General features: G+C 38.5%; 2 protein-coding genes across 2 annotated transcripts; one reads left to right on the forward strand and one right to left on the reverse strand.

Annotated features, from left to right (window-relative positions):
* Nucleotides 1-8,409: 8,409 nt before the first annotated feature.
* On the reverse strand, nt 8,410-12,210 carry LOC139708669 (cyclin-J-like). Its single transcript, XM_071620603.1, has 3 exons — nt 11,922-12,210; nt 9,127-9,411; nt 8,410-8,573 (listed from the first exon to the last, which is right to left on the reverse strand). The coding sequence occupies exons 1-3, from the start codon at nt 12,208-12,210 to the stop codon at nt 8,410-8,412; spliced, it is 738 nt and encodes a 245-aa protein (XP_071476704.1).
* An 8,112-nt stretch (nt 12,211-20,322) lies between these two features.
* On the forward strand, nt 20,323-58,857 carry LOC139708681 (WD repeat-containing protein 1-like). Its single transcript, XM_071620614.1, has 16 exons — nt 20,323-20,533; nt 23,962-24,083; nt 27,791-27,881; nt 28,992-29,139; nt 31,477-31,657; nt 32,228-32,305; nt 32,739-32,822; nt 33,756-33,847; nt 35,735-35,879; nt 37,224-37,305; nt 41,266-41,413; nt 45,438-45,522; nt 53,654-53,761; nt 55,128-55,301; nt 57,017-57,164; nt 58,751-58,857. The coding sequence occupies exons 1-16, from the start codon at nt 20,512-20,514 to the stop codon at nt 58,855-58,857; spliced, it is 1,815 nt and encodes a 604-aa protein (XP_071476715.1). The 5' UTR covers nt 20,323-20,511.
* The last annotated feature ends 2,091 nt before the right edge of the window (nt 58,858-60,948 follow it).

The raw sequence follows: 60,948 nt of genomic DNA on the forward strand, positions 1-60,948 counted from the left end.
ACATATATCATATAGTGGTATTTGTCATTTTCTATCATACATATCTTCATACCATATACAATGTCTGCTCATTATATTGTATTTATTTACAGTAACTTTACTTTGTGTTATGTTTGGCAATTGTCAAATATGTTGCCAAATATCCCCTGAAGTTGTTACTTTATTCTGAAAATACACTCATTTCATTATGTTCATTATTCCATATGGTTTGTTATGCTCAAGACTTCTATTCCATCCATGTCTGCACATATATATATATATATATATATATATATATATATATAATATATTATATATCATAAATATACAATATACATATATTAAACATACATAATATATATACATATTATACATATATATGAGTATATGAATATAAGAACGACCCAAGTCCAATTTTTGGCCAAATTCAGTTTGACATGGGAAATTGTAGCTTATGCATGGACTCATCTTGTGTATAAATGATAAATCCTAATTACCCCCGGAAGTGCCTGAAATAAATGAGTTAAATCTTATATGAATGTAAGAATGAAGGACTTGGGTCATTCTTACATTCATATTATGGCGCCCTCTCTCGTCCTTCTCTCATCTCTATAGCAGAATATCATGTATATGAATCAAAGAACAACCCAAGTCCATATGAATCAAAGAACGACCCAAGTCCATCACACAAAATGGCCTCTCCACAATTAATGTTAATGTTAATTGTCATAATAATATATGTTCTAATTTGTATATACAATGTTGCCTTCCCATCACAGTTAAATAGAATATTATTGGACAAACAAAAAAGATATGAAGTTTTTTTGTAGTTTACTCGAAATGGTCTTCCATGGACTTGGGTCGTTCTTATATTCATATACTCATATACATTTACGCAAAACGGGATTCTTTTTTTTTTTCAAAATTGGGTAAAACAATGAGGTGCTCTTCAGTGTATTTTGTATCGATCTCATTCAACATGATGTGATTATTTCATGTATAGTAAATGTATGGCAAGCGGAAGGAAATAGAATACAATTTAAAACAGAATAAAAAAAAAAATCAGCCTCAGTTACTCAACTGGAGCAATCAACACTCAGTGTCACTATAATTAAGATGAAAATTAAATAGACTTTGTGTATGAAATTTGGATTCATACAAAGTTTGTATAAAGGACAGTATCTCTTGACAGACTTATAAAGACAGTGTAACGACACCTTGTATCAGGCACAAAGTCATCTTTATTCAATACTCTTTCTGTTTCAGCAACACAACAGCAAAAATATTTTACTTTTGCACAGTAACTTTTCAAGAAATAGAAAAAGTCTAACGACAACATAACCTTAGAGGACATATATTAAAAATAATCTGTTTATAAATATATCCTACGACATCATATTTGAAACAATTAACTTTGTTTTATTGAGGCAAACTACAAATTTCAAGATCTATAGGTATAATTGAGCAAATACACAAACAAAGCATGATTATGTTATTATACTAAACATCACAAAGATACAATAATGGCCAATTTGGCACATTTGTTGAAAATTGCAAAGGCAGCAACATAACAATGTATTAGTGTACATACTATATTTTTGAAGCCAATGCTGTTACACACACTAATAAAAGACCATATTAAAGTTAAAAGAAGTTACATGAAAAAAAAAATATAATCAAAGAAAAAAGAAAGATTGAATATACACTTTTGAAGAGTTACTCAAAATTCATCAACCTATTCTGTACAAGCAGTGTACAAGGCAATTCACAAAGTGATGTATGTGAACTACTGCCTTACACGCATGCATCAAAAACAGAATCCTACGTTTATATCACTCCATATAGTGGGACCTGAAATATGATTCCCATATCAAGAAGGACAGGTACATCATTGCTATGTACCAGGCAATACATGTAATTACAAATGTTTATCATACATACATTCATCTATACTTTATTGATACACTTGTTTCTGCTGTTCTACCTTTGTACTTTCAACAAAAAACAAAACAGAACAAATGATATACACAAAAAAAAAAACAACTCACCTCTCCTAAATGCATGTAATATATCTGACAATGAACCAAGAAATTACCCTAAGAATCATACATATTGGACAAAATCAAAAGCAAAAACAAAAACATAAAAGTACTGAACTATAATTTCTGAGTTGCAATCAAAGCTATCCCAAGTATATTTAGTACATATATGAACAAAAGAGTAGACATTTTGGTGTGATTTGAGGACCTTGCTATTTCATACCACCTGGCTGTTTACATGATGTTATATTTGCATCCAATAACAACATATTGCATATTTCTGCACACCATCAAATTCCATTCCAAACATTCAAACAACATGACAAGAATATTATCATTATCTGTGTATTACCTTCGGAAAAAATATTACACACATAGATTCATTCCATGCTATCAAGAAAACAAAGCTGAACACAAACTTTAAATTTCAAACACTGTTGAAAATACAAAGAGTCACAGCATTACACAATTTACAGACTTACAAGTGTACGTTATGACTAACACTTTATTTAATGTTTTACGAAGCTAAAATGTAACTAGCATGATTGTCAACTATACCTTTTAATAGTTGTAGAACATAGTAGCTCCCAAACTGTATAACACAATTTCTCATCTTACTTCTAAGAATTTCACATACATTTTGGTGAAAGATGTCCAATAACCTCAAATATCATGAATTATTTTACTTAAAGCGCTCCTTGGATCCTAAACATGCACTGATAAATGATCTTAGACTTATGGTTATGTCAGCCCTGAGAGGGAACAAAAAAATTAACACAAGAATACTGCTATAATGTACCAGTCTCTAAATAAACAACCCTGAATTTCAGTTGCTTTATAATGCCCTAGCCTAGTTTTCAGCAGCTGCAAAATTCATTATATGAAAACATGAAAAGCAACACAAACATGGTCCTGAGATAGTCTCATCATTTACCTGTCCAAAATGTTTTATAAAAAGTCAAAGATTCTTAACACACAGTACAAAGAAGAACGCAACAGAGGTAGATTCACAATACAATGTATATCAAGCTTTACAATACATACAGTAACAGAGTGGAGACAGGCATGGTACATTATGTTGCATACAAATACACTCAGCCAAGATGTAACACAAAAGAAAGCATACAAGAACTAGAAATGTCGCTATGGCGACTGGTATGCCTCCGCCATAATGCATGATTCTCCTAATAGGTCTAGATAGTACATGTGGACAATGTGTGATTACATTTTCACAAAACTGGCAAAATATTGAAATGACAAGTTTGTCACAAATGTGTTGAATGTTCACATTCCTTGACCTTGGTTTAATTAGATGAATAGGAGAGCATGTATTTGGGGATTTAAGGACTTTAACTTGACTTTGACCCATTCATACATTTATGCATTGAGTAATTTTCATGGTACCGGTATGGAGAAAAAGTGCAATTTCTGTACTGAATAGTAAATTGTTACCATGTTCATCTGGCCTTTGACCCTGAAATTCATAAGATAATCACTTTCAGGAAGAACATGCATAAATATGCAGTAAGTTTCACGATAAATTGAGCCACTTCCGAGATATGGAGGAAAAAGTTAGTTCAGCACTTTCACTTGATCTTTGACCTTTTAGGCAAAAAAGAAAGAAAAAGAAAAAGAAAAAAACTCTCCAGAGAATTTCTATTAGGTTACACATGCATACACCAAGTGTTAAAAAAAATAAATGATCCTGCTGACATCGCATGAACATGAGGGAAATTTTGAAGTGTTGCACTTGACCTTTGACCCCTGACCTTTGACCCCATGAACCCTACATTCTCTAGATAATCACTGCCAGTCAGTACATGTATATACTATGTTCCATGAAGATACCTTGAACAATTTTCCAATTTACAGAGAAAAAAACAGAAGTTTTAATACTTTTACTTGACCTTTTGACCTTTGACCTTTGACCTCATGACCCAAACTTTCACCAGAGAATCTAAATTGGGTAATACATGTATACACTAAGTTTCAAGAAAATATCTTCCAGCATCGCATAGATATGGTGAAAATAGTGAAATTTTATGTATTTGACCTTGACCTTTTGACCTTTGACCTTCAGCACGTGCACCCAAAAGTTGATAGGCACAACTTCACCCCCTAATACACATACATGCCAAGTTTCATAGGGTTACCTCAACAGGTTTTGATAGTTACCTTGTCCACAAAATTCATTACGGACGGACAGAAAGACGGACGGACGGACGGAAGGACGGACGGACAGACGGACGGACAACCCGAAAACATAATGCCTCCGGCACCACTTCGTGGCGGAGGCATAAAAAGGTCATGCCAGCATAAATATTCATGACATCAGGACATTATATGTCTCATTCAATACACCATAGGCTGCTTACTGCTTCCTTGAACATCAAAGTAACATTTCCTTCCTTACATTTCTGTTCTTAGTCAAATAAATGTATATGCAGCTGCACATGTGCATCAACCCACTCATAAAACTCAACTGCTGAAACAACTTCTCAGTATTTATTCAATCCCTTACTATTTGTTTGTTTGTTTTTAAGTTTATGTTTGCAACATGACACCTGTCCTATTAGATGACAAACTATGACCAAAGTGAGCTCCTACACAAATAACTTTCTTTTCCTTATCAAGGCATTTTACGAATGTCACCAAGGTTGCCTTGGCAATTCTTACTCGAGGGAAGAAGAGTTGAAGATGGGCAATCTTGTCTATGCATTGATGCCCTGCCTGTAGGACCTCACTCTCATGTCATTGTTGGCCATAGGACGTACCTCTGAATCTCGTGATTCAATCACTACATATTATTCTTCCAGACTCACACACACACAAACACAAAAAACACCCCACACACATAAAGTATAATAGTTTACAGAATACGGACTGATGCAATATGACTGCAGTGTACAGTTGACTCAGATGTCGCAAGAATCACATGAAATCACTGTGAAAGCACAATTGTGACCTTTCGTTTACACTAAAATAAAGTTCATGATCCCAATCAATGACTTTGATGGCTAACCTTTAATCCTCTTTGCACGAAGGAGTACTTCCTATTTACTTATTTCCAGCACACCAAATGATATTGCTATTGTAATATCCTACCTGAAGTTACTTCTGGGAAATTATACTTTGAGCTAAGTTCAGACCCTCCCTCCCCCCCCCCCCCCCCCCCCCTTCGACATTTTGCTTTATGTGAAGTATTATCAATTTTTACCCTTCCCATTAGATATTATCACTGGACATCCAAAGTTAAAGTTATTCCTGGTAATTGTAATTCTCAACCAAATGACCTTTGATCTTTCATATCTTCCTACATGTACGCCTGCATTATATGCCTCTTTACTCATCTAACTTGTACCATTCATGTCATATTACCACTGGATATTGCAAACCAAAGTTATGACTGTAAAATTTTATCCCAAAGTTAGGGACTTCCCCCAATTCTACCTAACTAGTGCATTCACATTCAATGTAGCGTACCTGGGCAAAGCAAGAATATCAACCCAAGAGTTTTTCTTACATTGTGTAAACAAGACATCAGGAAGCACAGATGGGCGGACAGATGGATATATAACCCGTAGACATCACTGTTTCCAGCGCCCTCTTGGGGCTGGTTGAGACCAACCTTGGGCAATCAATGAACAGCATCTACTCTCCCCCATGGCTCTAGAAAACTTCACAAACTCTCCCCTCTATCAGTCCCGGATATGGAAGGGGATGATTTTTGAAAAAACAGCCGACACTTAGAGTGTGAGATCCCATTACCATAAAGGATGAGCCCTGCTGAGCTGGGTGAAATTGATATGTATTTTTGGGGAAAGAAAGCGAGAAAGACCGAGCGAGTGTCCACATGACATTCAAGACAAAACACATGCTACAAGGAAGGTCAGTTTTCTCTCACTCTTTGCAAGCTGGTGAGTATCTGACAGTCTTCAAATCTCTTTGAAATTTCTTACCCTATTAGCCAGTCCTGCACTATAAGGTGAGGATGCTAAATAATCAGTCTCCTATGAGTTGTAACTGTACTGCTCCACATCTCCAGCACATGCCGACTTCAAATAAATGTGAGGTCAAACTTTATCCACTAGTGCAGACCAACAGTTGCAGTGGGTGAGAAGAAATTCTTAGGCGGATTGGTGAGGTAGCCATGGTGACTTGCCTTGACACTCGTCTCTCGCTTTGCTGCCTTCTCATCAGCTGCATGTGCACTGAGTAAAGTGATGCAGAAAAAAAAAATCAAAGAAGGAGCTAACAATGCATTCCCATCACCTGCTTTATTTCTCTATTTACCCACATGAAACATATGAATCTTTCAGACCTGACAGTAGCAGGCAGCCACGTATAAAGCAACACGAGTACGGTTTATTGCCACTTGGTCTACTGGTACTGTTCGTCGAACACCACTACGGCTAAACTCATTTAGTCTACTATCAATTTTGTCTAATTCCCGTTTGGTCCAATTCTCACTTGGTCTAAAGCCAAGTTTGGCTAATTATCATTTCATCCAATGATAAGATGGTCTAACTGACATTTTTTTTTTTCCGCTTCAACATGATTCAATGTGGCAGTAAATATGCTGACTAGTATCAACGTAATCCATTCAGGCCATATCACATATGACGGCATCAGCTGCTGTTGGTTCTCTGGGCACCCAGCTAACCACATTGCTCCATCGTGTCAATCACGTCCCCTCTAGCATGCCATCCTCACTGCTGTCAGCAGTAAACCTATGTGGTGACTGCCACAAACAGGGTTCCTGAACCTTAACCCTTTGAGGATGGACTGATTTTGCTACAACACGCATTTCTCATAGACCCCTGCCCGAGTATACTCATCCTCATCAGGTTGAAGATCAAGCAGCACACTAATTAAAGGGACATACTAACCCACTCAGCTGGACCATCAATGACGTAAGGGCGACAAAACCTTGCATCTCAAAATTGTCAAATGTTTGGGAGAGCGAAGAAACATGGCAGCCAAAGCAATACAATAAATGGGGTCACATTTCCTTTGGAATGCTGTGGTGGCTTCATTTTTGGGGTAAGACAGCTGGAATTTGAATGACAATTAATCCAAAAACATGATTTTCACCAAAATTTGAGATACAAGGTCTTGTCACCCCAGCAACGATTTGCAGTATAATTCCCTGTAACAATGGCAGGGGTAAGTGTGAAAATTACTTTACCTCTAGGTGTCTTGTCTGGTAAGTGCAAAGAAAAGTATGTAATAAAGTGATAAACTGCCAATCAACTTCAAATGAAAATGTGCATATTACAGAACCAGCAGCAGTCATTCCTGGCACTTTACTAGCCTGTAGCTCTCTACAAAAACATTCACAGGTGAGGGTCGGGTGGTGGGGGGAAGAAGAAGGAACAGGAGGACAGTTATCACCACTCTTTAGGTCTCGAGTAATAATGTGTAGAGTTTATGATTCACAGGGAGCCATTGTCTCAGTTATGATATTACACTCCTTAACCTTTGCTTCTATTTCCAAAGGGCACTGCTGGGACGGCTTGATAACAGCTTACATGACTTCTGTATTACAGAGAGGTTTGTAAATATGCTGTATGGATGGCTCAATACTCTTTGGACCGAATTCACAAAGGTGGTACAAATGAAACCACGGTTTAAACCATGGGCAAAAACCATGGAGTGCCAAGTGTCACCTCACACGGAATATTTCGTTACAAAATTAATCATTTCGTCGACAAAATGACCGTTTCTTTAACGAAATTATCATTTCAGGACGAAATGTTCATTTAGTTACAAAATGTTGTCATTTCGTTACAAAATAATCATTTCATCGACGAAATGACTGATTTTGCAACAAAATATTCCATGCGACACTTCCATGGGTTTTGTCCATGGTTTAAACCATGGTTTCATTTGTACCACCTTCGTGAATTCGGGCCTGTAAGTTCAATGAATCAAGAGGGAGAAGCAAATACACTGCATCTGTGTTTGCTATTAGTGTATGCATGTTTTTTCCTTTTTCAGTTCAATATCTAACCACACTAACAAAAAAAAAATCTCATGATGAAACTAATCACATTGATTTCTGTGTGATATCAATTTCACTTTGGCTGGTATATTACTGCCACTCTAAAGCCTCCAGCAGCATCTCATCTCTATGATATCCTGAGAAGAAGAAGAAAAATATATGTAATATATACATATTCATGCATATCATGCATACATAGTCATGCATTCAGTCATGCACACCATGTATACATATCAGGAGAAGATGTTAACTTATTACTCATCAATACGCGTGTACACATACATGTTTGCATCTCTGCTTTACTATAAAAAAAACACACACACACACACACACACACAAGACAACAACAACAAAAACAAAAACAAAACAAACAAACACATAGAGAACTTACTTGAGCATGGTGTCAATATAAGGCCAGATTTGGTCCCAGGAGTACTTGGTCAACTTGAACAGCCGGTGGGTCCACGTCGGGGAGAGCTGCAGACAGATACGAGACGCAGCTATGCAAACGGCGGCCACCAGAGAGGGACGACAGTTGGAGAAGACGTGATCTGCTTGGACAGAATGAAATGGAATAGTCTCAGCATTCTACGCTCTCTTTTACCTTGCAATCAGTCCATTCTCTCTAATTTCTCTCTATTATTCATTGATAGAATGTACTATTTGACTTTCGTGGGGTGTGCGAAAATTTGTCACCCTGCAATATTTTTTACATGATTAGTACAACCATAGTGGCTGTATTAATCAAGCATTAATCTCCCAAACAAGAAAGAAACATGAAAATGATAATCTATCAGATCAGCTTTCCATACAGAAAAGATGATTAACTGGTGGTGAAATAAACTGCTTCTTAAACTTCCTTGTTAAGCCATACATAGTGTCATTGCCTGCAGCTTTCTACTTCTTGCAAACATTATTAATTGACTTCGGAAGGAATATCCTATCACCATCTGTGTCATTGAAATGATGGTGTCGATTACCATCCCCAACACTTATCAAATTTTTTTAGAAGTTATGAGGGCTTAGCTGGGCAAGATTAATATCATAGGAATGATCTACTTCCCTGCTGAGGTCCCCGTTGATATGGCAGAGAAGCCTACGTACCCTGCAAACTGATTTCCAGGAAGTATTGTGTGTATTGTTTCAGGTAGAGTGTGGCATTGCAACCAGTCAGGGGCTTGCCAGCATGGAGATCATTGGGGCCTATGGCGCCCATGGTGAAGTAGTCGGCAAAGTGGAGTGCTGTCGGAATGGCAACGTTCCAGTTGAAGAAGTCAAGGAGAAGGAGTTCCATCTGGAAGAATTCTTTCTGCGCGGTGGTATCAGAGTTGATCTGATTGGCCAAGTTGGTTAGTTTGGCAATTTTGACCTCCTGCTCTTCAAACTTGGCTTGATTTAACAGGGAAATGAATGAATGAGCAAGACAGGAAATTAGCATCATAAACAGATAACAACCGCTTAAAGGACAAGTCCATCTTCATACATACACGCGGATTGAGTGAATGCAGCAATATTTGTACAACACATCAGTGAAAGTTTGGGGAAAATCGGACAATCCGTTCAAAAGTTATGAATTTTTAAAGTATCTGCACAGTCACTGCTGGATGTCAAGACTGCTAGAGTGTATGATGTCACATGCGTACGGTATTAAAAAAATATGAAGAGAATTTCATAAAAATTTTACTTCTTGAAAAAAGTGCATATTTTCTCGACTCGTCGCTGGCGTATGTTAAGGGTAATATTAACCCCCTTGCCTTCGGAAAGAGGGAAGTCAAGTGTTCTTTTATTATGCGAGAAAAGGGAAAATATCTTCAATTTTCTTTATTCTTTCTTTATATCGTTGTATAGATGTGACATAACAAGTTATAGTAGTCTTCTCATCCAGTCGTAACTGAGCAGAAACTTCACAAATTCATAACTTTTGAACGGATTGTCCGATTTTTCTCAAACTCTTGCTGATGTGTTCTATTAATATTGCTGCATTCACTCAATCCACATGTCTATGAAGGTGAACTTGTCCTTAAATGTGCAACATAACTTTTCTAGGAGGAGTGAAGTCAAGCAATTAAAACAATGGAAAAGAATATCTTTGCAATTTACTTGGTTCTGGGCATTTTGTGCTACGCCCACTGCTACCAGGGTGCCAGTATCCCCCTTTTGAATAAATTTGTTTCTCCTGCCCCTATTAATATTTCCTGTCAGGGTTTTGATAACTAGAAATGTCGCTATGGCGACTGATGCCTCCGCCATAATGCATGATTCTCCCAATAGGCGTATAGTACAATGTCTTCACATGTGTGATCCATGACAGTTTCACATATCTGGCAAAATATTGATATGACAGGTTTGTCAGAAATGACTTGAATATTCACTTTCCTTGAACTGGGTTTGCTACAGTATAATTGTCGAAGAGTGCAGGTGCACATATTTGGGGAATTGAGAATTTTTACTTGAATTCTGACAGACCCTTTTATAAGTTTATGCATTGAGTAATTTCCAAGGTATGAAGAAAGAGTTAATTACAGTACAAAATAGATTTTTTTTTTTTTTGGGGGGGGGGGACGCATGGAAACCTGGCCTTTGACCCTTAACCTCTGACCTTTGACATTCTGGCAGGAAATTTCCTGGAGAATCTCCATTAGGTAATGCATGTATATATTAAGTTTGAAAACTAATAATGCAAGCATTTCATATATTAGTGTATGAGGGAAACAGTAAAATATTGAGGAGTTGACCTTGACCTTTGACCCCATGACTATTGACCTACGACCCCTAAATTCCCTAGATAATCTCTGCCAGTCAGTACATGTGTATGTACCAAGTTCTATGAAGATACATTGAACCATTTGTGAGAAAAGTGATATTACAACATTTTCACCTAACCTTTGACCTTTTGACCTTTGACCTTATGACATGAAACTCTCTCTGGAGAATCTATATGCAGTAGTACATGTCTGCACCAAGTTTCAAGAAAATACCTTAGGGCATTGCATAGATATTGGGGAAATAGCAACATTTTTAGCATTTGACCTTGACCTTTTGACCTTTGACCTCTTGCCAATGTCACTAAAATCTACTCAACTAATTGTCCCATCATACATCATCCTTGGACCAAGTTTGGTGAAAGCTGCTTCATCCAGTTTTGAGTTATCACGTAAACAGATAAATTTCAGGATTTGACCTTGATCTTTGACCTTTGACCTCAGTCCGATTTCACTAAAAAACTAATCAAGTAATTGCCCCATCATACATCATCCTCTGACAAAGTTTGGTGAAATTTGCTCGATCCAGTCTTGAGTTATCGCGTAAACAGATACAATTTCATGATTTGACCTTGACCTTTGACCTTTGACCTTTGGCGGATTTCACCCAAAATCTAATCAACTAATTGCCCCATCATACTTTATACTTGGACCAAATTTGGTAGAATTCAAGTCAATATTTCTCAAGTTATCGCGTAAACGAAAGCGGACGGACGTACGTACGGACGGACGGACAACCCGAAAACATAATGCCTCCAGCACCACTTCGTGGCGGAGGCATAATTATCAATATGTGCCTTTTGAAGAAGAAAATGCAAAACACTTTGGAACAGAACATGCAAACAGTTGGACAGATTTGGATATTCTCACACTTTCATCTTGATCTCTAATGCTTTCCTCATGAAGAGGGTTCTTTGTTTTGATCCGGAAGTTATATTCACGAGAATTGGTGTACAGTTACACTCTTCAAAGCAGTATGAATTGCATGGTACTTAGTTTTATATCTAGTTTGGATTTCCCAAACACAAGAATGTAGTATTTGTTCAGTGAGGCAATGTATCTTTGACTCCTCTACGCTGAAGAACTCAAGCAATCCAATCCGCCAAACAGAGACACTCTCTCTCTCATCTTTCTTACTTGCAATGAGGAGACAAACAAGTGCCAGTCGCTGAAGGTGGGTCTCCCCGCTGATGGTGAAGTGGTCCATGGTGCGGTCAAGGAGGTAGACAGCGAGGTGGCGCGCCATGCTGTCGATGTTCAGGTTCTCGCACACGATGGCCAGCCAGTCGACGAGATACCGCCGCAGGTTGAGCTGCGGAGACTGGCCAAGGAAGGGCAGGCAGCGGGTCAGCTCTTCCTGCAGCAGGGAAGCGTAGACGTCTGTGGCTATCTCCGAATTTGTGTGCCACTGCCTCACCTGTGTCATGGTGACCTGTGCAGACTGAGCCCTGCCACAGATACGAAACAAAATCTTTGGCCTACAATCTCATTTGGCTTACAATTGTATTCTGCATCACAACAGTTCTAAGTTCTGAAAAAAAAAAAAGATTGAGTATTGGCATCACAGCTTTGTCACCGAACAATGATTCAACAGTGGGGAGGTTTTATCAAACCAGGGAGGTGGTCACCTTTCGGATCAGAATACACTGGACACTTTATCTTTTGCATAGAGCCATGATATAAAGCATCAAAAATGTACCTGTGGGTGAAAAAGTATATGTTTGTGAAGTCTTGCTTAGGGCCTATTGTCTGTAACAAATTGTTGGATGGGCACTTATATTTAATTATTCACTGTTTGTAATTATTCCATTAACTAATCGTTTTAATAAACTTTGTGACACTATAGTTTGATTTTCACTTCACATCATTGTCATTCCCTTAACCCGTTACAGAAATTATATGTTCTGCTGGGGAAGCTTGGTGAATTGCTCTTTTGATATATGCATTTTTTGAAATTCCTTTTCATATCAAATTACATTCTGATGTGATATCATTCACATAATTATGGGAGAGTTTCATCTAGAGAGGGCTGCATAAAAAGCAATCAAAACACTTCTGGAAAATCATAATTCTTGAAAGTATAGTTCCATTTCCCTAAAACGTTCATCTAGTGTTTCTGAAATCATTCAGTATTTCCTGAATCCACATTTCATGTTCTGAGAAACATTATCTTTTTGATCCACAGGGCAAGAGTTTATCTAAAGGAGGTGGCAATGAAGGAACCCCAACAAATTGTTGCTGCATCATGAATAGAATTAGTTATTTGATTAACAAGTTGATGGGGAAGATTAGTGGTCTACCAGCTTACTCAAGATCGACTTATGTTGCGGTGTTTTGTTTTGTTTTTGTTTTTTTTTTTGGAGGGGGGAGGGGTTTAGCTCATTCTGATAGCTTCAAACCAATAAACTTATCACCAAACAGATGAATACTAACATTAATCTGATGGCATTTCTGATTTAAAAAAGAAGAAAAAGGATCACATAGGCATTGGTTCGAGATTTTTAATTTGCTCAAAATGTGTAGAAATGATATGACATTAGAATGAACTGTCCAAAGGTATTTAAATTGTCCAATTCTAGTGCCTTATTTGATGCTGAAATACTGTTCAGTGTGTCAGTATGTGCATTAAAAGAATTTTTAAGACAGGCATTTTGCATATAATAGATGTGAGACTACATTAAAAATGACATCAATTACACAAGAAATGAACAAAAAAAAAAAAAAAAACATGTATCATCAAAGCCACTATGTTAGAGAACAATCAATACCACACTGACATCGCATCATTTTACATAAGACATCTCTGCCACATAATTGTGCTGTTAACTTCAATTTGGCTTATTTGTGTCAGACAAGAATTGAATGTCAAACTTTATTCCAAACAAGTTCCTTTCCATTGGCTCAGCACAAGGTTGTCTTTGCATCCTTACAGGCATTGGACGTCAACTTGATCTCACAAATCATTTTATATGCAAGAGTGATCATGTCTTTAATTCATTTTGATCACCAAAAAAATCAAAACAATATAACAAGTTACCATGTGGTCACATCAATATGTTACCTCAACTGTTATTCTGCAGTGACCACACACTACCATATGAGAGCTGCTTACAAAAACAACAACAAAAAAAGTGACACATACTCAAGTTACCTTCATGAAGTCCCAGACATCAGGGGTGAGAAAGCCGCAAAATACAGTAATCAGGATGATGAATGAGAAACTGAATCGTTGCTGAATATTGCCTGGTAAGCATGATTTCAATTGACAGCTTTATATTTACATACCAAATTTCAAAGTAAAAAATGGTTATTAATGTATTTCATTTTTTAATCTTCTTTGTTTGTTTGTTTTTTAGTGTGTGTTAGTGTGTGTCCACATATGAACAAACTTACAAAGTGAAAATTCCTTGTGTGCAGCTTGGCAAACATTAATGTGATTCTTAATCTTATTAAATTCTGGCACTTTTAAGGGGGAAGGGGAGGAAGAGCACAGGACTAGGTATGTACATGTAGGATGTCAACTTCATAAGTGTCCCTGTTGGTAAGATTTATCTCTTGTAGTAGGCCTACTCTACACATGTTCAATCAGTCTCCATGAAGTAATATGCTAGGATGCTTCAGAATTTTGTAGAATTTTCTCTATGAATCTGGCGAAATGTGTGTGACAAGTGGTACGGGTAGGGCCCTGTCAATTATTGCAACGGTATACGTGGCCATACTCTGCTCTGGATCCAGAGTTTTCTGTCAGGAAGGTCCCACACAGTTACCATCAATGGTTCCTCATCATCAGCTGTCAACGTCTTATCTGGAGTGCCGCAAGCGTCAGTTCTTGGACCAACCCTTTTCCTGGTGTACATAAATGACATCTGTGACGAGATCTCATCACCAGTCTGGCTCTTTGCTGATGATTGTGTGGTATACATATGCATCAGATCAAGATGTGACCAGGATCTCCTCCAAAAAGACCTCTCAACCCTAACTAAATGGGCAGAGATATGGGACATGGCCTTCAACATAAAAAAGTGTGCGCACATGACCATCACCATCAAGTGTAAACCAATTTAATGACATCGGCCTACACCATGCATGGACAAGAGGTACCACAAACAAAATCCTACAAGTTATACCTAGGTGTCACAATTACCAGTGACCTCAGTTGGGGTGTACACACACAGAAAACCAAGGTTAAGGCCTCCAGAACCCTTGGCATCATTCGGAGAACTCTAGGCAAATGTGACAAGAAGGTGACTAGGCAAATGTGACAAGAAGGTGAAGGTAGCTGCATACTACCAACTCGTCAGACCTCAGCTTGAGTACACAACCTGCACCTGAAACTCACATAACCAGAAAGACAGCTTGATTCTAGAAAACATCCAGCGCCAAGCAGCCACGTTCGTGTTCCACTATAGTTTTACTCAAGGGAATCCAGTGTCACCTCTACACAAACTGTATGCTCTCTTCTCTCTGCTGGGATACACTACAGCATCGTCGCATCCTCCATCAGTGCGAGATGTTGTACAAGATCCACTACATATATGGTTTTGTCAACATAGCCATGCCAGAAGAAATCAGGATAGCACAAAATAACACAAGGAACCACAACCTGTCATACCTCCAACTAACTGCGACCAGCCCCAACGCGTAGCTCCCACAGTATAACTGTTTTCAAGGAGCGCCCCGGGGTTAAAGGGACTGTACAGTACTGGTGAAGTGGGGATTCATGTTTTGAACATTCCTTAGTGAGATAATGAGAAACCTCTCATGAAATATAAAAGAGCATGTAATTTTAAGAAGGATTCAACGTTTATTTGACAAAAATTGGTTTTCAAATGGCTGAGATATCCAAAAAAGTGATAATGATAAAAGCCGACAGGCCACACCTTTTATTAGGATCTCTTTGTTTCACCTTGTCTTTGGATATCTCAGCCATTTCAAAACTGATTTTCATCAAATAAACTTTTGATACCCCTTAGAATTGCATGCTCTTTGACATTTCATAGAGTGGTTTCTGAATATCTCACAAAATGTTAAAAGCTAAATCCTCACCTCAACCAGAACTGTACACACCCTTTAACCTCCAACCATACTCCAGAGTCAACTGCCACCTTTACAGTTTTCACCCCAGAGCCATAAGAATTTGGAACACTCTCCCTGCCAAAGTAGTAACTTCAGGTACTTTGATGACCTTTTTTAGGAGTGCAGCCCTACCTGTCATTAGACAGATGGCGCCGCGCGCCGCCCCCTACCCTCCAAGATGCTGTAATGAGAGGCACACCTGCACCAAACACCTGCACCTGAGCTCACGTCACCACAGGCACATGCTACAGTACACTGCACAGCACAGCCCTCTCCAGGACAGCGTCTTCGCTTTTGGGAGAGTACTTGTTGTACTGGTACTCATTCATTCAAGGTTCAAAGTTCAAAGGCAAGGCAGGGCGCTCCAGAAATTAGTACCACTACCAGTTGAAGTCGCCAGTTAGTACAGGGCTCTCATACATTAATTTCTGCTAGGTCTAGGCCTAGACTAGACCACCAAGAATAGTTAGTAGACCTTGAATCTAGTAAAAAAAAATAAATAAATAAATAAATAGACAACAATTTCTCGAGAAGTCACAGGAAGACCTAGACAGAAAGATCCGTCTGTCCGGAGGACTCTTTTATATTTTGCCATTAACGCTGTCCTCCGTAGACATCGGAGGGGATCCGTGAAGCCAGACGCAGTCTCCGCGGAACATTCCCCGACGGACAGATACAGACCGATCTTTCGGTCAAAGGAAGACCAAGCAATAAAGCAAAATATTAGGCCTACAATAGTACAAACACTACACTCTAAACCAGCTACAGTCCAATCACGATTCGCCCCCTAAACCCTGTCCTATCTTTGCCGATTTCACTGTACTGTTGGCTAGGTAGTACCAGGGTACTCACTAACTACTAATGTACTGAAATGAACACTTTTCATCACTGACACTGTTGATGTGACATGACATTTCATACCGGTAACGCGGTAGCCGGTACTTTTCCCCTCCCCGTTCCCCCGTTGAACACGCGTCGTGCCGTTCAACTAGCGTTTAATTGTCAAGTTTTGAAACAACTTAGAACCTACCTCTTGTGATCTCTAAAAAATAATGATCCGTATATTTTGCTGATTTCTATGTTGAACTTTGATTGATGGCAAGAAAGGTTCCCGGCCCAGATAACACAGCAGCCAGCAGGTAATCCCATCAACACAACTTGCCGCGAGCAGATGAGCAGTGATGGTCTTGATCTTTTCCGGGTTACACACGTCGGGCGTCACACGTCACACAAGGGGCATCTACGGGTACAGAGCAGACCACACAACCTAGAACGTGATGATTTGTGTATTGTCCTATTGTTCGTACTCGAGGGTACTCGTCCGTAGCCAACTTCCAGCTGTGCTCATCCTCCATACCACCCGTCCCAAGGTCAAGGGCAAGGCCCAGACGGACCAGAGAGAGGAGCTCCACTTCATCTTTCCCGTAGAGCTGGCGGATGTTACACGTTTATACAGAGTAGTCGTTACGTCCGCACGACGTTCTAGACTGATAATCAAATCATGATCATGAAGGTTCCCTAAAACGTTCTGGAAAGGGTCGTAAGACTAGTTTTTTTTTTAGACATTCTTAAAAACGTGTTTTTTTTTGTTTTTTTTTTTTGTTTTTTTTTAACGTGGCGACGTCCGCAGAACGTCCACAGAATTAGAACGGATTGCAGTGGCGGATCCAGGCGAGGCGCACCGGGCGCGCGCCTTCTCCTTTAATACTTATTTTGCTTTTTTTGTTAAACGAAAGAAATAAAAAGAACAATGGAGGGGGGGGGGGGGGATGCGCCCCCTTTAATTTCGTAAAGGCGCCTCCCCTTTACGGAGTTACTGGAATTGCCCTGTTTTGAATATTCTTAAAAGGTTTTCAGCAGGTCCTTAAACATTTTGAAAGGTTTTTATTGTTTTTTTTTAACGGTTAAAAAAGTTTTTAACGTTCATTTGAAACGTTTTAAGTAAGTCGGAAACTTTCCGTAAAAGATGTTCTGAAAATGTTTTGACAAAACATCCAAATTTCAAGAACGTTCAGAATACTGTCCCCTCGAATAATATGTGGAATTATATAAAACTGCGGGATAGTTCTAAAACGGTCTGCATGATCCAGGTGTTATACCCAAAGGGTACGCCATCTCTACAAATTGCCTTTAATAATAATCACACAAACAGGTGGATGCTTCATCAAAATCGGACCTAAAGTAAAAGTTACACTCCGTGTATATAGGGCCTACAAGTATATTCAGTTTCAATTTCAATGTATTTTCATATTTCTCAATGAAAACAATAACAAAGTATAAGATATGATAGGCCTATATGCCCTACATAATATTCGGCTATATTATTAGAATGCACAATGACTTATTGCAAACATAATGGTGGTCAATGAATATGAAAGTTTGGATCTAAGTAAAAATACTAAAGAAATATGATGGAACCTCCATCAAGCTTGTTTCAATTATTGAATCGAATGTGAAGATTGAGATGAGGAGCATGGACACAACATAGGAGAAAATGTGAGGTGTCTATGTTGGTATGGAAAACAGAAAGAAAAGACAAAAATATACTCGGGGATAGGCCTATAGCAGATTCTTCAAATTGATACAGAAAGGAAAACAAATAATACATGCTGCAGACGGATTTACAGTCATTTCTAGAGCAATGTTGACAGTAAGTGTAATTATGCGATTTGAACAATATTACAGAAAACTATACCTGTGGGTCCTCAAAAGAGACAGGGGAAGTCTTGGTCATGAAGGGGAAACATTAATACATGTATAATAACATTCAAGATCGATCTATGTAGCCAGTTCCAATGAAGTGAGCGCAACAATAAAGCAGCTATTATACCGCGCCCCGAAGACTTTATATATTAGAGTGGATATATACGGAGAAGAATATCATGGTAAAAGGAATACATTTAAAGGTAAGAAGAATGCTGGTAAAAGGAGCGCAAACAGATGGGAGATATAGGCTCATCTGATTTGCTTTACAACAACCAATCACTCCAGCATAACATTCATAAACAAGATAGAAAAGAATTTCAGTTAACCATGCGTGATATAATCATTATTCAATAGACACCAGGGGCAGCGAACGTTTTCTATCTTCCTTGGGTGGGGGGAGGGGGGGTGGCTGCGGGTCAATGGGGAGTGCAATGGGTCCCATTTTCGGATGAAACCGGCCCTCGCTCGCGATCCCGGGTTTTGTTGCGATTTTTGGTTGGTTAATTGGTTGGTTGGTAGGTTGGTTTAGCCTATTTCTGCCTTTTTTTCAGTCGGATCACACATAAATGTAAACAAGAGAATACATATACATTAGAAAATAACATTACACGACGCATAAGCTTATTAGCATACTGTCTTACAATATTAATTCAAAGTACATACATACAATATGAACATGATATAGGTCGAAGACGTATAGCATAATATCACCTTAAAAAGTTCAGAAAGAAATCGTTAGAACAGACAATTTATTGTAAATTAACTAAGTGATGATTGATTATTCATTCAGAATATATAGGGATGTCTTTACAATAAGCGAAGTTTAGAAAAAGGGGGATTTAAATGAATTGTGTATTCCTAGACATTGTAATAACAGAAAAACAGGAGACCGCCATCATAAAAATTATAAGCAGCTGTTTATGACATGGGCCTCGGGGTAAAATTTGAACTTGAATTCGACTTACATAACTGTAAGTTATAAGGGACGTGTCTACAAAACAGAATCAATAATCAACTCCAATGTTATCGCAATAATTTGTTAAGTAAAAGAGAATAGAGAGGAAAACTCAGAATAGTTTTCATTTTATTTGTTTTCAAGAGGCATTTTCCCGAATATAACAAACTATAATACGTGTATTCACTGTATGTTATTTCACGCTTGTTTGGAACTTGCTCAAACTGAGAATGACTGTATACTTCGTTGTGTGTGCGCATAGGGATGAGAAGTTTCGTTTTAAAAAGTATGCATACCAAATTTAGGAACTCTATAGACTCTACTGGAAAATCAGATAGCACCTGCACTTGTCTGTGTATTGTCAAGACAATGACTATTCCATGATAATTAACAAACACAACCGGTAGCGTTCGCCGTGCGTGCGGACTGCGCAGTCATGGAAAATTAATTCAGACTGTGACAGTTTGTCCAAAGATCCTATCTTTGCTTTGCTGTGTCTGCCGCCAGCTTTCTTACATCATAAAAAGTTCATTTGTGTATATTGTCATTCTTTTTTAAATGATTCGTAATGAAGCTCAAAGTTAAAATTAGAGTGGAATACTTGTTTACAGGTACTATACTAGTGATATGTGTCTATCTTCATGCCATATTAGGAAGCGTACGCAGTTAACTTGCCATATATGGGGTAACATCGGGCGCATTAGCCAATCATAAGCTGCGAAATGGAGGGGAAAAAATACTGTACTTTTATTGTGCGCACGGGGCGTGTCTAATGCAAAGACTGCGTTGCAGGCAGGCAGATGGTAGACCTGTGCAGCGGTTCGAGAAACCGTACATAATTTGACACCGCCACCACCGAAGTGCTGCTGGTGGGTCCTAGTCCCATCCGTGTATTTACGAGTGACGGAAGGGATACCGTTATAAAGTCGTCTGGACAGAAGAGACGTTCTTTGGAGCTGGAGTTGTACATAGCAGGAAAACTAAGACAAAATGCCACCCAAATTAATACGCAGTAAGTGCACTGTTGCGTTTTCTTTTGTTTGTTTTGTTTTCTCGCAAAATCAAATCACAGACTTCAATAATTCAGTGGCAGTGGTCGTCTAAAACTAGTAAAAGTAAAGAGCCATCATGCGGATATGGATATGCACTCACGGCTGGCTGCATGCATGCCCTCAGCGCAGCGCTGTCTCAGAAGAGGAACTAGACATAGCACAAATTAATTTCTCACTCACCACACCTCAAGTCAGGAGCCTATGTTATGGTTATGCTAGTACGATCAGCACATAACAAGCGAGGCGAAATTTAATAGAGGGACACAGTGCAGTGCCCCCAAAATCCCAGGTAGGATAGGGATAGCGGAGAAATGTTTGGACGATTTCCCATCCCCACACCACCGCGCACTGGCCGGCCGGCCGCGCCGCATGCCATGCACTGGGCACTGCACTTGACTGCTTACACTTCAGTCAGACTCTACAGTATTTCACAGAAAAATCTGTCTGTCCGGAGTTTTGTTTTTTTCCGTCATTTTTTACATTAATGGCTCTCTTCCATCTCCATAGACATTCCGTGAAGCCAGACGGAGTCTCCGCGGAACATATCGCCGACAAGTTACACTCCACAGACCCATTTTTTTGGTTAATTGACTGCTTAATATTTAAGACCATATTATTAGTCTCATAGACAGAAAAATCTGTCTGTCCAGCTCAGAGCCAGAGGAGTCTTTTATCATTTTTTTGCTTTGTCGGCTCTCTTCCATAGATGGAAAAATCTGTCTGTCTGGAGGTTACAGCTCGTTATTCCGAAGGTTCGTTATTCCGAAGGCTCTTTATTCCTAACAAGATTCGTTATTCTGAAGGTTCATAGTTCCGAATTTCATTTTCGGATTAACCAATCTTCGAAATAACGAACCTTCTGAATAACGCCTCAAATTTTCGAATTAACGAACCCTTTTTCATTTTGGGATTAAGGAACCTCTAGGTATAGGGAATTTGCTTGTTTCGGATTAACGACCCTTCGGAATAATGAACCTTCGGAATAGCGAACCTTCGGAATAACGAACAGCACCCTGTCCGGAAGAGTCTTTTATCATTTTTTTACTTTATCGGCTCTCCTCCATCAGGGGATCCGTGAAGAAGAAGCCAGACGTGGTTTCCGCGGAACATATCCCTGACAACCAGATACACACAGAGCTACCAAGTCTCACGCATTCTGAGTGAGACTCAAGCATTTAGGGGTCGTCTCACGATCTTACGCATGGCACCAATATTTCTCACGCATCGGGTGAAGTCTGAAACTTTGGCCTATGATAATGAGCATAGCTCAAAGGATTTCCCTTTTGTCTTTCAAAATAAGTAAAAAATAGTCACTTAGGCCTACTTGTAAGTATGCACCTGATCGCACCATTATTTTATAAGGGCTAAAAATTGAAAAAGCTCCCTACCGTGATCAGGGGGGAAAACCCTCCCACACCCTCGCTCGCACGCACATTCGTGCGCCAAGATGCCGGGTCATGAAAATCTCACTCATAAAAATTTTTTGAACTTTGCATCCCTGGATACAGACCGATCTTTCGGTCAACAGACTACCCTAGGTGGACTAGTTAAATAAAAAGCATAAAACCCTTAGATTTGAGTCCGGCTGAAACCAAATGACACCATTCGTATCTTTCCCTGACCATGTAATTATTAGGCAATGCTGGGTTTCAGGGGGCTAAATTATTTTGGGCTACTATTAAGTATTTCATATAATTTATTATATTCCACATACTAAGAATCTTGCCATAAGATTGGTCAAGAGCTGATCACGTGATAAAGTGTAGTTTTGCCCATCACATCACCTGAGAAGAAAAGTTTGTTACACTCTATGTTGATAGTCCCTTTGTTTCGCTGATCTCTTCAGTCCATACAGTCCTAACGAGAGATGAGTATGCGCGAAATAAAAGTGCGTTGCACTGTGGACTATCACTTAACTAGGTCAAGTGGTAGTCCACAGTGCAATGCACTTTTAATTCGGTGCGCGGAGCAAGTTCGTTGTTTTGTCATGTACGCGCATGCGTCTAAAGTAAACTACGTAGCCTAAGCCCCAAGGATACCTAAAGACAGCTAAAACGGTTTCAGATGTGGAATAAAATGGGAATATCTAGGACCCTAGATAGATGTGGAATAAGCAAATAATCAACTTTTAGTTTCAGGCAATGAGACAAACTTTCACTTCATGGGCGATCTGAATGTGTATGCTATCTTTCCTCAGCTGCGCTTCGGAAAGATAGCTACATCCAGATCGCCTCGGAAGTGATAGTTTGTCCCATCACCTTCACCAACGTTGATTATTTGCTTACTATTGACATTGTCATTGCGATGACCTAGGTGAGTAGCATGGTGGGTTCTCTAATTAAATTTTATTCCAACCGCAGCCGCAGTGACCAACGTCAAATCCCATTTGATAGGCGTATGTTTACTTGTTTGTGTGCAAAATAACTCAAAAAGTTGTGGATGGATTTGGATGAAACTTGCAGGAAAAGTTGATAACGACGCAAGGAACAGATGATTAAATTTTTGTAGTGATCTAGAAATTTTTATGGATTTTTGATCTTTTGCAGATAGTGTCAATGAACTTGGGAGTTAAAGCTGTGCATATTAGAGGTTTGCATCATGTACATGCTCTAAAGTGTGTGCTCTGCTCGGGCGAGGTGCTGTGCAGCTGGAAGCTGATGATGTAAACAAAAGGCTTCTATATTGGCTTCTACAACATTGTTATGTTAAGTAGTCCAAGGTGGACAAGGTATCAATGAAAGTAACAGATTAACCCCTCTGCTAAATAATTTCTTGCTTTCATTGATTAATGCCATGTCCATCTTGGACTACTTAACAGTGTCAGAATTTCAGAGCTTGGGTATTTGTTCCAAGTTCATTGTGTCACTGCCGGCAACCAGGGATAGCCTGGTGGTAGTGTCGCTGCCTGGAAAGCTATCTAGATGACAGGTTATAGTCCTGTGGTTCTCTTTTTTCCCCCGACATATTTGTTAAATTATAGATCAGCAGTTGCAATCGTACAAATTTAATTTGTAGAGGGAGACAAATTGATGAAAACTCACACCTCAACCTTTACCCCTCGGCTTAATAATCTCTTGTTTTCAGCTAAGTTCTTGTTGCTCAACAAGTCGTGTGGTGCTGGCAAAAGAATGTTGAAGTCAAGTGTAAGTTTTGAACAAGGTTGAGTGCCCTTTGACAATTAATATATGGTCTTTGGTCATGATTTGTTTGCAACAGGGGTACAGAACTAGTGCTGTTTTTATTCCATCTTTTCCCTAACTGTAGGATGGCTCATAAGATAAACACATGTAACAATTGCCAGTAGCTTCAGAATGTTTGGCTGAACATGTACACATACTATCATGATGAATAGGGTAATATTAATGTATTCTTCATGTCATCAATCCAGAGACTGTGTTGGGATCTACCCCGGAGACAACTCGTGGGGCTCGTTGTTGCCTAACTGGGGACCCCAAAGGGAAGAACTTCCTGTATGTTAACGGCAAGAGTGTGTTTATCAGGGATATTGAGGTAAGAAGATGATGTCATACTGTTCAAGGCCTGGTAACATGGGGATACCACAGAGTGGGAGGCTTTCCTGGCTCGGATATACACTCAGCAAGAAAAGGAAGTAAACTCGTTTTCAAGTTCATATTTCTCATATATGAGATTTTGATAAAAATCGTTGTTTCATGTACCATATCAAAGGTAATTTAATTGGCTATCATCGTGGTAGGGTAAAACAAAGGGGAATTTTACGAATGAGTGAACATATTTGTTTTTCTCCTCCAAGGCACAAAAAGTAAAATTTGCAGGAATTTACATTTTGTCATTGGCAAATGCCCTTCAAGATAGCAGTGATAACGAAAGACCAGTTTAACACTATGAGAGATATGACGAATGGAATAACAAGTATATTCATTCCCTTGTATCTCTTTACATCTTCAAACAAATACAAAATGGAAAACTAAAGGGCAAAATAAGAATTTTCTGTCACAACTTAAACTTCAGATGACATAAAGAGTAAGGGGCAAAGGTGATGAAATGGACAAAATTTCTTGATTTCATTCTTTTGATTTAGGTATCACATTTCAGAATTCATGAGACGAATTCAAGAACCAAATATTACTTTTAATTGTCCTAATTTGAAATAATATTTCGAATTTCTACCATTTTAGTTGATATTGCTTCTTCTCTAATGCCATTTGAATTCAGATTTCTTGGAAGATTCTTCATTTTTCCTCATTATTCTTAGCATTTCTTTATCTTTGGGGGCTACAAAGACATTGTAGAGATCATAAGTTTATTTTTGCAAATCAGTTTGTGTTCTTATTCTAAATTTGTTGTTCTCATTGTTATATGCAAGAGCACTTCCACATAAGAGACAACTTATTCATTTTTGCAATTTTTACTTAAAGTGTGTGCCTTGGAAGAGAAAAACGAATGTCTTCACTCATGCATAAAGTTTAAATTTTTGTTCACATACTAGTATATACTGGTATATAAAACATTAAAGATACTGTTTACCATTGGGAGCAGTGATTTTAAAAATGTTCGAGATATCAAATTTGATGCATATGTGTAGGTCAGTTGTACAGTGAATTCCCGTTATAACGAAGTCCTCAGGACCAGCAGTCTTCTTTCGTTATATTGAAATTTTGTTAAAACAAATACCCGGTAAACAATAAAAAACAGAGAGCTGATAATGTTGCAGCTTCAATTTTTTATTTCGTTGGAATCGAAATTTCATTATGACCATGTTCGTTATAATGGGAGTGCACTGTATCACAAAACATGCTACATACTATGTAAGCATTTCGCAATGAAGCCTTAGATATAAGGAGATATCACTATTTTTCTCACTGAACCATAACTGTAGACAGTTTTGTCCAGAAACATTTTCATCATAACTATAGTTCACAATTTATATATTTAACGATACTTAACATTAATTATACTGATTCAAATTTTTACATTGGTTGTTTCTATCCCTAACTAACATTTTTGAACTATTTTGAAGCACTACTGATTTACAGCTGACTTTCTGTTTCATATGTAAATGGTAAATTATGCGTTTGATATTTAGCCAAACATTCTACAAGAAATATGAACTTGAAAAAGTGTTTACTTTCTTTTTTTTGAGTAGTGTATTTGAGAATCTTTGTCACAAATTGTGCACAGTTTTATCACTGATCTCTATGTGAAGAACACTCACAGGAGAAGAATCTCCACTGGAGTCAACTGTTGCCGATGAGGATATGCTATTATACACGCAATCACTGACGGGAGCTAGCGGTTTTTTTAGTATACCCTAATGAGAAGCAACTGAAGATCAATTCCATCAGACCACTCAGGTTACCCCCACCCTACTGGGTCTTTAACCTGTTGAGGACGAGTCCTGAGTATACTCGGGCAGGTGTCTATGGGAAATGCGTGTTTAAGCAAAATCAGTCCATCCTCACTTGGTTAAGATTCATGGTGACCACAAACATTGTAGGAACTTGATCCTTTTGGTCTTTTTACTTACTTTTGTATTGAATTGTACTTAGGAAAATTTCAGTCAAGACAACATTACGTTTCAGCCAGAAAATTAAAGGGACAGTATAATATTGGTGGAGGTGAGGATTGAGCTTATAACTTTTTGTGAAGTACTAAGAAACCACTTGTGAAATGCTACAGAGCATACAATTTTAAGAGGAATTTAAACTTAATTTGATGAAAATCAGGTTTTGAAATGGCTGAGATATAAATCCAGAAACAAAGTAAAACAAAGGGATCCTTATAAAAGGTGAATCCTACCCTTTATTAGGATTGGGTTGTTTTGGATGTTTCAGCCATTTCAAAACCAATTTTCAACAAATAAAGGTTGAATTCTTCTTGGAATTACATGCTCTTTCATATTTCTTAAGAGGTCACTCATTATCTCACCAAGAAAGGTTAGAAATCTTAAGCCTTGTCTCAACCAAAACTTTATCGTCCCTTTAAAATGACAGTTCCTCTGTCCGTTAGACCAGCACCTGCTGAAACTTTAAGGCAACCACTTAGTAACACCTTTGGTGCTGAGAAACAAAAATAAAGGGAATTAGGAGACGATTTTCTCTTTACGGTGTCATCCATTAAAGACACACTTTTGGGTCTGCTTTTAATGGTAGATGATGTCAAATGGAGTTTTAAATTCATGTTGTGATTCAATCCCACACAAACTTTCCATTTCATATTGTGCTGGTCCACTTAAAGTGTATCTGTACACAGAAATTTAGTTTTCTGACATTGTAGGTTATTGTACTGGTAATATCGCTATGAGATATAAGAGTGCAACGTTACTAACATACACAGATATAGCAATATATTAAGAGTCGTAGAGCAATCTCTAAAATGCCAAAAATTACATGCGCCTTGATCTAAGAGTAGTCGTCTGGCGTTATCGACTGCATTCAATTGCGTAGCTCGATAATTTTCTGTACAGTCAGTGTACTACAATACTCTCAAAACACGCAAATGCATGCAAATGTCCACGTACACAGCTAGGTTGGTGCTGCCACGCCGCGCCGCACTGGGCCACTGACTAGGCAGCCGTGGCAGCATCTACTCTTCCGGATGCATATGGCTTGATGAGGCGATACCAATAGACAGTATTCGATATAGCTGTGTGCAGACGGAGGTGAACGAAGGAAACATGCACACACCGATGGCCTACGCGCAGCTACTATTTTCAGATCTGGCTACTATTGCAGCGAGCAGTAGTGCGTGCTGATTTATTAAAATTAATATTTTAAAGTTTTGGGCATTAATTGTGATGGGATAGAATTTTCTCTAGAGTTCTGAGGACTTGCTCTCACACCTCTCAAATTTAAATTTTAGGGGAGAGATTCCGTTTAAGTGGGAGAGTAACCCCTCCCCCCCCCCCCTTAAATGATGTTGAATGCAATTGAATGTCATGCCATGGATCTATTAATTTCACTCCCACAATCACAATCTCGTATGAGTGTCCTAAGCCTGCTAATCATTAGCAAGTTTTGGAATATTGTTTGTGATATTTTAACGCCTATTAAAATCCTGAGTAAAAGGGAATTTTTCTTTAAAAAAACCCCAGCAATTTTAACACCACATTTGTCATGTTGATTTTCTTGAAATACTTTTTATTCCGTGTGCAGGCTGTACAGCACATTGGCTGTGGAAAAACTAATTCATGAGTAATTTGCCATGTCTCTACCATATCGCTCTCTGTCTGTCCGCAGAATCCGGTGATTTGTGATGTGTACAATGAGCACCAGTACGCTACCACCTATGCAAAGTACACTCCAAGTGGCTTCTATATTGCTTCTTCTGGTAAGGTGGAGTGGATGACTGGAGTGCTGAACTTTTCAGTAAAATTTCAATGCGAACGCAAATTGTACGCACCCCATGTGATGGATCGTACATTGACTCCACCACCAACTATGTGGAGAACAGTAGTGATTGTGTAGCGTCAGATTGGCACATGTCACCATGGTCACTTTTGTCTGCCAAAACTTTGCATATAATACAGTTGCAATGCCCCTGGACTACAGAGTTAAATCACATCATACATATTTGGCAGTGTTAGTGTATTCGAGTACCGGTATGTGTGAATGATTGGGTCATATACATCAGAAGGGTCCCACTTTAGTTTAAGGGCTTATACAGTAGTTATCTTCAGGAGTAAATGACGTTACTGAAATTGTCATTCCTGAGGTTAGCTATAAATGATAAAACATAGGAATAAAAACAAAACAAATGGCAGGAGGCTCATCAAGATTGTAAAGAAGAAGAAGAATTGCAAAGAAGAAAAAGAATTGGAGAATATTTCACATGGTAATGAAACAGTGATAACAACCCCATATCATTGGCTTAGAACTAGAAGGGCACAATCCTGTTGTAAGATTTGAGCCTAACATGACATGAAACAGTACATTTTCATGAATAAAAAGTTTATTAAATAGAAATTGAGTACATTTAAGAGAGTTGTTGCAAACATCAGGCAAAAATAGTGCCCATGTGGTTTTAGTTTTTAACATCATACTGAAGATGGAAATGATTTAAGATTGATGCCACTATGAAGAGAAGATCAAGCTGGCTCTACAATGTAATACACCAACAATTCAATTCCCCCCCCCCCCCCCCCCCAAATTGCTACAACGGCTTTCTGGTTCTCAGCCGATGATATGCATATTTCAAGAAGTGATGATGTCATCACCTCGCAAATCTACCATTGATGGTACACAATGTTGTTTTAAATTAATTGTGGGGTTTTTGTTTGTATTTTTTTTTAACCAACATTGTTCTTGTATGAAGATTTAATACATTGCTAGTCAGCACAGGCTGAACCATGATGATATTGAACTGAGCTGTTTTCTTCCTCATTACCTGGACTCTTGAGGAGTGCACAATAATTTTCTTCTGTCGATGCTTTCCATCCAGACAAGTCGGGCAAGGTGAGGATTTGGGACACTGTGAACAAGGAACATGTCTTGTATAAGGAGTACCAGCCCATTAGTGGGGCAATCAGAGATATTGCCTTTACCGAGGACAGCAAGAGAATGATTGTGGTTGGAGAGGGAAGAGACAAGTAAGTTTAGTAGAAAAATGATGTAATATGTGTATATATCCTTTTCCCATATTTTGGTGAGGCTCATAATGCCTGTGCTTTGTCAGATCATGACAAAATGCCAGGACATTTTCCAGGCAATCAACTTTTTTTTTCTTTTTTTAGATGGATTTTGTGGTTAAGAAGGACTTTCGTGTTAATCCATTCCTATACAGAAATTGAATAGAATAGAATAGAAACAAGTCAATTCAAATCAAGTGAAAGATTTGATTTAAAACGAAAACATGTTACAAGTTGCCTGCATGCGTGGGTAGATGCAGCAGCACACATGTCAATGGCATGTGTGCACCCTCGGAATATGCTGCAATTCAAATCTACCTTTAGCACATACAATCTCTCGCCAAAAATAAAGTGACCAAGATATTTACCCAATTTTATTCATGCCACTTCTCTGTGTAAAATGTGCAACCTTTTTTTTCATTGAATAGATTTTGTCAACTATTCCACATTTATGCATTCTAACATATCATATCAGTGTGTCAGACATACCTACTGGCTGTATTGCCCACTCTGTTAAAGAGGAAATCCACACCAAATAGATTAGAGAAAGAGAAAATATTTCCTGCAGAACAATACAAAAAGGACAAAAATTGGATAAGAAATAAGGAAGATATGACATTTTAAAATGTAAATTTTTTGGGAGCGACATTTCTTGACCAGTACTTATCAGTATTCAAATAAGCAAGGCAACAATGTCATGCTCTCACAATTTCTCGTATTTCAGCGATATGAATATAAAACTGGCCCACCCAAATAAAAAATTAACAAATATTAACTCTGATATATCTTTGTAAGGGAACATGTTTTACTTGTATTAGCTAAAAATATATATTTTCATATATCACATACATGAAAAATTGTGAGGTTATGGCATCATCAACTCTCTCATTTGAATATTCATATGGACTAGTCAAGAAATGTTTTCTAAAAACATTTGAAATTTCAGAATGCCATATTTTCCTTATTTGTCATCTGATTTTTGTCATTTTTATATCGTACTGTAGGGAATATTTTTCTCTTTCTTTTGAAGTCTTTTTTATCCCTCCGCCACGAAGTGGTGCCGGAGGCATTATGTTTTCGGGTTGTCCGTCCGTCCGTCCTTCCGTCCGTCCGTCTGTCTGTCCTTCCGTCCGTCCTTCCGTCCGTCCGTAATGAATTTTGTGGACAGGGTAACTATCAAAACCTTTTGAGGTATCCTAATGAAACTTGGCATGTATGTGTATTAGGGGGTGAAGTTGTGCCTATTAACTTTTGGGTGCACATGCTTAAGGTGAAAAGGTCAAAGGTCAAGGTCAAATACATAAAATTTCACTATTTCCATCATATCTTTGCAATGCCTGAAGATATTTTCTTGAAACTTAGTGTATACATGTATTTAAATACCCGATTAAGATTCTCTGGTGAAAGTTTGGGTCATGAGGTCAAAGGTCAAAGGTCTAAATTCAAGTAAAAATATTAAAACTTCACCTTTTTTCTCTGTACATTGGAAATTGTTCAAGGTATCTGCATGGAACATAGTATATATACATGTACTGACTGGCAGTGATTATCTAGACAATTTAGGGTTCATGGGGTCGAAGGTCAGGGGTCAAAGGTCAAGGGCAACACTTCAAAATTTTATTATTTCCTTCTTGTTTATGCAATGCCAGCAGGATAATTTTTTTTTTTTACACTAGGTGCATGCATGTATAACCTAATAGAGATTCTCTGGAAAGTTTTTTTTTTTTTTTTTCCTCAAAGGTCAAAAGGTCACAGATGAAGTGAAAGTGCTGAAATAAGTTTTTCCTCCATATCTCGGAAGTGGCTCAAGTTATCTTAAAACGTACTACATATTTATGCATGTTCTGCCTGACAGTGATTATCTTATGAATTTTAAGGTCAAAGGCCAGATGAAAATGGTAACAATTTACTCTTCAATACAGAAATTGCACTTTTTCTCCATACCTTGAAAATTACTCAATGCATTATAAACGTATGAATGGGTCAAAGTCAAGTTAAAGTCCGTAAATCCCAAGTACATGCTCTCCTATTCATCCAATTAAACCTAGGTCAAGGAAGGTGAACATTCAACACATTTGTGACAAACTTGTCATTTTAATATTTTGCCAATTTTGTGAAAATGTAATCACACATTGTCCACATGTACTATTTAGACCTATTAGGAGAATCATGCATTATGGCGGAGGCATACCAGTCGCCATAGCGACATTTCTAGTTTTTTTCTAATTTTTGGGATGGATTTCCACTTTAAGTACTAATTGTGAAGGGTTTGCTCATGGCCACCATCCTTCCCATCAGATATGGTGCAGCATTTTTGGTGGACACCGGAACCTCTGTAGGAGCCATTGATTCTTTGACCAAGACAGCAATATCCTGTGATATCAGGCAGTGCAGGCCGTACAGGGCTGTTGTTGGTTCTGATGCCTTCAAGGTCAACTTCTACCAGGGCCCACCTTTCAAGTTCCACAGCAAACATGAGGTGGGCATCAATTTGAAAAGATACAACACAAACTTTTATTCCCGTACTGTACAGGTAAAATATGCCTGCAAATCCAGCTGTCATTTTTCTGTGAAAAAGACATGAATTTTTGTCCATTGTTTGCTTTTATTTGTACATTGCTTTTGCTATTACAGTCCAACCTCTTTTATCCGGCCTCCCTTTATCCAGCCCCCCTTTATCCGGATCTCTCTTATCCTGGTACCATCTCGCTGTGATTTTTTTTTTTTTTCAGTCTATTGATTATGGGGGAAAAGGGGTATTTCAAGCTCAAACAACATTGCTACACAAACTTATTTTGAATTACATATCATTCCCAACGTAATTAACATATGTTGCATTCACATCAAATCTTAATCTGAAAAACGTGTATCCAGACATTCAGTACCCTCAAATGACCACAAGAATGTGGACAGAAAACTTTTTATTAAATCAGGGCTCGGTACAAGTGACCGATGGGGAATTTATAGCTTTGAAATCATCAGGCTGAGATTTGTCTTATAATGAAATTTATATTTCTAAGATATATTTTGGCATTTCCTCTGAATGCAGCGCCACGCTGGATTTGTGCACTGTGTACGCTTCTCCACTAATGGTGCCCTGTTTGCATCAGCCAGCTCTGATAAAACGGTAAGATATGCTGCAGTGATTAATCTTACTTTTTCGATCTTTGCTCTTTTCAAAACAGACCCACTCCCCAAAAGAGGATATTCTTTAAATGTCAATGTGTGTGTATGTGACAAGTTCTTAATGTCATATTCAGGTTTTCATCAGTATGAATATCCCAGTTTGCTGTTTGACAGTTGAAATAATTGTTATGCGCTGTTCTTGTGATATTTTCAGGAAAATAGAATATTGTATAGAAAACCTGTTTTGCATGATGTTGTTGATATAGGGTGGGTTTTTTACAATTTTTTTTTCACAAAAAATGTGATGCTATTACCTTCTGGAGGTTCAAAACTGCTCGAAGTTAGTTTGCATGTTCAGACTTATCACTGGAACTCCAGTGATGTTTTCATTTGTGTAACTTTTCTGTGTTTCTGGTGCAATTTTGTTTTGACAGTGCTACCTGTATGATGGTGCCACAGGAGAGTTCAAACGTGGCCTGGCAGGCGATGCACAGCCACATGATGGTGGAATTTATTGTGTAAGATACCGTCCATTTCCTAATGATGATATTTATCTTCTGTGTTCTTAAAGGGACCCTACAGTACTGGTTGAGGTGAGGATTCAGGTTTATAACATTTCTAAGTGAGATAATGAGAAACCTCTTATGAAATATGAAAAAGCATGTAATTTTAAGAAGGATTCAACATTTATTTGACAAAAATTGGTTTTCAAATGGCTGAGGTATCCAAAAACGTGATAATAATAAAAGGCGACAGGCCACGCCTTTTATTAGGATCTCTTTGTTTCACCTTGTTTTTGGATATCTCAGCCATTTCAAAACCGATTTTCATCGAATAAACTTTTTATTCCCCTAAGAATTGCATGCTCTTTGACATCTCATAGAGAGGTTTCTGAATATCTCGCAAAACATTGAAAGCTAAATCCTCACCTCAGCCAGAACTGTACAGTCCCTTTAAAGCTGTTGAAATTGTTCTAATATGTGTGAATACACTGTCTTGTTTCTTAATACTGATTTTTATATCAAATTTTCTTGGTGCCTGAAGGATACTTGGTGTCTTTGAATGCTCCCAGCCACATACTGGTGGAATTTATATTGTAATTTACTAGCATAAAGATTAATGCACTGGTTGATTATTCATGTGGTATTGTTTTGGGGTCACAAAGAATACATACTACGATACTAATGGTGCCTAGAATGGCAGAAAATTCAGAAAAAAAAGTGTCCTTTTCCACCCTTCTTCTTTGTAAGAGTGAGCATCTGCATAGACTGCTTGCCAAATTTGCCTCTTTATCATTTTTTTTTCACTCTGTTGATGCAGCTGGTCAGATTCTTGGTGAGATTTGAGACTATTGGCATGAGGCTAAAGAAGGCTGCAATCTTTCTTCCTTTGAATTTAGAATGGCAGGGATGAAGGGAACAAATGACAGGAAGAATGATTTATTCCCCCAGGTTTCTTGGAGTCCAGACTCCACCCAGCTTCTTACATCATCTGGTGACAGAACAGTCAAGATTTGGGACGTAGAGACAGGCCAAGCGGTGACGTGAGTGCAGTGCTTGTTATCTTCTTAATCTTTCATGTATTTTTTTCCTGCTTGTTTTATATGATTTGTTTTTTCATTTAGGTGTGAAATGTTTCATTTTTTATTTTTGTTTAGTTTTAACTTTTTTTTTTTTTTTTTGGGGGGGGGGGTGTAATTTCACTGATTAAAAAAAACCACACACACACACCTTGCATACCTCTGGTCCATGTAAATAGAATTCAACATTCTAGTCATGATATAAATTATATAAAAGAACACAATCTTGATAAATGAGACATTAATTGTCTGAACCAGTCTGTATGACCTCAAGGGGATAGAAATTTTCAGGACAGTTCATTTTGTTTGTTTATTTTTTTATTCATTTCTTCTTTTTTATTTTCAAGCCCACTGTCAGCCTCAGGTTGTTGTTTTTTTTCAGTGAGTATGTATATCATTTTACAGCATATAATGATACAGAACAAAAGATAACATTCACAAGACGAAAAAGAACATATTGGCACAAAAACAATAACAACACTAGAGGTTGACTGAAGTAAAAAAAACCAACAAGTTGTCTTGATAGAATAAAAAGATGATAAAAGAAGCAACGTAGGTGCTCATTTGCAATATTGTAGATTATCTTATGTCAAATTGTGAATGGACAAAGCTGAAAAATGACTATTTTTATTAATGAAAAACAAAAAATCAGTGATTATTCAGATCTGAAATCACCTTATCAAAGCAGAGTTTGGCAGATGATGTGATCAAAGTTTGACAAAAATTGATTTAACTGGCTGTCACATCTGAGCTTGATTTGTAAGCTGTTATAGACATTTGACATTACACACAGTGTGCTGTTTCTCTTAAACAGTCTATGTTTGGCTTTAATAAAGAAACCTAGGATTTATTATTTACCAGTTGGTAACATGAAAATTTTGTTCTTATTTTAGCAGAAATCTCGGTAGGAATGAGTTTATGAAGTAGTTTGAAAACCAATATGACTAAATCTTTTTTTTTATTTCACACTCGGACAAGAAAGAGTATACACACTATATTTATGTTTCATACAGTAACTTTCGACTCTTTTGTAGTGAGCTTCAATACTTCAATTCATTTGTACATGTTTCATTTCCAGTATTAAAAAAAAATATGAAAAGGAAATAGAAAAGAAAGAAAAAAATGACATGAAAGTAGAAAGTGATAGAAATATGTATATGATTCTCTGAGGTGCGTGAAACAACAACAAAGATGCAGCAACTGACTGGAATTATTGATGATAGCAGTGCAGCACTTGTCATACCTAGTGCACCTTAAAGGACAAGTCCACCTTCATCGAGATGTAGGTTGAGTGGATGCAGCAATAACACATCAGTGAGAGTTTGAGAAAATTGGACTATCCGTTCAAAAGTTATGAATTTTTAAAGTTTCTGCGCAGTCACTGCTGAATGAGAAGACTACTACAGCTTGTGATGTCACATGTTGCAATGATATAAAGAAAATTCCGACGTATTTTCGCTTTTCTCGCATAATAACAGGACACTTGACTTCCCTCTGTCAGAAGGCAAGGGAAATAATATTACCATTAACATACATCAGTGACATGTTGAGGAAATGTATACCTTTTTCAAAAAGTTGAATTTTGTGAAATTCTCTTTATATTTACGTTCTATCATTCTACGCATGTGACACCATACACTGTAGTCATCTTATCCAGCAATGACTGTGCAGATACTTGAAAAATTCATTACTTTTGAACGGAATGTCCGCTTTTCCCCAAACTTTCGCTGATGTGTTCTACAAATATTGCTGCATCAGCACTCAATCCACATGAATATGAAAAAGGACTTGTCCTTTAATTAAAATGCATCCTAGATCTCGCTTCCACTGTGTTTTGTCTCCTGTGATTAGGACCTTTAAGATGGGCGATGATAAGATTAACGACCAACAAGTTGCCTGCTTGTGGCAGAACAAGTATCTCCTTACGCTGTCCCTCAATGGCAATATCAGCTACCTGGATCCTGACAATCCCTCCAAACCCATCAGGATCATCAAGGTATGCTCGTTCAAATCAATGATTCTTATGTTGAGTTGTTTCTGTTGCAACTGGTTGACGAATTGCCCTTCAGCAACATAACTAAAGACTGGTATTCAGAGTATTGGAAGTAGTGATTATAGAAATCATGGGCATACATTTCTTGGGTTTGACTTGAACAATGATCTCCTGATTGCTAGACATGCTTGTTTTTCCCCTCGGTTATTGATTTGAATATGTAGATAGTGTCCTATCTGAGATTTGTCTTCTTCATTTTTTGCTCTTCCTGCTTTTTTTGTTGATTCCTCTTTGATGTGAGAGTTGCTGTTGAAACTTTGATAGTGTATACATATATACTACCAAATAAAGATTCTCCAGAGCTTTTGGGTCGTGAGGTCAAGGTCAAGTGAAAATGTTAAAATTTCACTTTTTTCTCCACGAATGTTCATGGAACTTACATGTAGTACTGATGTAATACTAATTTAAGGGTCATGGTCAAAGGTCAGGGGGTCAAAGGTCGAGGCCAACTCCTCAAAATTTCACTTTTTCCCTCATATCTATGCAATGCCTGCAAAATTTTTCTTGAAACTTAGTGTATGCATGTATTACCCAATAGAGATTCTCTTGGAAATTTCTTGCCAAAAGGTCTAAGGTTAAAAGGTCAAAGGTCAAGTAAAAGTGCTAAATTTCACTTCTTTCTCCATATCTCAAAAGTGACAAAAGGTGTCATCATGAAACTTGTATTTATGCATGATGCATGTGTAACCTGACATTCCATTAAGAATTTTAGGGTCATAAGGTCAAAGATAAAGGTTCAAAGGCCAGGTTTTAAGTGCTAAAATTTTTCTATTCAATACTGAAATTACACTTTTTCTCCATACCCAGAAAATTACTTATAAAAAAAATTAGAAAAAAAACTTATAAAAGGGTGAAAAATCAAGTAAAATCCTCAAACCCCAAATACCTACACCCTTGGACAATTATACATAGCCATTCATCCAATGAAGTAAACATAGTTCAAGGACAGTGAACATTCAACACATTTGTAACAAACCTATCATTTTAAAGGGGATGGCTAGTAACTGATCAGTGGGAATGCTGGAGATGATTGTTCCAATCCTTGTGGGATTCATTTAAGAGTACATTATATATCTATTGTTGTGTGAAAATTATTTGCTTCAGAATGGGCTCATATTCAAGTAACAGCCCGTTAAAGATCTCCCCGTCACTGTACAGGCATGCTAACCTGGAGACATTAAACTGCACATCATTTGTAGAAGTTTTGTGTTCAGATGGTAACATTTTCTGTGCAGATTTAAAACAAGAATGTTTTACTATCTGATTTATTTCCCACATGTAACTCAGGGTCACCAAAAGGCAGTGAAGTCTATAGCAGCCACCGAGGACAAGAGCAAGGTCTACGCTGGAAGTTACGATGGCATCACGAATATCCTTTCCCAATTTCACATGCATGTGGCAGCTTGTTGTTCTAGTGTATTGTACGAAGAATATGCATAATATGAAAAGTAGATGAATATTCAAGGAGAAATAATATTGTAATAAGGTGCGGTCACTGCATTCAAATGAAATGATTGGCTGTTGCAATTTGAAGACTTATTAAACGCTCACATCTCAAAAAAAAAAAAAAACCTGTAAAATTGACGTATCTTATCTGTACCAAAAAAGTCAGTACGTAATGATTATGATGATTTTAATGTGAGGATGTCAGTGCAGACCCTCAGTATAAGAATGTGTTGGTGATGTAAAAAAAGCTTGTTTTAAACCTAGATTTTTCCATTCTTATCTAATTTAGATTCATATATATAAGATACCATATTTTAGAAAGAAATAAAATGCCCTTTACGATGATGCCAAATATTATTAGAAATCTAACATGTTGCAAATTCTGTAGTCGCGAACTTTACTTGAGTTAAAACAGCAATACTAGAACACATCAGTTTTGAATTTGTAACATTTTGGTGCCATCATCAGTGGAATAGGAAAACTCAAGTTCTTGATGTTGTGTATGGACAACGATATGAATATATATACATTGCAATGTATATATATATATATATATATATACAGTTAAACTCGCATAAGTCGATCTTCTCGGGACTGAGCAAAACACATCGACTTAGGCGATTTTCGACTTGTGCGTAAGTCGAAAAAAAATCGACTTAACAACAGTTACACCACACGTACATTATGTATAAATGTACATGTATGTTGTCTACTCTGGAGCCGAGAGCTGGAGAGGTGGTGTGCCGCAGCACGGGTCGCCCGGCAGGGCCGCGGCTAACTTTGCATGGACAGTGCATTAGTATTGGCACGGGTCCGATTACTTTACACCCTTGTTAAACCTTGGGGAAGTGAATATGAACGATATTTGAGCAGTGATTGATTCCAGTTTACCATACCGTGGCTTGAAATGCGTGTAGAGGTGTAATTCTGATTTACCCGTGCCCGTAACTTTCCCCCTTCTTTCCGCTTTGAAAACTCAGCAGCTTCATCCATCCACTGCACAGCGCAGACTGCAAACATACACAGACTATACACAGCCCAGCCGCTGTACGCACAACTATTACACAGCCGAGTCGCTGTACCTACGTAGAGCGCTAGCGCGACAGGGCTGGACCAGCAGACCTCCAAACACGAAGAGAGTTCAACAATCGCATGCGATTGCTTTGAATTTTGATACTTTAGATCATTTTTTTGTCACCTGTCTGGTCGGGCTAGTTCTTATGTAAACAAAAACTGGCGTCTCGTGATTTTGACAGTGATTTATTGCACAATAACATCTTATTCGACTTAGGCACAGTGAATTTAATGGTTTTTCCGTGAAAGTGTTCTTGGAATTTCATCGACATAGGCGAGTATTCGACTTACAAAATTCGACTTGTGAGTGAATTAATACACGTAAGTCAATGGGGAAAAATCGGGACTTTTTAAAATCATCGACTTGCGCGATTATTCGACATATGCGATGTCGACTTAGGTGAGTTTAACTGTATATATATATGTATAAGGAGAATTCTAGAAAATTTTTCATCTAAAGTTCTCATTCCATCAACTTGTTACTAATGTATGTTAAAGGTAATATTCCTCCTGCATTGTGATAGAAGGAAGTCAAGTGTGCTGGGCCCTGTTTCATAAAGCTGTTCGTAAAGTTACGAACAACTTACGAGCGACTGGTGATCAGTTCTGATGTGCTATACTTATCAGAATTTCCATAATTCAGCACAAGAACTGATCACCAGTCGCTCGTAAGTCACTCGTAACTTTACGAACAGCTTTATGAAACACCCCCCAGGATTGCTTCCTCTATCCACAATAGGAGAGGAAGCATACACTGGCCACTGTATGACTTAGTCTGCTTGTCTACAGTAAGTAGTCTGTGTATGACAAACTCATATTATGCTAGAATTGTCAAAGTATGTTGACTTTTCTTCATAGTTTCTTTATATTCTTGTCCATACATGGCGTCATAAACTGTGTTAGTCTTATAAAAATACAGCGATGACAGCACCAGAACTTTAGAAATTGATAAATATTGAATCAATTGTCTGATATTCCTCAAACGTTCACTGATGCGTTCTACTAAATTTGCTGTTTTCACTCAATCTACATTTATATGTAGGTTTTATGCCTCCACCATGAAGTGGTGCCGGAGGCATTATGTTTTCGAGATGTCCGCCCTTCCGTCGGTCCGTCCGTCCGAGCGTCCGTCGGTCCGTCCGTCCTTCCGTCCATCCGTCCATCCGTCCTTCCGTCTGTCTGTAATGAATTTTGTGGACAGCGTAACTAAAAAACCTTTTGAGGTATCGTAATGGAACTTGGCATGTATGTGTATTAGGGGGTGAAGTTGTGCCTATCAACTTTTGGGTGCACATGCTCAAGGTCAAAAGGTCAAGGTCAAATGCTCAAAATTTCACTATTTCCCCCATATCTATGCAATGCCTAAAGATATTTTCTTGAAACTTAGTGTATACATGTATTACCTAATTAAGATTCTCTGGGGAAAGTTTGGGGTCATAAAGGTCAAAGGTCAAGTAAACATTTTAAAATTTCACTTTTTTTCCATATCTTGGAAATGGTTCAAGGTATCTCCATGGAACATAGTATATATGCATGTACTGACTGGTAGTGATTATCTGAGGAATTTGGGGTTCATGGGATCAAATGTCAGGGGTCAAAGGTCAAGGGCAATACTTGAAAATTGTACTATATCCCTCATATCTATGCAATATCTGCAGGATTATTATTTTTTTTTACTTGATGTATGCATGTATAACCCAATAGAGATTCTCTGGGAATTTTTTTTTTTGCCAAGAAGGTCAAAGATCAAAAGGTCAAAGATCAAGTGAAAGTGCTGAACTTCACTTCTTCCTCTATATCTCGGAAGTGGCTCAAGTTATCTTTAAACTTGCATGTTCTGCCTGACAGTGATTCTCATATGTATTTTAGGGTCAAAGGCCAGATGAAAATGGTAACAATACTATTCAATACAAAAATTGCACTTTTTCTCTATACCTTGAAAATTACTCAATGCATAAACTTACGAAAAGGTCAAAGTCAAGTAAAAGTTCTAAAATCCCCAAATACATGCTCTCCCATTCATCCAATTAAACCTAGGTCAAGGAAGGTGAACATTCAACACATTTGTAACAAATATGTCATTTTAATACTTTGCCAATTTTGTGAAAATGTAATCACACATTGTCCACATGTACTATAGACCTATTAGGAGAATCATGCATTATGGCGGAGGCATGCCAGTCGCCATAGCGACATTTCTAGTTTTTTGTTTTTTGTTTGTTTGTGGTAGTCCTGGATGGAAACTTACCAAAGATGTGATATCATAAAATGAGAGTCAACCTGTTAAGAATGTAATGTTTACTGTAGCCTTACTCCAGTCTGTAGGTGGCAATCAATTATCAGTCTAAATTTTGTGCCTGACTGTGGAAGGCACTACTGTAAAAGTGGACATTTTTGCAGCGTGGACATTTTCCCACATTTCGTGTGATCAGGAATTAACACAAAAATAGAATCACGCAAATATTTAATTGCTTGTTTTATATACCACTATGTAATGTCTTGATTCTGCAGAATTAAAAACACACGATATTCATCTTCCTCGGCAGAGCATGAAAAAGTACTTATGCGAAAATATCCACTTTTGCAGTACTTTGGAAGACACTTGGCCACTGTAAGAATGGATCACATTTGTTTGTGTGTGTGTTTAAAGGCAGGATGTCACATATCAGACATTCCCATGTTCCTATAATAACGTATGTTGCTTCTCCTGTGACCACATTGATTGTAGCTACTGCACTTGCAGGATGTGAATATGTAGATGTCAACAGACAATTTTTTTGCCCTTAACCACGCCTCTGCGTGCGTGCACATCTGTGGGACATTGACACTGGTGAAGCGATTGCCGTGGAGGGGAGCGACAAGCCCTCTCTCCTCTCCCAGATCTCTTACTGCGAGAAGAAGCTCTCCACATGCGGCATCGACGACGTGAGCCGCACTGTAGAGGATGGCTCATTCCAGTAAGTATGGTAGCATCTTCCCCTCCTTTCTCCCTTTGACTGTATGGTGTTAGCTGCTTGATTAGAATGGGTCAAGAAAACTGCGATTTCATTGGTCAGGAGCCATGCATTGGTATTTACAGGCCACATGTTTGATATAAAGTCACCATTGCAATCACTGACAATAGCCACCATAAACGTGCCATCGTGCACTTTTTCAAGAGATAGCTAGCCACTCATCCAGCATTATTCCAGTAGATTTGCCCATAGCCATGAAATTGTTCATGCTATGATAGATCTAACATATATTTGCAAATGGCTGAATATCGTCATTAGATCAAATTTTGACAAAACTGTACCTTAACAGTGCACAGAAAGTTCAATCATGAAGCTTGTTTAAATGTCCAAATGATTGCTCTCTGAAATAATTTTATTATCCAAATGAAACTTGGTTCAAGGAATGTATAAATAACCACTTCATTTTTTTAAATTTCTTCCTTTATTTATTTATTTATTTTTTTTTTTTTGGGGGGGGGGGTTACCATCAAACCATCAAACATCATCATTTCAGTTTCGTGCGAATCATGTGAAACTTTAATCTCACATTATCAAGATGTACTGAAAATCTGCTGGGAGAATAATGCAATATAGTGGATGCATTTCTGCTTCATATGTGAATCATGTTGACACCCTACTACCCTACTGTCTCAGACATTCAATAGTTTTAAAAGAATGCAGAGGAGGTTTATGTGGCTCATGGATGATTTGATCATTTGTGCAAATTTTGTTAAAATTTGAGAGCTTCATAACCGTACGTCCAATTTCAAAGTCTAGAAATGCTTTGACATTTAAATCATTTGTTGTTCATGAAGCATGTCACTTCAGTGTCGTGAATTAACCCATTACATTTAAATTCCCCAACTCCTTCAATCTTCTGTACCCTTACTTTATTTTTGGTTAAAACAAAAGAAGTAAAAATAAAAAGAAATGGGGGGGGAGGTGAGTGCGCCCCCCCCCCCCTTTATTTTGCAAAGGCGCCTCCCTTTCACAGAATTCCTGGATCCGCCCCTGGTGTGAGTGTGTGACTGTGCTTATGAATGTGTATGAAAACTGAGCCAGACAATTCACTTTAATACAGTGTCTTCTGAAGGCTTGCAAATACAGTACTCTCTTGCATAATCGGGTATCGCTTAAAGGGGTACTCCGTTTAATTGGGTAGTAATGTCAAAATCACTTTCAATACACATTATAATTACCTGATAATCTTGTTGCCTCTCTGCATAAATGGGTAAATAATTTTCTTCTAATCTAATTTTTACCCACATTTTATTGCAGACATATCACTTTAAGAAATCATGAAAGTCAAATTCTCCATGGCTAATTGCATTCTCTGCTTAAATTGCAAAGAAGACCGATCATTGAATGATTAAACATGAAAACACATGTACACGTACCGATTTGCCACATGTAAACAAACATCACACATGTAGCTGGCACTCACAATTGCATAGACAGACAGGAGTTGAACACACTTGCGCTCCTCTCTTGCTCCGCAACGACATTCACAATACGAGAAGTTTGTAACGAAAATCAGGCCATGCACTAGCTCCATAATTTTGCTTTTCCCAAGTCACTTCTCAAAAAGTAACCCAAGATTCTACGTTACTAGTGCACATAAAGAGACATGGATTGGAAGAGGTTCATCGTGGTGAAGAATGAATGAAAAAAGTAATCAGTTGTCTCACGATGTGCAAACGTTGAGAGGTTGCAACGTTTCGACTGCTAACTGCTAGTCTTCGTCAGGCGATGAACATAGACTTCGCTGCGTGCAGTTTATATAGCCGCGAAGGAACTTCCGAGGAACCTGCCCGATTTAAGTCTACCGTGGTCCTCCTGCATGTGGACAGCATCGCTCACAAACTTTGGCGACGTTTGGAGAAGCATGATATTCGCGTTGTTTTCAAGTCCGATACCATCCGTAACCAAGTGGTCCACCCTAAGGACCCCGTTCTCCCCGACAGGCGCGATGGAGTTGTTTACAAGATTCCATGCTCAACCTGCGACAAGGTCTACATTGGCGAGACTGGTAGACCTGTAGGCGAGCACGTTCGACTTGGACGCACGGAGAGTTCCGCTGTCGCCGAACATGCATGGTCATCCGAGCACCATCCCAACTGGGAAAAGGTTAGCTGCATTGTGCAGGACAAGCATTGGTACACGCGCTGTGTCAAGGAAGCTATCCACATCCGTCTACACCCGAACAACATCAACAGGGATAGCGGTATTGACATCCCTGACTAATGGTTATCGGCCATTCGACGCCACTCGACCAACCGGTTTGAACCGGTTCGAGACAGCACGCCCCCCGCCACGGCAGGGAACAATAGCAGCACCGCGTCCGATGATTGGCCATTGACAGCGGGCAACCACAACGTGGCTCCCGCGGCGGGAGCACCTCGACCAATAGCAGGCCAGCTGCACCGGCCAATGGCAGTCCAGCTCATGCCTCGGTAGAGCCGGACAATAGCGCGCGCCTGGCCGCCCCAGGCCCCCTTCGCGGCTATATAAACCGCACGCAGCAAAGTCTATGTTCATTGCCTGACGAAGACTAGCTTTTAGCAGTCGAAACGCCGCAACCTCTCAACGTTTGAACATCGTGAGACAACTGATTACTTTCTTCATTCACAAAGAGACATGTTTGTTTCGGAAAAACGCATGCATGTTAGCGCGGAGTCTATAGTCAAACTGTTAGCGCGGAGTCTATTGTCAAACTACAATAATACAAAGTTTTCTGAAGACATTTGTCCATAAAAAAAAGAGTGTAAATTATTGCCTGTGACTGAGCAAGTGTAAGGTACGTATAATGTGCCATGCAAGCATGCGTGTCAAGCATACAGTGTAGGTGTTTGGTGCAGTGTACAATGCATGTACATACACATTGTGTGTGTCAAATGTGAATGAGACGTGTGCTTCTGTTAATCGGGTACTCCGCTAAATCGGGTAAGAAACGCTCTGCCCGAGCCCACCTGATTATGCGGAGAGTACTGTGTACTCAACTTTATTGAGTGTTTTGGATAAACAAGTCTTGTAGATTGTCCTTGCTGAAAGGCTTCATATCTTTACACAAGCAGCATGACCAGGGTCCTGTTTTATGAGGAGTTAAAATTGATTATATAGTTGATTTCAACTGTAAGTCTATGGCAGTATGTGTGGTAGAAAAGGAAATTTAAAATCGATTTTATCTTCTGATAAAACGGGGCCCAGGCTTGGGATATTGCAATATGTGGATATTACATATGTTGTGTGTGCGTGTGTTTGTGGGGGGGGGGTTGCTTTGCTTTCTCTTGTTGTTTTTTGGTTTTTTACTTTCTTTTTTGTTTTGTTTTTTGCTTTCTTTTTGGAAGGGATTTTGGTAATGTAGAAGAATGCTCCTTTCTGAGAGATTCTTGTACCAGACATATGTCCTTATAATTGTTATGTCCCTGTGTGATGCCTGTATAAGCCAGTTCGGAGATAGCTCGTGTGCACATGGGTACAAATGACCTTTCATTTTTCTCAATTGGTCAGGTACTTCACTTAATAATTCAAAGTAACATAATGCAGCAGCTTGCCCAACATAGCAATTTATGGAACTCATATTCTAACAAAGAATGAACCTGTGTAGATGAAGTGCCCAGAATGGTTCGTCAATCAACACTTTGGGAAGCATCTATTTAATTGTGCTGTTTTGACTACATTGACAAAACTTTTTCTGTTAACATTGCCAAATACCAGGCTTGCTGTCAGGTGGATGTACTGGCAGGCACCATTTATAGGGATCCATGAATAATCATAGCATTAAAGGATGCCTATCTCAGTGAAATTAATAACCAACCTGTCTCTCGGTACAAATGACCTTTTTCTGCTCATGCTCGAACTGGAACCCCGAACTGGCTTATTGGTCAAGGATTGATTTGACCTTGACTGAATTTCATCTTGCATTCCACCAACATCACACATTTAAAGCTGGATAGCTTCTCTGGTCTTTTTCTCACCTCTCACACAGTGATACATCATGCAAACTTGACTCGCAGCCTCAGGGGATTGTCAGGGGAGCTGGAAATTTGGCCATCGTGGCAGGAATTGAGAAGGTTTGCAACAATACTTTTCATAACTGTTATATTTCTCAGTAAAGCTTTTGATGTATTTTCCTGTCTTTTTTTTTTGTGCAAGTGAAAAATGTTGCATATGATATTTCATGGTCGGGAGAAAACATGCAGGGCAGATTGTGGTTGAGATAGACTAACTGAAAGACAGATACCATCAAATTCAGCATTTAATGCGTCATTCATCGTAGACAAAGAGCTTTGTGGAATGAAGTTTTTTTTTTTAAATTATTGTATTGGAATATCTTTCAGTAGCAGAATCGTTCAAATACAATGCCAACAGTTATCCATACAGCTCAAAATAATTGTTACTCTGTGTTTCTACCTGATACTTGATTCATGCTTCTTCCCCCCCCCAAAAAAAAAAAAAAAAAAATCAAAGAAAAAATGTGAACAAACACACGCACACATACATGCTAAGGAATGACGTAGATGATAAGATAATGTGCCATTATACCTGTAAAACATACCCTTATGGCGTCACCAGGGGATATGGTACCAGGTACAATAGTTCACCCTTAATGGTATTTTACCCTTAATGGTATGATAGGATCAAAGAGAGACCTTCGTTTCTGGTCCATGTGTGTGATAGGTCCATATGGAATGTGTTGATCAAAGTTGTTGTGATGTAGGAAAATGTGAGGCTGTATTGCAGGTGGCCTATTGCAGGTGGCCTTCAATTTGTTTTTCACATTATATTGACACGTTAACAGACTGTAACTCATTAAGATGCCTCTTGAAATGTTTTGAAAAACTTCTGCTTGATTTTACATGAGCAGATGATTATCAGTTGTCTTTCTGCTATCATCTTTTGTGAAACAAAGTATTGTTTCTCTTCAAAAGATAGCATGCCTATTAATCTGCATGTACGGTTGGGGCTCTATACAAGACATTCCAACCCTCCTCCAGCCTAGACATCCGTAGGCGTTGTGGTGTAGAGCGGGATCTGAACATCTCTCATGCATAAAGCGAGACTTCTCTTTTCTTTTCTTTTCCCCACGAACAATGTGAAACAAAGTATTGTTTCTTTTCAAAAGATAGCGTGCCTATTAATCTGCACGTATGATTGGTGCTCTATACAAGACATTCCAACCCACCTCCAGCGGAAATATCCGTAGGTGTTGTGGTGTAGAGCGGGATCTTAACATCTCTCATGAAGCGAGACTTTTCTTTTCTTTTCTTTCCCCACTAAAAAATAAGTTTAGCAGGAAACGTAGAAGCATTCGCACATATTGTCTACATTTCCCATCACGTATGCTTTTAACATCAGAATTTTCATGGACACATACTTATCACCATCTACGTACTCAACCAGGTTTCGCTAAAGATACAAGTATCAGTGGCAGATCCAGAGGGGGCGCACCGGGCGCGTGCCCCCTCTTTATTTTTGGCTAAAACAAATGAAATAAAAAGAAAAAATGGGGGGTGTGTGCGTCCCCCTTTAATTTTGCAAAGGAGCTTCCCCTTTACGGAATTCCTGGATCCGCCCCGAGTATGTTTACAAGACTGCAAACAGTAGAATGATTTGCTCCATAACAAATCACACTACATCTATTGAAATGTCTTTAAACCTAAATTAAAGTCATTCCTCTTTAATGATTACACTCTTTATACACGTACTGTCCTACTTAAGCAGGGAGGGGGGGGGGGGGGAAGAGTTTGACAAATTACCCGAATCCGATTTATTGATGTTTTCCTGGAAAAAATATGGCATAGAAATCAATCCTATTGAGATATGTCATTGGAATCGCCAGCGCAATATTTGTTCATTTATAAGAAATATATTGCATTTGTCACTTGCTGCCTTTTGCCAGGAGGAGGGGGGGGGGGGGGGGGGGGGTTGACAGATTTGCGAGTGCATTATACAGTGTAAATGATATATCTTCCCCGGGGACATGGTGACGTGCACTTCACAATTCCATATTCAGTTTTCCTAAAGAGTACACCTAAACAGGGGCGGCGGAAATTGTGTGTGTGTGTGTGTGTGTGTGTGTGTTTTCTAAGCGTGGGGGGGGGGGGGGGGGGGAGGGCTCCGGGGCAGTGTTTTTGGCAAGGGTCAATGGTCGATTTTTTAAATATGTTTTTCCATTTTCGGTATACACCAGACCAGATTAGTGAATAGGGCCTACCAATGCTCTCTACAACATCATCATGTTTACCATTAATCAATGATGCCAAACATCAATATTCTGATACTTTGAGGTCATTGACCTGTCAAGGTCATCAGAGGTCAAAGGCAGAAACCTGTCTGTGCTCTTTGGAATATATGAAGACAATGTCATTATTGTGTAAGTTCCCTAAAACTCCTTACGACTTTCTCCAAGCCGGCGACCAATTATTGTACAGAGGCGGATAAATATTGGATTAGTCTGTCAGCTTCTCTCTGTTCTGGTTAGGGGTTAGGTACTCACATAGACACCAATCATCACCAAAATTCCAAAAGTAGAAGAAACTAAATATTGTTCCACAACACCAAATGCAAAATGTCCGCGAATGATAAAATTTACATAGATAACACCAATGCTACTAACAGCATATTTATTCAACGACCTGCCTTCCTGTAGGTCTGAAACCGAGACTTCGTCACATATAAGTTTCTTTCCTCACAACTTAGTTGAGCATTCCACTCATCACTTAAGTGACTCTTTACGGCTTTTGAGACCATTTCATATACCGTCTTATTCTATTGGAAAGGGAGGGATTCGGTTGGTAGGGAGAAATGATGTTAGTGGGTGTAGCCACTTATCTCAACATCGGTACGGTCGACGAATGAGGTCCTCGTCTGCATGTCATTGTTGATCTCGTCAGTGTGGCTGGGCCGTTCGTTGAGTGGTCTGCTGTCACGCTCTCATTAGACTCTTCGTCACCATCACTGTCCACTTTGTATCAGTCTGACAGGGCGCTTCAACATCTCCGATGACACCAGTTGACTATTTGGAGTTTGTAATTGCACTCCAAATTGGCGTAAACCAAAGTTCTGTCTTATCGTGATGCACAGTTTCTCCTCGTGTGCTGCTGCTCGCCGATTCAGTCATGACAGTCGGATCCTCATCACATTCACAGCGTATAAAGGTCGATGGTGCATTCAGCGTCGATAAAGATTAGTTGATTAATTTGGAGGAGGGCATGATGTATCAAGGAAGGGGAGCTCCTGACTTTATCTTTGTGGTCTCCAACTATTCTCAAAGTTCCTCAAACTTCCAAAATACTCTGCAGCCTTTGCTTCACTACATACGTAGTGTGAAGCCACTCCCATTGTGCTTGCCACTCTTACTGATTTCTCGGCTCAAACATGTTTTTTTATGCCTCCGCCAACGAAGTGGCCGGAGGCATTATGTTTTCGGGTCGTCCGTCCGTCCGTACGTCTGTCCGTCCGTCTGTCCGTACGTACGTCCATCCCGTTTTGTTTTTGTCGATATCTCAAGAACCGTGTGGTGGTTTAACATCAAACTTGGTATGAGGGTATATCCTGGGGGGGATAATACTTTGTTTGGATTTTAGGGTCACGGGTCAAAGGTCAAAGGTCACAGGTTATTTTGTGAAAAAAAAGGTTGAAAATTCATGTTTTTCTCCATATCTCGCAAATGGTTCAAGGTATCTTCATGGAACTTAGTATATATGCTTGTTCCAATGGGCAGTGATTATCTAGGGAAGTTGGGGGTCATGGTTCAAAGGTCAGGAGGTCAAAGGTCAAGGTCAACTCCTCAAAATATCACTACTTTCCTTATATTTATGCAATGCCTGAAGGTTTTTTTTTTTTTTACTTGATGTATACATGTATTACCCAATATATATTCTGTGGGAAGTTTCTTGCCAAAAGGTCAAATGTCAAAGGTCAAGTGAAAGTGCTGAATTGCACTTTTTCCTCCATTATATCTCAAAAGTAACTCAAGGTATCATCATGAAACTTACATATTTATGCATGTTCAACCTAACAGTGATTCTCTTTGGAACTGTGAGGTCAAAGGTCAAAGGCCAGGTTTAGATAGATAATGCTATTTTCCCATTTGATACTGAAATTATACTTTTTCTCAATACCTTGAAAATTACTCAATGCATTTAAACTTATAAAAGGGTCAAAAGTCAAGTAAAAATCATCAGTTCCCCAAATACCTGCACTCTGACATTTTAATCATTCATCCAATTGAACCTAGTTCTAGGAAAGTGAACGTTCAGCACATTTGTGTCAAACCTGTCATTTTAATATTTTGCCAGTTGTGTGAAACTGTCATCACACATTGTCAAGACATTGTACTATAGACCTATTAGGAGAACCATGCATTATGACGGAGGCATATCAGTTGCCGTAGCGATATATCTAGTTTTTTTTAATAACTAATTTACTAACAAACTTCCTTTCCCTAAAACATTTCATTTGCTCAATCTTATATTGGGGTGTGGTGTTCACTAGAAATTAATTCCTTATTGGGCAAATGTTCAATTTGCTCCACCTGTTCGTTTCTGTGAAAACTCAATTTCAATTTTTGATTAACTCGCCTTTTGGTTTCTTCATTTACTTCTTCTCTGTAACCACTGGTAAAGACTTTATTGTTTCTTGGATAACAAAATGATAAACCAAATGAATATTATGTCCTTGTGACATCCAACATCATCGTTGCTCTGGGTCGTTGTCCCTGAATTTGTTTTTGGAATTCCTGTTTTACCCACTCCACTAAACAATAAATGCTAAAATAAGAGGGCTAAATTCTGGCAGGAGGGCGACCTTCCAGCTCAGAGGGTCATTTATGTTTGGGGATCAGGGAGCAAAAACACGTCATCACATCACTTCCCGTAATTTGGTGCGAGGCTGCGGGGATAGAGAGTGCATTGAACTGACCGCTAGCGGGGGAAAGTAGCCAATGTCATACTATGGAGGTTTAAGAGTTGGAGTTCCAACTGGCTGTAATTATTCAAACAGTAGTCAGATTTCTGTTGATGTACAAAGGAATTTCACAAGTGCTTTCGTGCCTTTGATGATCGATGTTCGAAGCCAACGTCTTGCTGAGCAATCTTGAGATTGATTTTGAACGTTAACATAATATTGGCCATATTTTGCTTATTCATTTATTAAATGAAATGAAATTTCATTTAATAATAAAGTATGTAAAACAAAAGTCAATCTTGCACAGAAATTTGTGCAAAAGTGTAAATCAGAGCTGTATCATGTGAAAATGTTTAAAATTGTACCATCCTGGAAAGCAGGTTTTATCACTTTTCCACTTAATTCCGACAAATATAACTAACATGGAATAATCTTCAAGTATAATTCTTTATTGATAGATGTATCAGATTAGTGTCCGGGTATGCCCAGTCGAGTAATTTTCATCTTTATTTCAGCATTTTTTGTGCAATTTCTATTGGCACATCCTCGTGTCTTTACCACCTATCTTTTATAAGAAGGGATAGCGAAAAGTACACGTAATTACCATCACAAAGACATATCTTCCTTAGAAAGTGGCTGGTGATTATGCAATGAGACAGGAGTCAATTGTCTTACTATCCGCATTGCAGATCCCATTTGGCACATACTTCAAATATTTTTGAGCGGCAGCATCGAACATCTAGTTAAGGAAATAAGAAGGTCGTGACTCCATTCTCTTGAATCTCCTTGGTCAAACTCATAAATTCCTAAGACCATACACTTTTCTTGGAAGAGAATTGACAAAAAAAAAGAGGAAATAGCTGGAAGGAAGATAAACGGTTTCATAAACTCCAAGAAGGGAAAAAGACTGAGCATATTGACGTCACAGGGTGACTAGGAAAACGACCGCAGTGTTCTGTTTTCTTTTACTCTCTTTTCCTATTCTATTCTATTCTATTTTATTCTTTATTATATGTGCTAGTAGCCATCTGGGCTACAATTGTAAAACAGATATATTTGTTTGTGTACATCTTAACCGTGTGTATTATTAGATAATGACATCACAGATTACTATTGTGATATTGTGAGGTAATTGACCTCTATAAAAGGTCAACAGAGGTCAATTGTAGAAACCTGTGCTCTTTGGAATATGAAGACAATTTCATTGTCAAACAGATATGCTTGCTTTGTACATCTGAACCATGTTTATCATTAACTAATGACACCACAGATCAATATTTTGATATTTTGAGGTCATTGACCTCTAAAGGTCACCATAGGTCAAAGGTAGAAACCTATCTGTGCTCTTTGGAATGTGAAGACAGTTTCATTGTAAAACAGATATGCTTGTTTTGCACATCTTAACCATGTTTATCATTAACTAATAACATCACAGATCAATATTGTGATATTTTTAGGTCATTGACCTCTAAAGGTCATCAGAGGTCAAAGATCGAAACCTGTCAATGCCCTGTGGAATCGGGAGATACCAGTAGTTTCTTTGTGGTACAAATGCATATTTAGTGTATCGTAACCATATCTAGGCCTATCATTCAGAAATGCCGCCAAACATCAATATTCTGAGATTTAAAGTTCATTGACCTCTGGGGGTCATTAGAGGTCAAATCAGACTTACCTCCCGATCTTGAAATGAATGTTATGGTATGTACTAACACTGGTGAAAGTTTCATGCTTTAGTCAAATTTTGCACAATTCCCATGATTTTGAGGGCTTAACCGCTCTACTATGTGAGCATGTCTTGTGAAATAATTTCATGCTACAGCCCCGGCGGTACGGTGCAATTAAGTTACTGATAAGAGGCCAAAGCTTTTGAATTCGTAATGGTCATCGACGCGCTGTGCGGAGGGAAGGACAAAAAAATCTCGAAAGTTCACCTCCTCGTATCTCCCTTATTTTAGAACCAATTCCCTTGTAACTTCACACATATACAAGTGTATCTAATATGGATATCATCCTTCATATGATTTTTGGGCAAAATGCTGATGTATCTTTGGAGATATGTGTGTTTTTCTGTTTGAGTCGACTGTGGGAAAGGGTTACAATTTTTTCTGGACATAAGTCTGCGCCTGCATGAATATGCATTTGATTAACATATTGCTAGTCTGTATACACCAGACTCACTACCTGTGAAGTTTCGTTTTTGCGCAATTAGTAGTTAGGTGAAAATAAGAGCAAAAAGACAACCCAATTTAAGAGAAAATACTGGACATGCCCAACTAGGTCATCCTCCTGCGCATGTGTTCTCTATTGGTCAGTGCATGCTTAGCCAATCAGCAGTGTCAGGTTCGGCGCAATGCGGTAGGGTTCGGTTTTCGGTCCACAGGGTGGTGAGTGGGCAAGAGAGGAACTCTGCAATGTGCTTCAACTGTTTCACCTACACGCAGCACGAAAACCGATTCATCGGATTGCATACTGCTTACGCTATGGATGTTACGTGGGTCACAAGCGACAGTGATCTCGATTTTTTCCGGACATATCCGTGCGCCAAATGATACAGAAAAGATATTTGGAACACAGTATGGATATACTACCATAAGTCATATACCGAAGTTTCATTTTGGGGCAATGAAGGAAAATGTGAAAAAATAACACTTGTTTTGAGACCAAATTTTCTGTTTTGGAAGCTAAGTTTTGACGTTGTTTTCACAGGTTTATCCTCAATAAAACCCAAAATAACTAACATGGCAAGTTAGAAAATAGTTTCTTCTTCAATTTGCTGTATAGATTTAATCATTTGATGGCGTCTGAGGTGAGATATTGCGATTGTCCTGCAATACTTCCCCAGCGGTTTTGCATACACAAGCTCTCTACTTTATGCAAATGAGGCTTCGAGGTCATATGCTTTTGGCGAGTTAATTGCACCGTATCGCCACGCCTGGCTAGAGTGTAGGGACCAACGTACAGTAGGTTTACTCATTAAAGGGTACTGTGAAACATGATATATTCGCGGCATGAAATTTTCGCGAATTGGAGCCGACGGCCTTTTTTGCGGCATGAAATTTTCGCGAACTGCCACTGGCATTCAATGCATATAGTGTAGACAAGAACTTTCGTGTGCATTTTAATTTCGCGAATCTTGGTGTTCGCGAAATTCGTGAAATTAAAATGCACGCGAAAATTCCTCGTTTTACAGTACTTTCTGACTTTGTTTGCAGCATGCAATCTTCAATCTGCTTTTTTTTTTTAATGTTTTGTTCCTGTTTGTTATCATCATCCACACGTGGCAAATCACAGATCACTGTCGTCCGAAATGACCAGAAGGTGTCTGTGCTTGATGTCCCGTTCAAGGCAACATCTGTTGACCTCCACCCCAACCAGTCCGAGGTGGCAGTTGGTGCTGAGGTATGTTGTAATGATTGATAACGATGATACTGAGGAGAATTTCTGTAGTGCAGCTACTATATACATACCGGTACACTGTCTGCCTAGTTTCTCACATAAATCATAATACCCAAAATTATTACAAATTTGAAACAATATCAGCTATCAAATTTTTGTTTGTTTGTCTTTTAGTATATGAAGCATGCTCATCAATGCTCTTACTGAAGATGTTTCCCTGTTGGGTGTCATTCCTTTCCTCATTAAAGTTCACACAGACATTCTCTCCCCCTTCCCCCCCCCTTTCATGTATTCATAATTATTGGCTATACAATCATAGAAAAACTCATGTTGAATGCCTAATGAGTCCTTATGAAAAAACAAACAAACAAACAAACAAACCAATACACAGGAGACACAGCAGTTTCTCTTCAAAGGCCAGTCTACATCAATTGTCAGTGTAGCCGGAATCCAACTGCTTTTACGCATCATGTGCAGGAGAGAAAAACTTGTTCACAAATCTTTCAACAAAGATCCTGCTTGATGTTAAAAGACTGCAGGGCAGTGGTAATCTTTACATCTTCATAGTTTCTGATACAAGAATGACCTAAGCTGGGCATTTCCACTGTATGGACTTTTTGGTGACTTTTTGCTACGGTGCAAAAGATAGATGTCCAGTCATGTCAGGATTTTTTTGAAAAAGAAATGATGCCACAGTTTAACAAAAAGATCTGTCCTGAAAACTTATGTGAAGTATGGAATTAAATCAGTTGTTTTACCAAAGGAAGATACTGAAATGAAGCAGAACAAATACAGGTAGAGATTAAAAGCTCTTAATAAAAGGTCTTAAAGGCATAATTTACCATTTGCAGATGAAACAAAAACCCAGCATTAGTGCTTTTAAATAGTTCTGAAATGTGAGTTATGGATAGAAACAACCACTGTAAAAATCTGAATCTGTAAAATCGATGTTAAGTATTGTTGAATATACGAAATGTGAACAATAGTTATAATGAAAATGTTTCCAGACTTAACCGTCTACAGTTACGGTTTAATGAGAAAAATACAAATATCTCCTTATATTTTAGGCTTTATAGTGAAAACTTTATATGATAGGATGTTTTGTGGTACAGCAGACCTACACATATGCACTAAATGTCATATCTTGAATTTTTTTTAAATCACTGTTCCCAAAGGTAAACAGGACCTTTAATATCAAATTAAGTGCTATTACTTGAGGATCCCTGATGTGCTGATTTTTTTTTTCTTTTTTTGGACTGGATTAAGGATGCCTTTTTTTCTTTTCTTTTTTCTTTGTTACGAGATACATTGTACTGTATGTAAAGTGTTTGTTAGATGATTTTGACCAAGTTGCTGTTTTTGTCATCAGGATGGCACCATGTACATCTACACCCTGGCAAGTGACACGTTGACGCCGAAAACAAGCTTCAAGGCCATAGAGGGAGAGATCGTTAGGTGTCGGTACTCTCCGGATGGAGAGTACCTCGTAGGGGGCAGCACAGGGAAGTTTGTGGAACTCTGGAAAGTCCAAGATGATTATAAGGTAAGATAGTGGCTCTATTCTCATCAGCTTCTAATCAGTACTATGCTGTATGTTATAAATATATTTGTAGATATGTATGTGTTGTTGATGATATTAGGGAGCTTTAGATTTGCTGCGCGGACGTTTGAGACGACGAGTGCGCTGGACGTTCTCCCCTCTCCCTGCGTCGTGCTGAAAAGTAGCTTTAGATTACGCTAGGATGCAATGTATGAAAATAAAATGGGCCCCCCATATGATCGGTGCATCAAGTAGCTCTCTGCGTCGTAAATTGAGCGGACGTAAAAATAGCCCAGAACGCGTAGTGAAAAACTCAGACGATGCGAGCTATAAAAAGATCAACTTGATGTGCCTGTCTGCGCATGCTCAGAACAAGTTTTTTTCCTCTGAATGTCCCTGTCATGAAAATCTAAGCTCCCTATTAATGGAACTAGATACAGACAAACAGACAAACTTCTCTCCTCTGGTCTCAGACTGTCATCGTTGATAAATTCAACTCCATTTTAAGGTGGATTTATCCTTTAAAGGGAAATTCATCATAATCATTGTTGAGTCCATCGTGTGTGGGGAATCCTGCAGTGTTTTAGGTGTTCTAGCATGCTTAATAGTGATATGCCATGCCATGAGTGAAATTATAGGACCCACATTCATGAAGGTGTTTTGAATCAAAACCATAGTTTGAATTTAGTCCATGGACGGAAATAAGCATGGAATAGGCACATCTTACACGTGAGTGTGTCAACGTGCAGTTGTTCTTGGATGACTGCTGATGACTTTCAAGCACATTTATGCAAAAGAAATTTGCATAAACAATGGACTGAATTTAAAGGGGAAGGCTAGTAACTGATCAGTGGGAATCAGTGGAAATGCTGGGAGATGATTGTTCCAATCCTTATGGGATTCATTCAAGAGTTCATTGTATATCTATTGTTGTGTGAAAATGATTTGCTTCAGAACGGTCTCATATTCAAGTAATGTGCAGATTAATGCTCCGTCACTGACCAGGGACGCTAACCTGGAAGCATTAAACTGCACATTACTTGGATATGAGACCATTCTGAAGCAAATCATTTTCACACAACAATAGATACACAATGAACTCTTGAATGAATCCCATAAGGATTGGAACAATCATCTCCCAGCATTTCCACTGATTCCCACTGATCAGTTACTAGCCTTCCCCTTTAACCCTAATCAGGCCGGGCATTTCTGGCTATGCTAAGACATTGCAAATTTGGTCTCAAAAGTTGCGTGAGACTTAAACAAAGAAAGTCAAGAAGCCTCGTGACGAGGTCTTCTTGCATTACAGAATTATAGCGTGAAATGTTCAGGGGGATTCTGCCCCCCCCCCCCCCCCCCCCCCCGGTCCCTTTAGGGTTAAAACACCTTTGACAATACAGGTTTTTTTGTCTCATTATGTCTCCAAATATATTCATTCTCGGTGGTTGAGCACCTTATGTTGAAAAGTCAGTAGGCCCATTATAGTAAAATCTTCCCAGATGTTAGACAATAAGTGATTGTTTCATTGTTATTGTCATTTTAAGCATTTCTTTCCAGAGTGACTGAGTGCAAATTAATGGATGAACAAATACAGTGGATTGTTTGGGTCAGTGGTAGACTCATAGCTGACAAAAGCATTTTAACTGTACTTGAAATCTTTTTCTCGGTGAAACGATCTGTCACCTCCCTAACCGTTCGCTTTATTGACCTGCCGACAGCCCGTCGGTCATGTAGACTACCGACACTACACCAAAGTCCATGACGTAGCCTGGAGCCCTGACAGTCGTCACTATGCCTCCACATCCATGGATGGCTCGGTCTACATCTGGGATGTCAACGAAACTGCTCCACTCATTCAGGAAAAGGGTGAGTCAGCATTAATCATCCCGTTTCTTGTTTGAAGCTGTAAGGCATTCAACATCTGATATGTCTGTCTCATCTGTAACGTCTGTTCTCTTATCCCTCTGTTTGTTTGTTTTTTCTCTACTGTTTGTTTTTTTCATCCCTTTGTAAGGGTTATTAGGTGCACAGTAAGAGACTGATGTCAAATGTCAGCTTCAAATACACAAGTTTTCATCATTATCAGAAAGATTTCCACAAAGCCCTATTCACGTGATGACATTTTTTGGCTAACTTTGCAAAAAAAAAACACAATAAAAAACACAAAAAAACGCAACTTGAAAGCCATAAATTTTATTCCTGTGCAGTGGTCGTAATGAGTGGCAAAAATGAAGTGCACTAGGTAGAAAGTCAGAACAGGAGTCAGTGGTAAAGATCAGATTCAACATTTCATTGACATGGTACTGTATCTGTAGAAACTTTACACAAAATGTTAATGTTATCATCTGTAATGTCATTCAATTTTTTTTTATTTTATGTATCTTTTTTTTTTTTTATGCTAGGCTAATTTATATGAAATTTGCTGCCTATAATTTTGCAGGTAAGAACATTTCAGGGCACATATAACCCTTAAATATTGCTTTGTTTTCAATTTTTTACCAGCTGAGCGGAGTGTAAAATTCGCTACCACTTTTACACTGTGATATATGCCTTGTTTACGGAAGCCAACAAGACATCATATTTCACTGAGGACCAGATCAGAATTGTCACTGATCAGCAGCATTGTAGCTTATTGTGAAGGTTGTGGAGGAATATTGGGGTGACACAGTTATTGTTCATGCATTTGTCCATTCATATGACTGTTTGTTACTTGTGTTTGACAGAATATGAATGTGGAATTCAGAATGGGGAGCAGAATGTGTAGATGACAATCATAAGATTGATTAGGCCTGCACAAGCTAGTCCACATTGAGTGGCTAATTAGCTTGAATTGAGCCATAACTTCTGATCTCTAGATCAGAAAGCCTTCAAACTTTGAATGTAGGTGATGTTATGGTTTTGGGTGTCTCGCCATTGAAGAACATTCAAGTAGACATTGTGTATTTGACATCAGGGTCTGGGTCCAAGACATTCAATTTATGGCATCGCAGTTGTGTGTCATCTTTTGTAACTTACAGTGTCTATACTATATCTTTGTGTGTGTGTGTTGGGGGGGGGGGGGGAGATGTGTGTGTGTATATGTATTCAATTTCAAAACATACTTCCTAACCTTGTGGGAATCAATTCCTTGTTTGAAAATTAGCAGAAATTCCAGTATGCCAGCATTATCTTCACTGCTATTATAGATATCTAAGGAATAGTTATAATTGACCCTCTCCTGTACATTTTTGTGTTCTTCTTGTATTCTTATATATATATGACATATTTCAGTGAAATTATGATATTGAATTGAAATGAAGAAAACTCTATTGTGATGTATAATGCCAAATCAGTATTCATGAAGAAATGTATTTGATTTTATGTAGTGACCTTGTTGCCGTGTAGGGCAATGGAGAAAAAAAAAAAGACAAACAAACAATGAAGAATAATCATCTCACTTTCTAACTTCACAGCGGTCCATGGTCGCTCGGAGACGAACAGTGTCCAGTGGGTGTCAGAGAACACCATAGTAACGGGCGGGGGAAACTGCTGTCTGGTAGTGAGCGATGTTGAATATTGAAGAGGAGGTGCGAGGGAGGAGGATACTCCAAGGCAAGCCTGCTCCAAGTGATTGGGATGGGAAATTTCTATGATCTGTGTGTGGTTCAAGCTGACGGCAACTGAGTCTTCTGTGTCCCATGCTCTGTCATTTGATATGTCACACCGAAGGTTTATATTTTCATGACAGTACAGTGACGGTGTGATAAAAGGCATTGTTTGTGTGATTTTGTGTGATTATTCATTATGATTAGAGGCAGGTACATAGTGGACTTGTGAAGGATATAGCTGAATAGGTAGCCATTCTGAAGCACTTGAATCAGGAGAAAAAGAAAGTGATATGCACCCAAAATGAACCAGTAATGTTAATGATGTCTAAATTCATCATCAGTATATAATAATCAACATAGTTTCATGTTGAGCATTACTCCTGGATAACTCTAGGGTAATCATTACGTAGCCGCAGAAATAGAGTTTTAGCCTGCAAAATATATATATTTGTTTGTGTGTATGTATGGCACAAATTGCCTCATTTTTTTTTTTTAATAGAATACAGGTAGATGGTGTCTTTTGCCCATGAAGGTAGAAAAAAAGAAATAAATCATAGTGGTGTGTTTCCATACATGATGAAGGAATGATACTCTCTACAGTTGGTCAATGACTACTCTGTACTTGTTTTAATGTCATTCAGGAAAGTCTTTGTTTTGAATGCAAACAAACTTCTCTGGTGTTGTATCAGATCTAACATGGTTGTCAAGTTGGAATTTCCATTTGCTTAAGTCGAGATCACTTTCCGTGGGTTAAAGTAGCTTCACTAGGCCTTGGTGCACTCCAGACAGTTATTCTGAAAGAGTGGTGAAGAAATTTCCCTTGGTGTCGCATTGCTCTTCAAGTTGACTTCAACAGTGTGTTTCGTGAAGTTAAACAATTACTTTTTACCAGTATTTGATGATGTAATGATTTGCAATGCTACCTCTATTTTGATAATTTGATATCTGACCATCTAATCAGATTTTTAGGCCTTCTTAATTTCTAGTCGGCCCATAGAATCCTATGTAGGGATTTGCATTGACAGGACATTCCTGTGCTAAGAGCAAATCTGAGACATTTCTTCTTGCAAACTAATCATGTTTAATGAAAACACTGGGATGTGAACGTGTACATTTCATTGAGAATCATTCTGTGTGACACCTTCAAGAATATAATTTTTGTTTCCCAAGTTTCTCAAGCTCTTGGCAATGGTATAAACTCTCTTTTATATGACATGGCTGCCCCTTGCTGTGGGACCAAGTCCTTCTAATCCCCCCCCCCCCCCCCAAATGGACAAGGGGGAGACTTGGGAAGACTTAGTTACACTCTTCTGGACTGTAGGGTCTTACAGTGTAGCTCATAAGAAATCATGTACTAGAATGTAATCTAAGACCTGTACAGGTACATAGTTGATGTTTCTCTGAGGGTTTTTTTATGCCCTTTTTTTTAATAAAAAGTCAATTTCATGTCAGTCTTACATGTCTCCATAATTCATGAGGGACTACTGCTTATTTTACGTGTTACAGATTTTTCTTTGGATAGTGAGAGAGCTATTTGAGTAGTTATTGTCACAAATTTTTAGAGCAGCAGTTTAAAATGCTCGTAAGTGGGATCTCCTAACTTGTTTTGTTTTGTTTTGTTTGTGTATGGGAAACAACTAAAGATCATGTCAAACATATAGATGATGTTTATATCAGGAGATGTAAAGTTAATAGTGTGTATGTGGAAACAAAAATTGTTTATGTTAATTTCCCATGCCATTGTAATTATGTCATTTCAATACCATATAAAGTTTGACTTTAGGTTATTTGCATAAAGTGTGGCTGTTCATACAAAAAAAAAAAAACATGAAAAAACTTTGCTAATTTGTCATGGAAATTGAAACTTGTGAACTTTCTGTATAATGCCTCAACAAGGAAAGGAGCAATCCACCCTTGTTTTTCAAATTACTACACAAGTACTACACTAGTACATGTACCATTGTTTCTGATTCCCCCCCCCCCCCAAAAAAAAAAAAAAAAAAAAAAAAAATCTGATGTCATATTTCCCTACATGCTACCAGTGTGTTAGAGATTGCATGAAA

Source organism: Diadema antillarum, unplaced genomic scaffold, assembly GCF_040938485.1.
Source record: "Diadema antillarum isolate AM-2024a unplaced genomic scaffold, OU_Dant_1.0 seq00001366_RagTag, whole genome shotgun sequence".
Classification (NCBI taxonomy): domain Eukaryota; kingdom Metazoa; phylum Echinodermata; class Echinoidea; order Diadematoida; family Diadematidae; genus Diadema; species Diadema antillarum.

Bases quoted from the DNA above. Each gene is read 5' to 3' on its own strand.
- LOC139708669 (XM_071620603.1), bottom strand. From the start codon at position 12,210: ATGACACAGGTGAGGCAGTGGCACACAAATTCGGAGATAGCCACAGAC. The intron at 9,412-11,921 runs GTAAGAAAGATG...TGTTAAATCAAG, and splicing joins TGTTTGTCTCCTCATTGCAA to CCAAGTTTGAAGAGCAGGAG. The intron at 8,574-9,126 runs GTACGTAGGCTT...CTGTCCAAGCAG, and splicing joins CCTGGAAATCAGTTTGCAGG to ATCACGTCTTCTCCAACTGT.
- LOC139708681 (XM_071620614.1), top strand. From the start codon at position 20,512: ATGCCACCCAAATTAATACGCA. The intron at 32,306-32,738 runs GTAAGATATGCT...TTGTTTTGACAG, and splicing joins CAGCCAGCTCTGATAAAACG to TGCTACCTGTATGATGGTGC. The intron at 35,880-37,223 runs GTATGCTCGTTC...CATGTAACTCAG, and splicing joins AACCCATCAGGATCATCAAG to GGTCACCAAAAGGCAGTGAA.